Raw genomic sequence first — 72,089 nt, forward strand, 5'->3', positions numbered from 1 at the left:
ACAATAACCACATAATGGTAGCAACCTAAATGCCCACAGACAGACGAATGGATAAAGATGTGGTACATGTATAAAATGGAATATTACTCAGCCATACAAAGGAATGAAACTGGGTCATTTGTTGAGACGTCGATGGATCTAGAGACTGTCATACAGAGTGAAGTAAGTCAGAAAGAGAAAAACAAATATTGTATATTAATGCATATATGTGGAACCTAGAAAAATGGTAGAGATGAACCGGTTTGCAGGGCAAAAATAGAGACACAGAGGTAGAGAACAAACGTATGGACACCAAGGGGGGGAAGCCACGGTGTGGTGGTGGTGGGATGAGTTGGGAGATTGGGATTGACCTGTATACATGTATATGTATAAAATAGATAACTAATAATAACCTGCTGTATAAAAAAATAAATAAAATTAAATTTCAAGATTAAAAAAAATAAAATTTAAAAATAAAGCAGAAAAAGTTCCTCCCTTCACACAGATATATTTATATGAATGAATTATTTCCATGCTTATATCTATAAATACATGAAAGAGAAATGAAGTGTACCTTGAACCAAAAAAGAAAAAAAAGAAACAAGAACCCACCAGTTATACAGAGGAAAACGCTCTTAGGGCACTTGCTCCAGTGGTAAACAATTCTGAAGTTCGTCAGAGGTGAGGAATCATCTCCCATGCAGCCAGCAGGCCCCCTGCAAGGAACGTCCTCATTGCAAAGCTGGGGGACCATGCCGAGGGGTCTGTGAGTAAACCTGAGATGAGCCCCAGATCAGCTGCTGCTGAACTCTTCCCACCCTTCCCAGGTAAAACACCTGAATATATACAAGGACTCGAAAGCCTAGAGGAAGGGCCGTGGAGCCACACCAGCGACAGCACGCAGGTCGACTTGGTGCCTGCAGGCCAGCCAGGATGCTCCTGACCCCGGGCGCTCTTCTGGAAGCTTTCCATTTCCCTGCCTGAGATACCCCTCCTGTCCCGGCCCCCACTGCTTTTTTCCTTCCTCACCTCTGCCCGGGGAGAAATTCCAACGGAAGGAATGGGTGACACATCCTCTTCTTTAGCAGGTGGCAGCCTGGCAACTCCTGCAGAATCTCCAGCAGAGCCCCACTCACACCGGACCACCCACAAAGCCGTGGCCCCTCACACCCTCCCACCAGCACAGCCCCGAGACTGCTGACGGGGCAGAGAATGTGGCGTCAGGCATACCTGCAGTGCCTCTTGCTGCCTGGAGTGGTGTTTATATTGACCTCAACACAGGCACACCTGGGCAGGGCTGGCCGGCAGGGTCAGGCTGCCCAGCTCAGCCAATCCTCAAACCTCAGGGGCTCACATTGCAGAAAATGGACCTCGCTGAACCGGCCAGGTCCAAGGAACAGCTGTGGGCTCCTAAGAGTCAGGATAGACAAGGGGCTGCAGCTCCGGCTTGTTTTCTAATCATTTTATGTGGCCCATGAGTGGGAGACAACTTCAAGAAGACACTCTCTTAATGAGAGGAACCCAGGAGTCAGGGAGAGGAGGGGTGATGGGTGGAGACAGAGGCCTGGTGCCCCATCTGCAGTGGAAGTCTCTGGAAGACCAGGCAGAGGGAGGCCGCACAGAGAGACGCTCAGGGTCACAGACCTGTCAGAGATGCTGTTTGTTAGTTCAAGTCCTGCTCTGAGGTGCTGTGTGTCAGCTCTGAGACAGGCCATCTGGGGTGCTCTAAAATGAGGGCTATGTACACAATTCCTGTGTTCTCAGCCCTGCTGTCCTACCTGCCCATGGGAGCTACGTATCCTGTGAGGGGCCTGATCACGAGAGCCCCATGGGCTGCTGGGTAGTTGCACAGGTGAGCTCCGTAACCTGGGAGTGGCCTGACCATGAGATCCCCGTGGGCTGCTGGGGACCTACCCAGGTGAGCCCCATATCCTGGGAGGGGCCTGACCACGAGAACCCCATGGGCTGCTGGGTAGTTGCACAGGTGAGCTCCATAAACTGGCATTTCCCTGACCACGTCAGCCCCGTGGGCTGCTGGGGACCTGGTAAAGGATGTCAGGACAGTCAGTCAAATCACCGAGGATATACATCCAGTAGTTCCTAATTCCTACACACTGCTGGTCATCCTACCATCCACCAGGACATGGTTTTCTGTATTAGACTTCAATGATGCCTTCTTCTGTATTCCATTGGTCCCAGAAAGGCTCTGCTGCCCTAGTAACCAGATTTGGGAATGGAGAAATACCGCCACCTTGTGGCCATTTCCCACAACAGCAGCTTTAAACCCAGTGCTAATGGTCACTAAATATTCACACTCATTGCAGGCCTGTGAATGACACCTGCCCTCCAAAACAATCCTGGGGTCGAAAATTGACCAGAAAATTCAAAAGAGGGCAACCATCCAAGAAGACTATTTCAAGAGGTTAATTGTACTCTCCGTTTTTTTTTTCAGTTTTTCTGTACAACAAATTTAAAAAGGCATGGAAAAAGGCTGGACATTAGGAATAATTAAAGATATGCAAATCCAAATGACATAAACCTATCAGCTCACACCAGTCAGAATGCCCATCAGCAAAAATTCTGCAAACAATAAATGCTGAAGGGGTTTTGGAGAAATGCCTACCCTTGGTTCAACGTGGGACATTGTAAGAGCCAGTAATGAAAACAAAAATGAGGTGCCTTGTAAAGGTAAATACTGAGCTACCTTTCAATCAAGCATACCCACTGCTGGGCCTATCGCCTGAGGGGATGAGAATCAAAAAGACACAGGCTGGGCTTCACTGGTGGCGCAGTGGTTCAGAGTCAACCTGCCAATACAGGGGACACGGGTTCATACCCCGGTTCCGGAATATCCCACATGCCGTAGAGCGGCCGGTCCCGTGAGCTATGGCTGCTGGGCCTGCATGTCCGGAGCCTGTGCTCTGCAATGGGAGGGTCCACAGCAACGAGAGGTCCACGTACAGCCAAAAAAACAAGACACAGGCTGGCAATCGTGCACTACAGCAATATTTAACATAGCCAATACTTGGAAGCTACAAAAATGTCCATCAACAGAGGAATGCACAAAGAAGAAGTAGTCCATGTTCGCAATGGAATATGACTCCAATAAGAAAAATATAAATTCAATTCATAAAGCAAACATAAGTAAGGAGACATCAGCTTTTGGGGGCACATTCCACTCTAATATATAACCGAGGAACACCACTGCCAGGATGGTCTGTTTCCCTAGTTACCAGATTCGGAAAAGCAGAAATGCTGCCGCCCTCTGGCCGTTACCTGCAAAAGCAGCTTTAAAACCTGTACTTAGGGTCACTTCATATGCACCAATACTGGAGGGCTGTCAATGAAACCTGACCTCAAAATGTCTTGAGGGAGGTAATGGCCAAAATATTTCTAAATATCACACATACTTCAAGAAAACAATTTGAAGAGGTAAGCTGTACTCACAGTTTGAAGAAAAAAAGGACATGCGAGAAGGCTCAATTTCAAGAGATTATGAGATGCATGCAAATCCAACCACAAAGTGGTATCAGCTCACACTAGTCAGAATAAACATCAGCAAAAATACTACAAACAATAAACGCTGAAGGTGTTGTGGAGAAGACCATAACTTCAACTTTAAGTGGGACGTATCCTGGTAAGAGACACTAATGAGAACAGAATGGAGGTGCCTCTACAAGGTAAACATTTTGCTACCATATAATCCAGCAGGCCCACTCCTGGGTCTATACCCTAAGAAGACAGAATTGGAAAGACACAGGCAGGCAAATGTGCATTGCCGAAGCATTACAATAGCCATGACATGGAAGCAACCAAAAAGTCCATCAACAGATGAGTGGACAAAGACGAACTGGTACATGTACAGACAGAATATTAGCCAAGGAAAAAAAGGACACAATGCCATTTGCAGCACCGTAGATGAGTCTAGAGGTAATCACGTGACTTGTGGTATGTCAGAAAGAGAAAGACACCTATCATATGATATCACTTATAGGTGTTACCTAAAACTTGATACCAGTGAAGATATTTCCACAGAGAAGGGAAATCACAGATTCATTAAACAAACTTATGTTTCGCCAATGGAAAGGTGTGAGGATTGGATACATTAGGATATTGGGGTTAACAGACATATACAAATGCAGGTGAAATATAGAATCACCAAACACCTACGGAATACCAAGAGAAGACTACTCAACATTCTGTCATAACGTACATGGGAAAAGGATCCCAGGAAGAACAGACATATGTATATGTGTAAAAGAACCACATCTTGCACACCTAAAACAACCCAAACATTGTAATCAAACTTGCTGTGATAAAAAATAAAAATTAAATTAAAGAAATGAACAAGAAGCCGTGAGACAAACATAAGGGGCATTTTTCTGGCACATTCCATTCTAAATTACAACCTAGAACACGACTTCCACTGAGGCTCTGTTGCCCTAGTAACCAGATTTGGTAAAGGAGAACTGCTGCCACCTTGTGGCCGTTTCACACAACAGCAGCTGTAAACCCAGCGCTAATGGTCAGTTGATATTCAAAATAATTGCAGGCCTGTAAATGACACCTGCCCTCAAAACAAATCCTGGGTTCTTATATCGACCCAAAATTTTAAAAGACGTCGATATTTCAAAACGACTGTTTCAAGAGGCATATTTTATACACATCTCTGTTCTGCTTCTTTTTCTTTCTTTAGTTTTTTTTGCTAAAATACGGGAATGGAAAAAGGCAACCCTCAGAATGGGAGAAAATATTTGCATGCGAATCAATGGACAAAGGTTTAATCTCCAATATATGTAAACAGCTCATGCAGCTTAATATTAAAAAATATTACTATTTAATTTTATATTTCTGTTTCTACCCAATACAAAAATGGCTAGAAGATCTAAATAGACATTTCTTCAAAGAAGATGCAGAGATGGACAAGACGCACATGTAAAGCTGCTCAACATCACTAATTATTAGAGAAATGCAAATCAAAACTACAGTGAGATATCACGTCACCTGTTAGAATGGGCATCATCAGAAAATCTACAAACAACAAATGCTGGGGAGGGTGTGGACAAAAGGAACCCTCTTCCACCATTGGTGGGAATGTAAATTGATACAGTCACTATGGAGAGCAGTATGGAGGTTCCTTTAAAAACTCAAAATAGAATTAGCATATGATCCAGCAATCCCACTTCCGGGCATATACCCAGAGAAAAGCATAAATCCAAAAGACACACTCACCGCAATGTTCATTGCAGCACTATTTACAATAACCACATAATGGTAGCAACCTAAATGCCCACAGACAGACGAATGGATAAAGATGTGGTACATGTATAAAATGGAATATTACTCAGCCATACAAAGGAATGAAACTGGGTCATTTGTTGAGACGTCGATGGATCTAGAGACTGTCATACAGAGTGAAGTAAGTCAGAAAGAGAAAAACAAATATTGTATATTAATGCATATATGTGGAACCTAGAAAAATGGTAGAGATGAACCGGTTTGCAGGGCAAAAATAGAGACACAGAGGTAGAGAACAAACGTATGGACACCAAGGGGGGGAAGCCACGGTGTGGTGGTGGTGGGATGAGTTGGGAGATTGGGATTGACCTGTATACATGTATATGTATAAAATAGATAACTAATAATAACCTGCTGTATAAAAAAATAAATAAAATTAAATTTCAAGATTAAAAAAAATAAAATTTAAAAATAAAGCAGAAAAAGTTCCTCCCTTCACACAGATATATTTATATGAATGAATTATTTCCATGCTTATATCTATAAATACATGAAAGAGAAATGAAGTGTACCTTGAACCAAAAAAGAAAAAAAAGAAACAAGAACCCACCAGTTATACAGAGGAAAACGCTCTTAGGGCACTTGCTCCAGTGGTAAACAATTCTGAAGTTCGTCAGAGGTGAGGAATCATCTCCCATGCAGCCAGCAGGCCCCCTGCAAGGAACGTCCTCATTGCAAAGCTGGGGGACCATGCCGAGGGGTCTGTGAGTAAACCTGAGATGAGCCCCAGATCAGCTGCTGCTGAACTCTTCCCACCCTTCCCAGGTAAAACACCTGAATATATACAAGGACTCGAAAGCCTAGAGGAAGGGCCGTGGAGCCACACCAGCGACAGCACGCAGGTCGACTTGGTGCCTGCAGGCCAGCCAGGATGCTCCTGACCCCGGGCGCTCTTCTGGAAGCTTTCCATTTCCCTGCCTGAGATACCCCTCCTGTCCCGGCCCCCACTGCTTTTTTCCTTCCTCACCTCTGCCCGGGGAGAAATTCCAACGGAAGGAATGGGTGACACATCCTCTTCTTTAGCAGGTGGCAGCCTGGCAACTCCTGCAGAATCTCCAGCAGAGCCCCACTCACACCGGACCACCCACAAAGCCGTGGCCCCTCACACCCTCCCACCAGCACAGCCCCGAGACTGCTGACGGGGCAGAGAATGTGGCGTCAGGCATACCTGCAGTGCCTCTTGCTGCCTGGAGTGGTGTTTATATTGACCTCAACACAGGCACACCTGGGCAGGGCTGGCCGGCAGGGTCAGGCTGCCCAGCTCAGCCAATCCTCAAACCTCAGGGGCTCACATTGCAGAAAATGGACCTCGCTGAACCGGCCAGGTCCAAGGAACAGCTGTGGGCTCCTAAGAGTCAGGATAGACAAGGGGCTGCAGCTCCGGCTTGTTTTCTAATCATTTTATGTGGCCCATGAGTGGGAGACAACTTCAAGAAGACACTCTCTTAATGAGAGGAACCCAGGAGTCAGGGAGAGGAGGGGTGATGGGTGGAGACAGAGGCCTGGTGCCCCATCTGCAGTGGAAGTCTCTGGAAGACCAGGCAGAGGGAGGCCGCACAGAGAGACGCTCAGGGTCACAGACCTGTCAGAGATGCTGTTTGTTAGTTCAAGTCCTGCTCTGAGGTGCTGTGTGTCAGCTCTGAGACAGGCCATCTGGGGTGCTCTAAAATGAGGGCTATGTACACAATTCCTGTGTTCTCAGCCCTGCTGTCCTACCTGCCCATGGGAGCTACGTATCCTGTGAGGGGCCTGATCACGAGAGCCCCATGGGCTGCTGGGTAGTTGCACAGGTGAGCTCCGTAACCTGGGAGTGGCCTGACCATGAGATCCCCGTGGGCTGCTGGGGACCTACCCAGGTGAGCCCCATATCCTGGGAGGGGCCTGACCACGAGAACCCCATGGGCTGCTGGGTAGTTGCACAGGTGAGCTCCATAAACTGGCATTTCCCTGACCACGTCAGCCCCGTGGGCTGCTGGGGACCTGGTAAAGGATGTCAGGACAGTCAGTCAAATCACCGAGGATATACATCCAGTAGTTCCTAATTCCTACACACTGCTGGTCATCCTACCATCCACCAGGACATGGTTTTCTGTATTAGACTTCAATGATGCCTTCTTCTGTATTCCATTGGTCCCAGAAAGGCTCTGCTGCCCTAGTAACCAGATTTGGGAATGGAGAAATACCGCCACCTTGTGGCCATTTCCCACAACAGCAGCTTTAAACCCAGTGCTAATGGTCACTAAATATTCACACTCATTGCAGGCCTGTGAATGACACCTGCCCTCCAAAACAATCCTGGGGTCGAAAATTGACCAGAAAATTCAAAAGAGGGCAACCATCCAAGAAGACTATTTCAAGAGGTTAATTGTACTCTCCGTTTTTTTTTTCAGTTTTTCTGTACAACAAATTTAAAAAGGCATGGAAAAAGGCTGGACATTAGGAATAATTAAAGATATGCAAATCCAAATGACATAAACCTATCAGCTCACACCAGTCAGAATGCCCATCAGCAAAAATTCTGCAAACAATAAATGCTGAAGGGGTTTTGGAGAAATGCCTACCCTTGGTTCAACGTGGGACATTGTAAGAGCCAGTAATGAAAACAAAAATGAGGTGCCTTGTAAAGGTAAATACTGAGCTACCTTTCAATCAAGCATACCCACTGCTGGGCCTATCGCCTGAGGGGATGAGAATCAAAAAGACACAGGCTGGGCTTCACTGGTGGCGCAGTGGTTCAGAGTCAACCTGCCAATACAGGGGACACGGGTTCATACCCCGGTTCCGGAATATCCCACATGCCGTAGAGCGGCCGGTCCCGTGAGCTATGGCTGCTGGGCCTGCATGTCCGGAGCCTGTGCTCTGCAATGGGAGGGTCCACAGCAACGAGAGGTCCACGTACAGCCAAAAAAACAAGACACAGGCTGGCAATCGTGCACTACAGCAATATTTAACATAGCCAATACTTGGAAGCTACAAAAATGTCCATCAACAGAGGAATGCACAAAGAAGAAGTAGTCCATGTTCGCAATGGAATATGACTCCAATAAGAAAAATATAAATTCAATTCATAAAGCAAACATAAGTAAGGAGACATCAGCTTTTGGGGGCACATTCCACTCTAATATATAACCGAGGAACACCACTGCCAGGATGGTCTGTTTCCCTAGTTACCAGATTCGGAAAAGCAGAAATGCTGCCGCCCTCTGGCCGTTACCTGCAAAAGCAGCTTTAAAACCTGTACTTAGGGTCACTTCATATGCACCAATACTGGAGGGCTGTCAATGAAACCTGACCTCAAAATGTCTTGAGGGAGGTAATGGCCAAAATATTTCTAAATATCACACATACTTCAAGAAAACAATTTGAAGAGGTAAGCTGTACTCACAGTTTGAAGAAAAAAAGGACATGCGAGAAGGCTCAATTTCAAGAGATTATGAGATGCATGCAAATCCAACCACAAAGTGGTATCAGCTCACACTAGTCAGAATAAACATCAGCAAAAATACTACAAACAATAAACGCTGAAGGTGTTGTGGAGAAGACCATAACTTCAACTTTAAGTGGGACGTATCCTGGTAAGAGACACTAATGAGAACAGAATGGAGGTGCCTCTACAAGGTAAACATTTTGCTACCATATAATCCAGCAGGCCCACTCCTGGGTCTATACCCTAAGAAGACAGAATTGGAAAGACACAGGCAGGCAAATGTGCATTGCCGAAGCATTACAATAGCCATGACATGGAAGCAACCAAAAAGTCCATCAACAGATGAGTGGACAAAGACGAACTGGTACATGTACAGACAGAATATTAGCCAAGGAAAAAAAGGACACAATGCCATTTGCAGCACCGTAGATGAGTCTAGAGGTAATCACGTGACTTGTGGTATGTCAGAAAGAGAAAGACACCTATCATATGATATCACTTATAGGTGTTACCTAAAACTTGATACCAGTGAAGATATTTCCACAGAGAAGGGAAATCACAGATTCATTAAACAAACTTATGTTTCGCCAATGGAAAGGTGTGAGGATTGGATACATTAGGATATTGGGGTTAACAGACATATACAAATGCAGGTGAAATATAGAATCACCAAACACCTACGGAATACCAAGAGAAGACTACTCAACATTCTGTCATAACGTACATGGGAAAAGGATCCCAGGAAGAACAGACATATGTATATGTGTAAAAGAACCACATCTTGCACACCTAAAACAACCCAAACATTGTAATCAAACTTGCTATGATAAAAAATAAAAATTAAATTAAAGAAATGAACAAGAAGCCGTGAGACAAACATAAGGGGCATTTTTCTGGCACATTCCATTCTAAATTACAACCTAGAACACGACTTCCACTGAGGCTCTGTTGCCCTAGTAACCAGATTTGGTAAAGGAGAACTGCTGCCACCTTGTGGCCGTTTCACACAACAGCAGCTGTAAACCCAGCGCTAATGGTCAGTTGATATTCAAAATAATTGCAGGCCTGTAAATGACACCTGCCCTCAAAACAAATCCTGGGTTCTTATATCGACCCAAAATTTTAAAAGACGTCGATATTTCAAAACGACTGTTTCAAGAGGCATATTTTATACACATCTCTGTTCTGCTTCTTTTTCTTTCTTTAGTTTTTTTTGCTAAAATACGGGAATGGAAAAAGGCAACCCTCAGAATGGGAGAAAATATTTGCATGCGAATCAATGGACAAAGGTTTAATCTCCAATATATGTAAACAGCTCATGCAGCTTAATATTAAAAAATATTACTATTTAATTTTATATTTCTGTTTCTACCCAATACAAAAATGGCTAGAAGATCTAAATAGACATTTCTTCAAAGAAGATGCAGAGATGGACAAGACGCACATGTAAAGCTGCTCAACATCACTAATTATTAGAGAAATGCAAATCAAAACTACAGTGAGATATCACGTCACCTGTTAGAATGGGCATCATCAGAAAATCTACAAACAACAAATGCTGGGGAGGGTGTGGACAAAAGGAACCCTCTTCCACCATTGGTGGGAATGTAAATTGATACAGTCACTATGGAGAGCAGTATGGAGGTTCCTTTAAAAACTCAAAATAGAATTAGCATATGATCCAGCAATCCCACTTCCGGGCATATACCCAGAGAAAAGCATAAATCCAAAAGACACACTCACCGCAATGTTCATTGCAGCACTATTTACAATAACCACATAATGGTAGCAACCTAAATGCCCACAGACAGACGAATGGATAAAGATGTGGTACATGTATAAAATGGAATATTACTCAGCCATACAAAGGAATGAAACTGGGTCATTTGTTGAGACGTCGATGGATCTAGAGACTGTCATACAGAGTGAAGTAAGTCAGAAAGAGAAAAACAAATATTGTATATTAATGCATATATGTGGAACCTAGAAAAATGGTAGAGATGAACCGGTTTGCAGGGCAAAAATAGAGACACAGAGGTAGAGAACAAACGTATGGACACCAAGGGGGGGAAGCCACGGTGTGGTGGTGGTGGGATGAGTTGGGAGATTGGGATTGACCTGTATACATGTATATGTATAAAATAGATAACTAATAATAACCTGCTGTATAAAAAAATAAATAAAATTAAATTTCAAGATTAAAAAAAATAAAATTTAAAAATAAAGCAGAAAAAGTTCCTCCCTTCACACAGATATATTTATATGAATGAATTATTTCCATGCTTATATCTATAAATACATGAAAGAGAAATGAAGTGTACCTTGAACCAAAAAAGAAAAAAAAGAAACAAGAACCCACCAGTTATACAGAGGAAAACGCTCTTAGGGCACTTGCTCCAGTGGTAAACAATTCTGAAGTTCGTCAGAGGTGAGGAATCATCTCCCATGCAGCCAGCAGGCCCCCTGCAAGGAACGTCCTCATTGCAAAGCTGGGGGACCATGCCGAGGGGTCTGTGAGTAAACCTGAGATGAGCCCCAGATCAGCTGCTGCTGAACTCTTCCCACCCTTCCCAGGTAAAACACCTGAATATATACAAGGACTCGAAAGCCTAGAGGAAGGGCCGTGGAGCCACACCAGCGACAGCACGCAGGTCGACTTGGTGCCTGCAGGCCAGCCAGGATGCTCCTGACCCCGGGCGCTCTTCTGGAAGCTTTCCATTTCCCTGCCTGAGATACCCCTCCTGTCCCGGCCCCCACTGCTTTTTTCCTTCCTCACCTCTGCCCGGGGAGAAATTCCAACGGAAGGAATGGGTGACACATCCTCTTCTTTAGCAGGTGGCAGCCTGGAAACTCCTGCAGAATCTCCAGCAGAGCCCCACTCACACCGGACCACCCACAAAGCCGTGGCCCCTCACACCCTCCCACCAGCACAGCCCCGAGACTGCTGACGGGGCAGAGAATGTGGCGTCAGGCATACCTGCAGTGCCTCTTGCTGCCTGGAGTGGTGTTTATATTGACCTCAACACAGGCACACCTGGGCAGGGCTGGCCGGCAGGGTCAGGCTGCCCAGCTCAGCCAATCCTCAAACCTCAGGGGCTCACATTGCAGAAAATGGACCTCGCTGAACCGGCCAGGTCCAAGGAACAGCTGTGGGCTCCTAAGAGTCAGGATAGACAAGGGGCTGCAGCTCCGGCTTGTTTTCTAATCATTTTATGTGGCCCATGAGTGGGAGACAACTTCAAGAAGACACTCTCTTAATGAGAGGAACCCAGGAGTCAGGGAGAGGAGGGGTGATGGGTGGAGACAGAGGCCTGGTGCCCCATCTGCAGTGGAAGTCTCTGGAAGACCAGGCAGAGGGAGGCCGCACAGAGAGACGCTCAGGGTCACAGACCTGTCAGAGATGCTGTTTGTTAGTTCAAGTCCTGCTCTGAGGTGCTGTGTGTCAGCTCTGAGACAGGCCATCTGGGGTGCTCTAAAATGAGGGCTATGTACACAATTCCTGTGTTCTCAGCCCTGCTGTCCTACCTGCCCATGGGAGCTACGTATCCTGTGAGGGGCCTGATCACGAGAGCCCCATGGGCTGCTGGGTAGTTGCACAGGTGAGCTCCGTAACCTGGGAGTGGCCTGACCATGAGATCCCCATGGGCTGCTGGGGACCTACCCAGGTGAGCCCCATATCCTGGGAGGGGCCTGACCACGAGAACCCCATGGGCTGCTGGGTAGTTGCACAGGTGAGCTCCATAAACTGGCATTGCCCTGACCACGTCAGCCCCGTGGGCTGCTGGGGACCTGGTAAAGGATGTCAGGAGAGTCAGTCAAATCACCGAGGATATACATCCAGTAGTTCCTAATTCCTACACACTGCTGGTCATCCTACCATCCACCAGGACATGGTTTTCTGTATTAGACTTCAATGATGCCTTCTTCTGTATTCCATTGGTCCCAGAAAGGCTCTGCTGCCCTAGTAACCAGATTTGGGAATGGAGAAATACCGCCACCTTGTGGCCATTTCCCACAACAGCAGCTTTAAACCCAGTGCTAATGGTCACTAAATATTCACACTCATTGCAGGCCTGTGAATGACACCTGCCCTCCAAAACAATCCTGGGGTCGAAAATTGACCAGAAAATTCAAAAGAGGGCAACCATCCAAGAAGACTATTTCAAGAGGTTAATTGTACTCTCCGTTTTTTCTGTTTTTCTGTACAAGAAATTTAAAAAGGCATGGGAAAAGGCTGAACATTAGGAATAATTAAAGATATGCAAATCCAAATGACATAAACCTATCAGCTCACACCAGTCAGAATGCCCATCAGCAAAAATTCTGCAAACAATAAATGCTGAAGGGGTTTTGGAGAAATGCCTACCCTTGGTTCAACGTGGGACATTGTAAGAGCCAGTAATGAAAACAAAAATGAGGTGCCTTGTAAAGGTAAATACTGAGCTACCTTTCAATCAAGCATACCCACTGCTGGGCCTATCGCCTGAGGGGATGAGAATCAAAAAGACACAGGCTGGGCTTCACTGGTGGCGCAGTGGTTCAGAGTCAACCTGCCAATACAGGGGACACGGGTTCATACCCCGGTTCCGGAATATCCCACATGCCGTAGAGCGGCCGGTCCCGTGAGCTATGGCTGCTGGGCCTGCATGTCCGGAGCCTGTGCTCTGCAATGGGAGGGTCCACAGCAACGAGAGGTCCACGTACAGCCAAAAAAAAAAGACACAGGCTGGCAATCGTGCACTACAGCAATATTTAACATAGCCAATACTTGGAAGCTACAAAAATGTCCATCAACAGAGGAATGCACAAAGAAGAAGTAGTCCATGTTCGCAATGGAATATGACTCCAATAAGAAAAATATAAATTCAATTCATAAAGCAAACATAAGTAAGGAGACATCAGCTTTTGGGGGCACATTCCACTCTAATATATAACCGAGGAACACCACTGCCAGGATGGTCTGTTTCCCTAGTTACCAGATTCGGAAAAGCAGAAATGCTGCCGCCCTCTGGCCGTTACCTGCAAAAGCAGCTTTAAAACCTGTACTTAGGGTCACTTCATATGCACCAATACTGGAGGGCTGTCAATGAAACCTGACCTCAAAATGTCTTGAGGGAGGTAATGGCCAAAATATTTCTAAATGTCACACATACTTCAAGAAAACAATTTGAAGAGGTAAGCTGTACTCACAGTTTGAAGAAAAAAAGGACATGCGAGAAGGCTCAATTTCAAGAGATTATGAGATGCATGCAAATCCAACCACAAAGTGGTATCAGCTCACACTAGTCAGAATAAACATCAGCAAAAATACTACAAACAATAAACGCTGAAGGTGTTGTGGAGAAGACCATAACTTCAACTTTAAGTGGGACGTATCCTGGTAAGAGACACTAATGAGAACAGAATGGAGGTGCCTCTACAAGGTAAACATTTTGCTACCATATAATCCAGCAGGCCCACTCCTGGGTCTATACCCTAAGAAGACAGAATTGGAAAGACACAGGCAGGCAAATGTGCATTGCCGAAGCATTACAATAGCCATGACATGGAAGCAACCAAAAAGTCCATCAACAGATGAGTGGACAAAGACGAACTGGTACATGTACAGACAGAATATTAGCCAAGGAAAAAAAGGACACAATGCCATTTGCAGCACCGTAGATGAGTCTAGAGGTAATCACGTGACTTGTGGTATGTCAGAAAGAGAAAGACACCTATCATATGATATCACTTATAGGTGTTACCTAAAACTTGATACCAGTGAAGATATTTCCACAGAGAAGGGAAATCACAGATTCATTAAACAAACTTATGTTTCGCCAATGGAAAGGTGTGAGGATTGGATACATTAGGATATTGGGGTTAACAGACATATACAAATGCAGGTGAAATATAGAATCACCAAACACCTACGGAATACCAAGAGAAGACTACTCAACATTCTGTCATAACGTACATGGGAAAAGGGTCCCAGAAGAACAGACATATGTATATGTGCAAAAGAACCACATCTTGCACACCTACAACAAGCTAAACATTGTAATCAAACTTGCTGTTATAAAAAATTAAAATTAAATTAAAAAAACGAACAAGAAGTCGTGAGACAAACTTAAGGGGCTTTTTCCTGGCACATTCCATTCGAAATTACAACCTAGAACACGACTTCCATTGAGGCTCTGTTGCCCTAGTAACCAGATTTGGTAAAGGAGAACTGCTGCCACCTTGTGGCCGTTTCACACAACAGCAGCTGTAAACCCAGCGCTAATGGTCAGTTGATATTCAAAATAATTGCAGGCCTGTAAATGACACCTGCCCTCAAAACAAATCCTGGGTTCTTATATCGACCCAAAATTTTAAAAGACGTCGATATTTCAAAACGACTATTTCAAGAGGCATATTTTATACACATCTCTGTTCTGCTTCTTTTTCTTTATTTTTTTATTTTTTTTTCTTTTTGCGGTATGTGGGCCTCTCACTGTTGTGGCCTCTCCCGTTGCGGAGCACAGGCTCCGGATGCGCAGGCCCAGCGGCCATGGCTCACGGGCCCAGCCGCTCCGCGGCATATGGGATCGTCCCAGACAGGGGCACGAACCCGTATCCCCTGCATCGGCAGGCGGACTCTTAACCACTGCGCCACCAGGGAGGCCCTTTTTCTTTATTTTTTTTTTGCTAAAATACGGGAATGGAAAAAGGCAACCCTCAGAATGGGAGAAAATATTTGCATACGAATCATTGGACAAAGGTTTAATCTCCAATATATGTAAACAGCTCATGCAGCTTAATATTAAAAAATATTACTATTTTATTTTATATTTCTATTTCTACCCAATACAAAAATGGCTAGAAGATCTAAATAGACATTTCTTCAGAGAAGGTGCAGAGATGGACAAGACGCACATGAAAAGCTGCTCAACATCACTAATTGTTAGAGAAATGCAAATCAAAACTACAATGAGGTATCACCTCACACCTGTTAGAATGGGCATCATCAGAAAATCTACAAACAACAAATGCTGGGGAGGGTGTGGACAAAAGGAACCCTCTTCCACCATTGGTGGGAATGTAAATTGATACAGTCACTATGGAGAACAGTATGGAGGTTCCTTAAAATCTAAAAATAGAATTACCATATGATCCAGCAATCCCACTTCTGGACAGATACCCAGAGGAACCCATAAATCAAAGACACATTCACCACAATGTTCATTGCAGCACTATTTACAATAGCCAGGTAATGGAAGCAACCTAAATGCCCACAGACAGACGAATGGATAAAGATGTGGTACATATATAAAATGGAATATTACTCAGCCATAAAAAGGAATGAAACTGGGTCTTTTGTAGAGACGTCGATGGATCTAGAGACTGTCATACCGAGTGAAGTAAGTCAGAAAGAGAAAAACAAATATTGTATATTAATGCATATATGTGGAATCTAGAAAAATGTTAGAGATGAACTGGTTTGCAGGGCAGAAACAGAGACACAGAGGTAGAGAACAAACGTATGGGCACCAAGTGGGGGAAGCCATGGGGTGGTGGTGGTGAGGTGAGGTGGGAGATTGGGATTGACCTGTATACATATATATGCATAAAAGAGATAACTAATAATAACCTGCTGTATAAAAAAATAAATTAAATTAAATTTCAAAATTTCCAAAACTAAAATTTAAAAATAAAACAGAAAAAAGTTCTTCACTTCACACAGATGTATTTATAGGAATGAATTATTTCCATGCTTATATCTATAAATATATAAAAGAGAAATAATATCTAACTTGAACCAAAAAAGAAAAAAAAAACACAGAACACAGCAGTTATACTGTGGAAAACGCTATCAGGGCACTTGCTCCAGTGGTAAACAATTCTGAAGTTGGTCAGAGGTGGGGAATCATCTACCATGCAGCCAGGAGGCCCCCCACAAGAAGCGTCCTCATTGCAAACCTGGGGGCCCGTGCCGAGGCGTCTGTGCGTAAACGTGAGGGGAGCCCCAGGTCAGCTGCTGCTGAACTGTTCCCACCCTTCCCAGGTAAAACACCTGAATATGTACAAGGACTTGAAAGCCTAGAGGAAGGGCCGTGGAGCCACACCAGCGACAGCACGCAGGCCGACTTGGTGCCTGCAGGCCAGCCAGGATGCTCCTGGCCCCGGGCGCTCTTCTGGAAGCTTTCCATTTCCCTGCCTGAGATACCACTCCTGTCCCGGCCCCCACTGCTTTTTTCCTTCCTCACCTCTGCCCGGGGAGAAATTCCAGCGGAAGGTATGGGTGACACATCCTCTTCTTTAGCAGGTGGCAGCCTGGCAACTCCTGCAGAATCTCCAGCAGAGCCCCACTCACACCGGACCACCCACAAAGCCGTGGCCCCTCACACCCTCCCACCAGCACAGCCCCGAGACTGCTGACGGGGCAGAGAATGTGGCGTCAGGCATACCTGCAGTGCCTCTTGCTGCCTGGAGTGGTGTTTATATTGACCTCAACACAGGCACACCTGGGCAGGGCCGGCCGGCAGGGTCAGGCTGCCCAGCTCAGCCAATCCTCAAACCTCAGGGGCTCACATTGCAGAAAATGGACCTCGCTGAACCAGCCAGGTCCAAGGAACAGCTGTGGGCTCCTAAGAGTCAGGATAGACAAGGGGCTGCAGCTCCGGCTTCTTTTGTAATCATTTTATGTGGCCCATGAGTGGGAGACAACATCAAGAAGACACTCTCTTAATGAGAGGAACCAGGAGTCAGGGAGAGGAGGGGTGATGGGTGGAGACAGAGGCCTGGTGCCCCATCTGCAGTGGAAGTCTCTGGAAGACCAGGCAGAGGGAGGCCGCACAGAGTGACGCCCAGGGTCACAGACCTGTCGGAGATGCTGTTTGTTAGTTCAAGTCCTGCTCTGAGGTGCTGTGTGTCAGCTCTGAGAGACAGGCGATCTGGAGTGGTCTGAAATGAGTGCTATGTGTACGATTCCTCTGTTCCCAGCCCTGCTGTCCTACCTGCCCACGGGAGCTACGTATCCTGGGAGGGGCCTGATCACGAGAGCCCCATGAGCTGCTGGGTAGTTGCACAGGTGAGCTCCATAACCTGGGAGTGGAATGACCATGAGAGCCCCATGAGCTGCTGGGTAGTTGCACAGGTGAGCTCCATAACCTGGCATTGCCCTGACCACGTCAGCCCCGTGGGCTGCTAAGGACCTACTAAAGGATGTCAGGACAGTCAGTGAAGTCACCGAGGATATACATCCAGTAGTTCCTAATTCCTACACCCTGCTGGTCATTCTACCATCCACCAGGACATGGTTTTCTGTATTAGACTTCAATGATGCCTTCTTCTGTATTCCATTGGTCCCAGAAAGGCTCTGCTGCCCTAGTAACCAGATTTGGGAATGGAGAAATACCGCCACCTTGTGGCCATTTCCCACAACAGCAGCTTTAAACCCAGTGCTAATGGTCACTAAATATTCACACTCATTGCAGGCCTGTGAATTACACCTGCCCTCCAAAACAATCCTGGGGTCGAAATTTGACCAATAAATTCAAAAGAGGGCAACCATCCAAGAAGACTATTTCAAGAGGTTAATTGTACTCTCCGTTTTTTCTGTTTTTCTGTACAAGAAATTTAAAAAGGCATGGAAAAAGGCTGAACATTAGGAATAATTAAAGATATGCAAATCCAAATGACATAAACCTATCAGCTCACACCAGTCAGAATGCCCATCAGCAAAAATTCTGCAAACAATAAATGCTGAAGGGGTTTTGGAGAAATGCCTACCCTTGGTTCAACGTGGGACATTGTAAGAGCCAGTAATGAAAACAAAAATGAGGTGCCTTGTAAAGGTAAATACTGAGCTACATTTCAATCAAGCATGCCCACTGCTGGGCCTATCGCCTGAGGGGATGAGAATCAAAAAGACACAGGCTGGGCTTCACTGGTGGCGCAGTGGTTCAGAGTCAACCTGCCAATACAGGGGACACGGGTTCATACCCCGGTTCCGGAATATCCCACATGCCGTGGGAGCGGCCGGTCACGTGAGCTATGGCTGCTGGGCCTGCATGTCCGGAGCCTGTGCTCTGCAATGGGAGGGTCCACAGCAACGAGAGGCCCACGTACAGCCAAAAAAAAAGACACAGGCTGGCAATCGTGCACTACAGCAATATTTAACATAGCCAATACTTGGAAGCTACGAAAATGTCCATCAATAGAGGAATGCACAAAGAAGAAGTAGTCCATGTTCGCAATGGAATATGACTCCAATAAGAAAAATATAAATTCAATTCATAAAGCAAACATAAGTAAGGAGACATCAGCTTTTGGGGGCACATTCCACTCTAATATATAACCGAGGAACACCACTGCCAGGATGGTCTGTTTCCCTAGTTACCGGATTCGGAAAAGCAGAAATGCTGCCGCCCTCTGGCCGTTACCTGCAAAAGCAGCTTTAAAACCTGTACTTAGGGTCACTTCATATGCACCAATACTGGAGGGCTGTCAATGAAACCTGACCTCAAAATGTCTTGAGGGAGGTAATGGCCAAAATATTTCTAAATGTCACACATACTTCAAGAAAACAATTTGAAGAGGTAAGCTGTACTCACAGTTTGAAGAAAAAAAGGACATGCGAGAAGGCTCAATTTCAAGAGATTATGAGATGCATGCAAATCCAACCACAAAGTGGTATCAGCTCACACTAGTCAGAATAAACATCAGCAAAAATACTACAAACAATAAACGCTGAAGGTGTTGTGGAGAAGACCATAACTTCAACTTTAAGTGGGACGTATCCTGGTAAGAGACACTAATGAGAACAGAATGGAGGTGCCTCTACAAGGTAAACATTTTGCTACCATATAATCCAGCAGGCCCACTCCTGGGCCTATACCCTAAGAAGACAGAATTGGAAAGACACAGGCAGGCAAATATGCATTGCCGAAGCATTACAATAGCCATGACATGGAAGCAACCAAAAAGTCCATCAACAGATGAGTGGACAGAGACGAACTGGTACATGTACAGACAGAATATTAGCCAAGGAAAAAAAGGACACAATGCCATTTGCAGCACCGTAGATGAGTCTAGAGGTAATCACGTGACTTGAGGTAAGTCAGAAAGAGAAAGACACCTATCATATGATATCACTTATAGGTGTTACCTAAAACTTGATACCAGTGAAGATATTTCCACAGAGAAGGGAAATCACAGATTCATTAAACAAACTTATGTTTCGCCAATGGAAAGGTGTGAGGATTGGATACATTAGGATATTGGGGTTAACAGACATATGCAAACACAGGTGAAATATAGAATCACCAAACACCTACGGAATACCAAGAGAAGACTACTCAACATTCTGTCATAACGTACATGGGAAAAGGGTCCCAGAAGAACAGACATATGTATATGTGCAAAAGAACCACATCTTGCACACCTACAACAAGCTAAACATTGTAATCAAACTTGCTGTTATAAAAAATTAAAATTAAATTAAAAAAACGAACAAGAAGTCGTGAGACAAACTTAAGGGGCTTTTTCCTGGCACATTCCATTCGAAATTACAACCTAGAACACGACTTCCATTGAGGCTCTGTTGCCCTAGTAACCAGATTTGGTAAAGGAGAACTGCTGCCACCTTGTGGCCGTTTCACACAACAGCAGCTGTAAACCCAGCGCTAATGGTCAGTTGATATTCAAAATAATTGCAGGCCTGTAAATGACACCTGCCCTCAAAACAAATCCTGAGTTCTTATATCGACCCAAAATTTTAAAAGACGTCGATATTTCAAAACGACTGTTTCAAGAGGCATATTTTATACACATCTCTGTTCTGCTTCTTTTTCTTTATTTTTTTATTTTTTTTTCTTTTTGCGGTATGTGGGCCTCTCACTGTTGTGGCCTCTCCCGTTGCGGAGCACAGGCTCCGGATGCGCAGGCCCAGCGGCCATGGCTCACGGGCCCAGCCGCTCCGCGGCATATGGGATCGTCCCAGACAGGGGCACGAACCCGTATCCCCTGCATCGGCAGGCGGACTCTTAACCACTGCGCCACCAGGGAGGCCCTTTTTCTTTATTTTTTTTTTGCTAAAATACGGGAATGGAAAAAGGCAACCCTCAGAATGGGAGAAAATATTTGCATACGAATCATTGGACAAAGGTTTAATCTCCAATATATGTAAACAGCTCATGCAGCTTAATATTAAAAAATATTACTATTTTATTTTATATTTCTATTTCTACCCAATACAAAAATGGCTAGAAGATCTAAATAGACATTTCTTCAGAGAAGGTGCAGAGATGGACAAGACGCACATGAAAAGCTGCTCAACATCACTAATTGTTAGAGAAATGCAAATCAAAACTACAATGAGGTATCACCTCACACCTGTTAGAATGGGCATCATCAGAAAATCTACAAACAACAAATGCTGGGGAGGGTGTGGACAAAAGGAACCCTCTTCCACCATTGGTGGGAATGTAAATTGATACAGTCACTATGGAGAACAGTATGGAGGTTCCTTAAAATCTAAAAATAGAATTACCATATGATCCAGCAATCCCACTTCTGGACAGATACCCAGAGGAACCCATAAATCAAAGACACATTCACCACAATGTTCATTGCAGCACTATTTACAATAGCCAGGTAATGGAAGCAACCTAAATGCCCACAGACAGACGAATGGATAAAGATGTGGTACATATATAAAATGGAATATTACTCAGCCATAAAAAGGAATGAAACTGGGTCTTTTGTAGAGACGTCGATGGATCTAGAGACTGTCATACCGAGTGAAGTAAGTCAGAAAGAGAAAAACAAATATTGTATATTAATGCATATATGTGGAATCTAGAAAAATGTTAGAGATGAACTGGTTTGCAGGGCAGAAACAGAGACACAGAGGTAGAGAACAAACGTATGGGCACCAAGTGGGGGAAGCCATGGGGTGGTGGTGGTGAGGTGAGGTGGGAGATTGGGATTGACCTGTATACATATATATGCATAAAAGAGATAACTAATAATAACCTGCTGTATAAAAAAATAAATTAAATTAAATTTCAAAATTTCCAAAACTAAAATTTAAAAATAAAACAGAAAAAAGTTCTTCACTTCACACAGATGTATTTATAGGAATGAATTATTTCCATGCTTATATCTATAAATATATAAAAGAGAAATAATATCTAACTTGAACCAAAAAAGAAAAAAAAAACACAGAACACAGCAGTTATACTGTGGAAAACGCTATCAGGGCACTTGCTCCAGTGGTAAACAATTCTGAAGTTGGTCAGAGGTGGGGAATCATCTACCATGCAGCCAGGAGGCCCCCCACAAGAAGCGTCCTCATTGCAAACCTGGGGGCCCGTGCCGAGGCGTCTGTGCGTAAACGTGAGGGGAGCCCCAGGTCAGCTGCTGCTGAACTGTTCCCACCCTTCCCAGGTAAAACACCTGAATATGTACAAGGACTTGAAAGCCTAGAGGAAGGGCCGTGGAGCCACACCAGCGACAGCACGCAGGCCGACTTGGTGCCTGCAGGCCAGCCAGGATGCTCCTGGCCCCGGGCGCTCTTCTGGAAGCTTTCCATTTCCCTGCCTGAGATACCACTCCTGTCCCGGCCCCCACTGCTTTTTTCCTTCCTCACCTCTGCCCGGGGAGAAATTCCAGCGGAAGGTATGGGTGACACATCCTCTTCTTTAGCAGGTGGCAGCCTGGCAACTCCTGCAGAATCTCCAGCAGAGCCCCACTCACACCGGACCACCCACAAAGCCGTGGCCCCTCACACCCTCCCACCAGCACAGCCCCGAGACTGCTGACGGGGCAGAGAATGTGGCGTCAGGCATACCTGCAGTGCCTCTTGCTGCCTGGAGTGGTGTTTATATTGACCTCAACACAGGCACACCTGGGCAGGGCTGGCCGGCAGGGTCAGGCTGCCCAGCTCAGCCAATCCTCAAACCTCAGGGGCTCACATTGCAGAAAACGGACCTCGCTGAACCGGCCAGGTCCAAGGAACAGCTGTGGGCTCCTAAGAGTCAGGATAGACAAGGGGCTGCAGCTCCGGCTTGTTTTCTAATCATTTTATGTGGCCCATGAGTGGGAGACAACTTCAAGAAGACACTCTCTTAATGAGAGGAACCCAGGAGTCAGGGAGAGGAGGGGTGATGGGTGGAGACAGAGGTCTGGTGCCCCGTCTGCAGTGGAAGTCTCTGGAAGACCAGGCAGAGGGAGGCCGCACAGAGAGACGCCCAGGGTCACAGACCTGTCGGAGATGCTGTTTGTTAGTTCAAGTCCTGCTCTGAGGTGCTGTGTGTCAGCTCTGAGACAGGCCATCTGGGGTGCTCTAAAATGAGGGCTATGTACACGATTCCTGTGTTCTCGGCCCTGCTGTCCTACCTGCCCATGGGAGCTACGTATCCTGTCAGGGGCCTGATCATGAGAGCCCCATGGGCTGCTGGGTAGTTGCACAGGTGAGCTCCGTAACCTGGGAGTGGCCTGACCACGTCAGCCCCGTGGGCTGCTGGGGACCTGGTAAAGGATGTCAGGACAGTCAGTCAAATCACCGAGGATATACATCCAGTAGTTCCTAATTCCTACACACTGCTGGTCATCCTACCATCCACCAGGACATGGTTTTCTGTATTAGACTTCAATGATGCCTTCTTCTGTATTCCATTGGTCCCAGAAAGGCTCTGCTGCCCTAGTAACCAGATTTGGGAATGGAGAAATACCGCCACCTTGTGGCCATTTCCCACAACAGCAGCTTTAAACCCAGTGCTAATGGTCACTAAATATTCACACTCATTGCAGGCCTGTGAATTACACCTGCCCTCCAAAACATTCCTGCGGTCGAAAACTGACCAGAAAATTCAAAAGAGGGCAACCATCCAAGAAGACTATTTCAAGAGGTTAATTGTACTCTCCGTTTTTTTTTCTGTTTTTCTGTACAACAAATTTAAAAAGGCATGGAAAAAGGCTGGACATTAGGAATAATTAAAGATATGCAAATCCAAATTACAAAAACCTATCAGCTCACACCAGTCAGAATGCCCATCAGCAAAAATTCTGCAAACAATAAATGCTGAAGGGGTTTTGGAGAAATGCCTACCCTTGGTTCAACGTGGGACATTGTAAGAGCCAGTAATGAAAACAAAAATGAGGTGCCTTGTAAAGGTAAATACTGAGCTACCTTTCAATCAAGCATACCCACTGCTGGGCCTATCGCCTGAGGGGATGAGAATCAAAAAGACACAGGCTGGGCTTCACTGGTGGCGCAGTGGTTCAGAGTCAACCTGCCAATACAGGGGACACGGGTTCATACCCCGGTTCCGGAATATCCCACATGCCGTGGGAGCGGCCGGTCCCGTGAGCTATGGCTGCTGGGCCTGCATGTCCGGAGCCTGTGCTCTGCAATGGGAGGGTCCACAGCAACGAGAGGCCCACGTACAGCCAAAAAAAAAGACACAGGCTGGCAATCGTGCACTACAGCAATATTTAACATAGCCAATACTTGGAAGCTACAAAAATGTCCATCAACAGAGGAATGCACAAAGAAGAAGTAGTCCATGTTCGCAATGGAATATGACTCCAATAAGAAAAATATAAATTCAATTCATAAAGCAAACATAAGTAAGGAGACATCAGCTTTTGGGGGCACATTCCACTCTAATATATAACCGAGGAACACCACTGCCAGGATGGTCTGTTTCCCTAGTTACCAGATTCGGAAAAGCAGAAATGCTGCCGACCTCTGGCCGTTACCTGCAAAAGCAGCTTTAAAACCTGTACTTAGGGTCACTTCATATGCACCAATACTGGAGGGCTGTCAATGAAACCTGACCTCAAAATGTCTTGAGGGAGGTAATGGCCAAAATATTTCTAAATGTCACACATACTTCAAGAAAACAATTTGAAGAGGTAAGCTGTACTCACAGTTTGAAGAAAAAAAGGACATGCGAGAAGGTTCAATTTCAAGAGATTATGAGATGCATGCAAATCCAACCACAAAGTGGTATCAGCTCACACTAGTCAGAATAAACATCAGCAAAAATACTACAAACAATAAACGCTGAAGGTGTTGTGGAGAAGACCATAACTTCAACTTTAAGTGGGACGTATCCTGGTAAGAGACACTAATGAGAACAGAATGGAGGTGCCTCTACAAGGTAAACATTTTGCTACCATATAATCCAGCAGGCCCACTCCTGGGTCTATACCCTAAGAAGACAGAATTGGAAAGACACAGGCAGGCAAATGTGCATTGCCGAAGCATTACAATAGCCATGACATGGAAGCAACCAAAAAGTCCATCAACAGATGAGTGGACAAAGACGAACTGGTACATGTACAGACAGAATATTAGCCAAGGAAAAAAAGGACACAATGCCATTTGCAGCACCGTAGATGAGTCTAGAGGTAATCACGTGACTTGTGGTATGTCAGAAAGAGAAAGACACCTATCATATGATATCACTTATAGGTGTTACCTAAAACTTGATACCAGTGAAGATATTTCCACAGAGAAGGGAAATCACAGATTCATTAAACAAACTTATGTTTCGCCAATGGAAAGGTGTGAGGATTGGATACATTAGGATATTGGGGTTAACAGACATATACAAATGCAGGTGAAATATAGAATCACCAAACACCTACGGAATACCAAGAGAAGACTACTCAACATTCTGTCATAACGTACATGGGAAAAGGATCCCAGGAAGAACAGACATATGTATATGTGTAAAAGAACCACATCTTGCACACCTAAAACAACCCAAACATTGTAATCAAACTTGCTGTGATAAAAAATAAAAATTAAATTAAAGAAATGAACAAGAAGCCGTGAGACAAACATAAGGGGCATTTTCCTGGCACATTCCATTCTAAATTACAACCTAGAACACGACTTCCACTGAGGCTCTGTTGCCCTAGTAACCAGATTTGGTAAAGGAGAACTGCTGCCACCTTGTGGCCGTTTCACACAACAGCAGCTGTAAACCCAGCGCTAATGGTCAGTTGATATTCAAAATAATTGCAGGCCTGTAAATGACACCTGCCCTCAAAACAAATCCTGGGTTCTTATATCGACCCAAAATTTTAAAAGACGTCGATATTTCAAAACGACTGTTTCAAGAGGCATATTTTATACACATCTCTGTTCTGCTTCTTTTTCTTTCTTTAGTTTTTTTTGCTAAAATACGGGAATGGAAAAAGGCAACCCTCAGAATGGGAGAAAATATTTGCATGCGAATCAATGGACAAAGGTTTAATCTCCAATATATGTAAACAGCTCATGCAGCTTAATATTAAAAAATATTACTATTTAATTTTATATTTCTGTTTCTACCCAATACAAAAATGGCTAGAAGATCTAAATAGACATTTCTTCAAAGAAGATGCAGAGATGGACAAGACGCACATGTAAAGCTGCTCAACATCACTAATTATTAGAGAAATGCAAATCAAAACTACAGTGAGATATCACGTCACCTGTTAGAATGGGCATCATCAGAAAATCTACAAACAACAAATGCTGGGGAGGGTGTGGACAAAAGGAACCCTCTTCCACCATTGGTGGGAATGTAAATTGATACAGTCACTATGGAGAGCAGTATGGAGGTTCCTTTAAAAACTCAAAATAGAATTAGCATATGATCCAGCAATCCCACTTCCGGGCATATACCCAGAGAAAAGCATAAATCCAAAAGACACACTCACCGCAATGTTCATTGCAGCACTATTTACAATAACCACATAATGGTAGCAACCTAAATGCCCACAGACAGACGAATGGATAAAGATGTGGTACATGTATAAAATGGAATATTACTCAGCCATACAAAGGAATGAAACTGGGTCATTTGTTGAGACGTCGATGGATCTAGAGACTGTCATACAGAGTGAAGTAAGTCAGAAAGAGAAAAACAAATATTGTATATTAATGCATATATGTGGAACCTAGAAAAATGGTAGAGATGAACCGGTTTGCAGGGCAAAAATAGAGACACAGAGGTAGAGAACAAACGTATGGACACCAAGGGGGGGAAGCCACGGTGTGGTGGTGGTGGGATGAGTTGGGAGATTGGGATTGACCTGTATACATGTATATGTATAAAATAGATAACTAATAATAACCTGCTGTATAAAAAAATAAATAAAATTAAATTTCAAGATTAAAAAAATAAAATTTAAAAATAAAGCAGAAAAAGTTCCTCCCTTCACACAGATATATTTATATGAATGAATTATTTCCATGCTTATATCTATAAATACATGAAAGAGAAATGAAGTGTACCTTGAACCAAAAAAGAAAAAAAAGAAACAAGAACCCACCAGTTATACAGAGGAAAACGCTCTTAGGGCACTTGCTCCAGTGGTAAACAATTCTGAAGTTCGTCAGAGGTGAGGAATCATCTCCCATGCAGCCAGCAGGCCCCCTGCAAGGAACGTCCTCATTGCAAAGCTGGGGGACCATGCCGAGGGGTCTGTGAGTAAACCTGAGATGAGCCCCAGATCAGCTGCTGCTGAACTCTTCCCACCCTTCCCAGGTAAAACACCTGAATATATACAAGGACTCGAAAGCCTAGAGGAAGGGCCGTGGAGCCACACCAGCGACAGCACGCAGGTCGACTTGGTGCCTGCAGGCCAGCCAGGATGCTCCTGACCCCGGGCGCTCTTCTGGAAGCTTTCCATTTCCCTGCCTGAGATACCCCTCCTGTCCCGGCCCCCACTGCTTTTTTCCTTCCTCACCTCTGCCCGGGGAGAAATTCCAACGGAAGGAATGGGTGACACATCCTCTTCTTTAGCAGGTGGCAGCCTGGAAACTCCTGCAGAATCTCCAGCAGAGCCCCACTCACACCGGACCACCCACAAAGCCGTGGCCCCTCACACCCTCCCACCAGCACAGCCCCGAGACTGCTGACGGGGCAGAGAATATGGAGTCAGGCATACCTGCAGTGCCTCTTGCTGCCTGGAGTGGTGTTTATATTGACCTCAACACAGGCACACCTGGGCAGGGCTGGCCGGCAGGGTCAGGCTGCCCAGCTCAGCCAATCCTCAAACCTCAGGGGCTCACATTGCAGAAAATGGACCTCGCTGAACCGGCCAGGTCCAAGGAACAGCTGTGGGCTCCTAAGAGTCAGGATAGACAAGGGGCTGCAGCTCCGGCTTGTTTTCTAATCATTTTATGTGGCCCATGAGTGGGAGACAACTTCAAGAAGACACTCTCTTAATGAGAGGAACCCAGGAGTCAGGGAGAGGAAGGGTGATGGGTGGAGACAGAGGCCTGGTGCCCCATCTGCAGTGGAAGTCTCTGGAAGACCAGGCAGAGGGAGGCCGCACAGAGAGACGCTCAGGGTCACAGACCTGTCAGAGATGCTGTTTGTTAGTTCAAGTCCTGCTCTGAGGTGCTGTGTGTCAGCTCTGAGACAGGCCATCTGGGGTGCTCTAAAATGAGGGCTATGTACACAATTCCTGTGTTCTCAGCCCTGCTGTCCTACCTGCCCATGGGAGCTACGTATCCTGTGAGGGGCCTGATCACGAGAGCCCCATGGGCTGCTGGGTAGTTGCACAGGTGAGCTCCGTAACCTGGGAGTGGCCTGACCATGAGATCCCCGTGGGCTGCTGGGGACCTACCCAGGTGAGCCCCATATCCTGGGAGGGGCCTGACCACGAGAACCCCATGGGCTGCTGGGTAGTTGCACAGGTGAGCTCCATAAACTGGCATTGCCCTGACCACGTCAGCCCCGTGGGCTGCTGGGGACCTGGTAAAGGATGTCAGGACAGTCAGTCAAATCACCGAGGATATACATCCAGTAGTTCCTAATTCCTACACACTGCTGGTCATCCTACCATCCACCAGGACATGGTTTTCTGTATTAGACTTCAATGATGCCTTCTTCTGTATTCCATTGGTCCCAGAAAGGCTCTGCTGCCTTAGTAACCAGATTTGGGAATGGAGAAATACCGCCACCTTGTGGCCATTTCCCACAACAGCAGCTTTAAACCCAGTGCTAATGGTCACTAAATATTCACACTCATTGCAGGCCTGTGAATGACACCTGCCCTCCAAAACAATCCTGGGGTCGAAAATTGACCAGAAAATTCAAAAGAGGGCAACCATCCAAGAAGACTATTTCAAGAGGTTAATTGTACTCTCCGTTTTTTCTGTTTTTCTGTACAAGAAATTTAAAAAGGCATGGGAAAAGGCTGAACATTAGGAATAATTAAAGATATGCAAATCCAAATGACATAAACCTATCAGCTCACACCAGTCAGAATGCCCATCAGCAAAAATTCTGCAAACAATAAATGCTGAAGGGGTTTTGGAGAAATGCCTACCCTTGGTTCAACGTGGGACATTGTAAGAGCCAGTAATGAAAACAAAAATGAGGTGCCTTGTAAAGGTAAATACTGAGCTACCTTTCAATCAAGCATACCCACTGCTGGGCCTATCGCCTGAGGGGATGAGAATCAAAAAGACACAGGCTGGGCTTCACTGGTGGCGCAGTGGTTCAGAGTCAACCTGCCAATACAGGGGACACGGGTTCATACCCCGGTTCCAGAATATCCCACATGCCGTGGGAGTGGCCGGTCCCGTGAGCTATGGCTGCTGGGCCTGCATGTCCGGAGCCTGTGCTCTGCAATGGGAGGGTCCACAGCAACGAGAGGCCCACGTACAGCCAAAAAAAAAGACACAGGCTGGCAATCGTGCACTACAGCAATATTTAACATAGCCAATACTTGGAAGCTACGAAAATGTCCATCAACAGAGGAATGCACAAAGAAGAAGTAGTCCATGTTCGCAATGGAATATGACTCCAATAAGAAAAATATAAATTCAATTCATAAAGCAAACATAAGTAAGGAGACATCAGCTTTTGGGGGCACATTCCACTCTAATATATAACCGAGGAACACCACTGCCAGGATGGTCTGTTTCCCTAGTTACCAGATTCGGAAAAGCAGAAATGCTGCCGCCCTCTGGCCGTTACCTGCAAAAGCAGCTTTAAAACCTATACTTAGGGTCACTTCATATGCACCAATACTGGAGGGCTGTCAATGAAACCTGACCTCAAAATGTCTTGAGGGAGGTAATGGCCAAAATATTTCTAAATGTCACACATACTTCAAGAAAACAATTTGAAGAGGTAAGCTGTACTCACAGTTTGAAGAAAAAAAGGACATGCGAGAAGGCTCAATTTCAAGAGATTATGAGATGCATGCAAATCCAACCACAAAGTGGTATCAGCTCACACTAGTCAGAATAAACATCAGCAAAAATACTACAAACAATAAACGCTGAAGGTGTTGTGGAGAAGACCATAACTTCAACTTTAAGTGGGACGTATCCTGGTAAGAGACACTAATGAGAACAGAATGGAGGTGCCTCTACAAGGTAAACATTTTGCTACCATATAATCCAGCAGGCCCACTCCTGGGCCTATACCCTAAGAAGACAGAATTGGAAAGACACAGGCAGGCAAATGTGCATTGCCGAAGCATTACAATAGCCATGACATGGAAGCAACCAAAAAGTCCATCAACAGATGAGTGGACAGAGACGAACTGGTACATGTACAGACAGAATATTAGCCAAGGAAAAAAAGGACACAATGCCATTTGCAGCACCGTAGATGAGTCTAGAGGTAATCACGTGACTTGTGGTATGTCAGAAAGAGAAAGACACCTATCATATGATATCACTTATAGGTGTTACCTAAAACTTGATACCAGTGAAGATATTTCCACAGAGAAGGGAAATCACAGATTCATTAAACAAACTTATGTTTCGCCAATGGAAAGGTGTGAGGATTGGATACATTAGGATATTGGGGTTAACAGACATATACAAATGCAGATGAAATATACAATCACCAAACACCTACGGAATACCAAGAGAAGACTACTCAACATTCTGCCATAACGTACATGGGAAAAGGATCCCAGGAAGAACAGACATATGTATATGTGTAAAAGAACCACATCTTGCACACCTAAAACAACCCAAACATTGTAATCAAACTTGCTGTGATAAAAAATAAAAATTAAATTAAAGAAATGAACAAGAAGCCGTGAGACAAACATAAGGGGCATTTTCCTGGCACATTCCATTCTAAATTACAACCTAGAACACGACTTCCACTGAGGCTCTGTTGCCCTAGTAACCAGATTTGGTAAAGGAGAAATGCTGCCACCTTGTGGCCGTTTCACACAACAGCAGCTGTAATCCCAGCGCTAATAGTCAGTAGATATTCAAAGTAATTGGCAGGCCTGTAAATGACAATGCCCTGAAAACAAATCCTGGGGTCGTATATCGACCACAAAATTCAAAAGACGTCCATATTTCAAAACAACAGTTTCCAGAGGCATGTTTTACGCACATTACTGTTCTGCTTCTTTTTCTTTATTTTTTTCCCTAAAATACGGGAATGGAAAAAGGCAACCCTCAGAATGGGAGAAAATATTTGCAAAGGAATCAATGGACAAAGGTTTATTCTCCAATATATATAAACAGCTCATGCAGCTTAATATAAATAAAACAAACAACCCAGTACAAAAATGGGTAGAAGATCTAAATAGACATTTCTTCAAAGAAGATGCAGAGATGGACAAGACGCACATGAAAAGCTGCTCAACATCACTAATTATTAGAGAAATGCAAATCAAAACTACAGTTAGATATCACCTCACCTGTTAGAATGGGCATCCTCAGAAAATCTACAAACAACAAATGCTGGGGAGGGTGTGGACAAAAGGAACACTCTTCCACCATTGGTGGGAATGTAAATTGATACAGTCACTATGGAGAGCAGTATGGAGGTTCCTTTAAAAACTCAAAATAGAATTAGCATATGATCCAGCAATCCCACTTCTGGGCATATACCCAGAGAAAACCATAAGTCCAAAAGACACACTCACCACAATGTTCATTGCAGCACTATTTACAATAACCACATAATGGTAGCAACCTAAATGCCCACAGACAGACGAATGGATAAAGATGTGGTACATGTATAAAATGGAATATTACTCAGCCATACAAAGGAATGAAACTGGGTCATTTGTTGAGACGTCGATGGATCTAGAGACTGTCATACAGAGTGAAGTAAGTCAGAAAGAGAAAAACAAATATTGTATATTAATGCATATATGTGGAACCTAGAAAAATGGTAGAGATGAACCGGTTTGCAGGGCAAAAATAGAGACACAGAGGTAGAGAACAAACGTATGGACACCAAGGGGGGGAAGCCACGGTGTGGTGGTGGTGGGATGAGTTGGGAGATTGGGATTGACCTGTATACATGTATATGTATAAAATAGATAACTAATAATAACCTGCTGTATAAAAAAATAAATAAAATTAAATTTCAAAATTAAAAAAAATAAAATTTAAAAATAAAGCAGAAAAAGTTCCTCCCTTCACACAGATATATTTATATGAATGAATTATTTCCATGCTTATATCTATAAATACATGAAAGAGAAATGAAATCTACCTTGAACCAAAAAAGAAAAAAAAACCAGAACCCACCAGTTATACAGAGGAAAACGCTATCAGGGAACTTGCTCCAGTGGTAAACAATTCTGAAGTTCGTCAGAGGTGGGGAATCATCTCCCATGCAGCCAGCAGGCCCCCCGCAAGGAACGTCCTCATTGCAAACCTGGGGGACCGTCCCGAGGCGTCGGAGCTTAAACATGAGGGGAGCCCCAGGCCAGCTGCTGCTGAACTGTTCCCACCCTTCCCAGGTAAAACACCTGAATATGTACAAGGACTTGAAAGCCTAGAGGAAGGGCCGTGGAGCCACACCAGTGACAGCCCGCAGGCCGACTTTGTAGCTGCAGGCCAGCCAGGATGCTCCTGGCCCCGGGCGCTCTTCTGGAAGCTTTCCATTTCCCTGCCTGAGATACCCCTCCTGTCCCGGCCCCCACTGCTTTTTTCCTTCCTCACCTCTGCCCGGGGAGAAATTCCAGCGGAAGGTATGGGTGACACATCCTCTTCTTTAGCAGGTGGCAGCCTGGCAACTCCTGCAGAATCTCCAGCAGAGCCCCACTCACACCGGACCACCCACAAAGCCGTGGCCCCTCACACCCTCCCACCAGCACAGCCCCGAGACTGCTGACGGGGCAGAGAATATGGCGTCAGGCATAGCTGCAGTGCCTCTTGCTGCCTGGAGTGGTGTTTATATTGACCTCAACACAGGCACACCTGGGCAGGGCCGGCCGGCAGGGTCAGGCTGCCCAGCTCAGCCAATCCTCAAACCTCAGGGGCTCACATTGCAGAAAATGGACCTCGCTGAACCAGCCAGGTCCAAGGAACAGCTGTGGGCTCCTAAGAGTCAGGATAGACAAGGGGCTGCAGCTCCGGCTTCTTTTGTAATCATTTTATGTGGCCCATGAGTGGGAGACAACATCAAGAAGACACTCTCTTAATGAGAGGAACCAGGAGTCAGGGAGAGGAGGGGTGATGGGTGGAGACAGAGGCCTGGTGCCCCATCTGCAGTGGAAGTCTCTGGAAGACCAGGCAGAGGGAGGCCGCACAGAGTGACGCCCAGGGTCACAGACCTGTCGGAGATGCTGTTTGTTAGTTCAAGTCCTGCTCTGAGGTGCTGTGTGTCAGCTCTGAGAGACAGGCGATCTGGAGTGGTCTGAAATGAGTGCTATGTGTACGATTCCTCTGTTCCCAGCCCTGCTGTCCTACCTGCCCACGGGAGCTACGTATCCTGGGAGGGGCCTGATCACGAGAGCCCCATGAGCTGCTGGGTAGTTGCACAGGTGAGCTCCATAACCTGGGAGTGGAATGACCATGAGAGCCCCATGAGCTGCTGGGTAGTTGCACAGGTGAGCTCCATAACCTGGCATTGCCCTGACCACGTCAGCCCCGTGGGCTGCTAAGGACCTACTAAAGGATGTCAGGACAGTCAGTGAAGTCACCGAGGATATACATCCAGTAGTTCCTAATTCCTACACCCTGCTGGTCATTCTACCATCCACCAGGACATGGTTTTCTGTATTAGACTTCAATGATGCCTTCTTCTGTATTCCATTGGTCCCAGAAAGGCTCTGCTGCCCTAGTAACCAGATTTGGGAATGGAGAAATACCGCCACCTTGTGGCCATTTCCCACAACAGCAGCTTTAAACCCAGTGCTAATGGTCACTAAATATTCACACTCATTGCAGGCCTGTGAATTACACCTGCCCTCCAAAACAATCCTGGGGTCGAAATTTGACCAATAAATTCAAAAGAGGGCAACCATCCAAGAAGACTATTTCAAGAGGTTAATTGTACTCTCCGTTTTTTCTGTTTTTCTGTACAAGAAATTTAAAAAGGCATGGAAAAAGGCTGAACATTAGGAATAATTAAAGATATGCAAATCCAAATGACATAAACCTATCAGCTCACACCAGTCAGAATGCCCATCAGCAAAAATTCTGCAAACAATAAATGCTGAAGGGGTTTTGGAGAAATGCCTACCCTTGGTTCAACGTGGGACATTGTAAGAGCCAGTAATGAAAACAAAAATGAGGTGCCTTGTAAAGGTAAATACTGAGCTACATTTCAATCAAGCATGCCCACTGCTGGGCCTATCGCCTGAGGGGATGAGAATCAAAAAGACACAGGCTGGGCTTCACTGGTGGCGCAGTGGTTCAGAGTCAACCTGCCAATACAGGGGACACGGGTTCATACCCCGGTTCCAGAATATCCCACATGCCGTGGGAGCGGCCGGTCACGTGAGCTATGGCTGCTGGGCCTGCATGTCCGGAGCCTGTGCTCTGCAATGGGAGGGTCCACAGCAACGAGAGGCCCACGTACAGCCAAAAAAAAAGACACAGGCTGGCAATCGTGCACTACAGCAATATTTAACATAGCCAATACTTGGAAGCTACGAAAATGTCCATCAATAGAGGAATGCACAAAGAAGAAGTAGTCCATGTTCGCAATGGAATATGACTCCAATAAGAAAAATATAAATTCAATTCATAAAGCAAACATAAGTAAGGAGACATCAGCTTTTGGGGGCACATTCCACTCTAATATATAACCGAGGAACACCACTGCCAGGATGGTCTGTTTCCCTAGTTACCAGATTCGGAAAAGCAGAAATGCTGCCGCCCTCTGGCCGTTACCTGCAAAAGCAGCTTTAAAACCTGTACTTAGGGTCACTTCATATGCACCAATACTGGAGGGCTGTCAATGAAACCTGACCTCAAAATGTCTTGAGGGAGGTAATGGCCAAAATATTTCTAAATGTCACACATACTTCAAGAAAACAATTTGAAGAGGTAAGCTGTACTCACAGTTTGAAGAAAAAAAGGACATGCGAGAAGGCTCAATTTCAAGAGATTATGAGATGCATGCAAATCCAACCACAAAGTGGTATCAGCTCACACTAGTCAGAATAAACATCAGCAAAAATACTACAAACAATAAACGCTGAAGGTGTTGTGGAGAAGACCATAACTTCAACTTTAAGTGGGACGTATCCTGGTAAGAGACACTAATGAGAACAGAATGGAGGTGCCTCTACAAGGTAAACATTTTGCTACCATATGATCCAGCAGGCCCACTCCTGGGCCTATACCCTAAGAAGACAGAATTGGAAAGACACAGGCAGGCAAATGTGCATTGCCGAAGCATTACAATAGCCATGACATGGAAGCAACCAAAAAGTCCATCAACAGATGAGTGGACAGAGACGAACTGGTACATGTACAGACAGAATATTAGCCAAGGAAAAAAAGGACACAATGCCATTTGCAGCACCGTAGATGAGTCTAGAGGTAATCACGTGACTTGAGGTAAGTCAGAAAGAGAAAGACACCTATCATATGATATCACTTATAGGTGTTACCTAAAACTTGATACCAGTGAAGATATTTCCACAGAGAAGGGAAATCACAGATTCATTAAACAAACTTATGTTTCGCCAATGGAAAGGTGTGAGGATTGGATACATTAGGATATTGGGGTTAACAGACATATACAAATTCAGGTGAAATATACAATCACCAAACACCTACGGAATACCAAGAGAAGACTACTCAACATTCTGTCATAACGTACATGGGAAAAGGGCCCCAGGAAGAACAGACATATGTATATGTGCAAAAGAACCACATCTTGCACACCTACAACAAGCTAAACATTGTAATCAAACTTGCTGTTATAAAAAATTAAAATTAAATTAAAAAAACGAACAAGAAGTCGTGAGACAAACTTAAGGGGCTTTTTCCTGGCACATTCCATTCGAAATTACAACCTAGAACACGACTTCCATTGAGGCTCTGTTGCCCTAGTAACCAGATTTGGTAAAGGAGAACTGCTGCCACCTTGTGGCCGTTTCACACAACAGCAGCTGTAAACCCAGCGCTAATGGTCAGTTGATATTCAAAATAATTGCAGGCCTGTAAATGACACCTGCCCTCAAAACAAATCCTGGGTTCTTATATCGACCCAAAATTTTAAAAGACGTCGATATTTCAAAACGACTGTTTCAAGAGGCATATTTTATACACATCTCTGTTCTGCTTCTTTTTCTTTCTTTAGTTTTTTTTGCTAAAATACGGGAATGGAAAAAGGCAACCCTCAGAATGGGAGAAAATATTTGCATGCGAATCAATGGACAAAGGTTTAATCTCCAATATATGTAAACAGCTCATGCAGCTTAATATTAAAAAATATTACTATTTTATTTTATATTTCTATTTCTACCCAATACAAAAATGGCTAGAAGATCTAAATAGACATTTCTTCAAAGAAGATGCAGAGATGGACAAGACGCACATGAAAAGCTGCTCAACATCACTAATTATTAGAGAAATGCAAATCAAAACTACAGTGAGATATCACGTCACCTGTTAGAATGGGCATCATCAGAAAATCTACAAACAACAAATGCTGGGGAGGGTGTGGACAAAAGGAACCCTCTTCCACCATTGGTGGGAATGTAAATTGATACAGTCACTATGGAGAGCAGTATGGAGGTTCCTTTAAAAACTCAAAATAGAATTAGCATATGAGCCAGCAATCCCACTTCCGGGCATATACCCAGAGAAAACCATAAATCCAAAAGACACACTCACCGCAATGTTCATTGCAGCACTATTTACAATAACCACATAATGGTAGCAACTTAAATGCCCACAGACAGACGAATGGATAAAGATGTGGTACATGTATAAAATGGAATATTACTCAGCCATACAAAGGAATGAAACTGGGTCATTTGTTGAGACGTCGATGGATCTAGAGACTGTCATACAGAGTGAAGTAAGTCAGAAAGAGAAAAACAAATATTGTATATTAATGCATATATGTGGAACCTAGAAAAATGGTAGAGATGAACCGGTTTGCAGGGCAAAAATAGAGACACAGAGGTAGAGAACAAACGTAGGGACACCAAGGGGTGGGAAGCCACGGTGTGGTGTTGGTGGGATGAGTTGGGAGATTGGGATTGACCTGTATACATGTATATGTATAAAATAGATAACTAATAATAACCTGCTGTATAAAAAAATAAATAAAATTAAATTTCAAGATTAAAAAAAATAAAATTTAAAAATAAAGCAGAAAAAGTTCCTCCCTTCACACAGATATATTTATATGAATGAATTATTTCCATGCTTATATCTATAAATACATGAAAGAGAAATGAAGTGTACCTTGAACCAAAAAAGAAAAAAAAAAAAACAAGAACCCACCAGTTATACAGAGGAAAACGCTCTTAGGGCACTTGCTCCAGTGGTAAACAATTCTGAAGTTCGTCAGAGGTGAGGAATCATCTCCCATGCAGCCAGCAGGCCCCCTGCAAGGAACGTCCTCATTGCAAACCTGGGGGACCATGCCGAGGGGTCTGTGAGTAAACCTGAGATGAGCCCCAGATCAGCTGCTGCTGAACTCTTCCCACCCTTCCCAGGTAAAACACCTGAACATGTACAAGGACTCGAAAGCCTAGAGGAAGGGCCGTGGAGCCACACCAGCGACAGCACGCAGGCCGACTTGGTGCCTGCAGGCCAGCCAGGATGCTCCTGGCCCCGGGCGCTCTTCTGGAAGCTTTCCATTTCCCTGCCTGAGATACCCCTCCTGTCCCGGCCCCCACTGCTTTTTTCCTTCCTCACCTCTGCCCGGGGAGAAATTCCAGCGGAAGGTATGGGTGACACATCCTCTTCTTTAGCAGGTGGCAGCCTGGCAACTCCTGCAGAATCTCCAGCAGAGCCCCACTCACACCGGACCACCCACAAAGCCGTGGCCCCTCCCACCCTCCCACCAGCACAGCCCCGAGACTGCTGACGGGGCAGAGAATATGGCGTCAGGCATACCTGCAGTGCCTCTTGCTGCCTGGAGTGGTGTTTATATTGACCTCAACACAGGCACACCTGGGCAGGGCTGGCCGGCAGGGTCAGGCTGCCCAGCTCAGCCAATCCTCAAACCTCAGGGGCTCACATTGCAGAAAATGGACCTCGCTGAACCGGCCAGTTCCAAGGAACAGCTGTGGGCTCCTAAGAGTCAGGATAGACAAGGGGCTGCAGCTCCGGCTTGTTTTCTAATCATTTTATGTGGCCCATGAGTGGGAGACAACTTCAAGAAGACACTCTCTTAATGAAAGGAACCCAGGAGTCAGGGAGAGGAGGGGTGATGGGTGGAGACAGAGGCCTGGTGCCCCGTCTGCAGTGGAAGTCTCTGGAAGACCAGGCAGAGGGAGGCTGCACAGAGTGACGCCCAGGGTCACAGACCTGTTGGAGATGCTGTTTGTTAGTTCAAGTCCTGCTCTTAGGTGCTCTGTGTCAGCTCTGAGAGACAGGCCATCTGGGATGCTGTGAAATGAGGGCTATGTGCACGATTCCTGTGTTCCCAGCCCTGCTGTCCTACCTGCCCACGGGAGCTACATATCCTGGGAGGGGCCTGATCATGAGAGCCCCATGGGCTGCTGGGTAGTTGCACAGGTGAGCTCCATAACCTAGCATTGTCCTGACCACGTCAGCCCCGTGGGCTGCTGGGGACCTGGTAAAGGATGTCAGGACAGTCAGTGAAGTCACTGAGGATATACATCCAGTAGTTCCTAATTCCTACACCCTGCTGGTCATTCTACCATCCACCACGACATGGTTTTCTGTATTAGACTTCAATGATGCCTTCTTCTGTATTCCATTTGTCCCAGAAAGGCTCTGCTGCCCTAGTAACCAGATTTGGGAATGGAGAAATACCGCCACCTTGTGGCCATTTCCCACAACAGCAGCTTTAAACCCAGTGCTAATGGTCACTAAATTTTCACACTCATTGCAGGCCTGTGAATGACACCTGCCCTCAAAACAATCCTGGGGTCGAAAATTGACCAAAAAATTCAAAAGAGGGCAACCATCCAAGAAGACTATTTCAAGAGGTTAATTGTACTCTCCGTTTTTTTTCTGTTTTTCTGTACAACAAATTTAAAAAGGCATGGAAAAAGGCTGAACGTTAGGAATAATTAAAGATATGCAAATCCAAATTACGAAAACCTATCAGCTCACACCAGTCAGAATGGCCATCAGCAAAAATCCTGCAAACAATAAATGCTGAAGGGGTTTGGGAGAAATGCCTACCCTTGGTTCAACGTGGGACATTGTAAGAGCCAGTAATGAAAACAAAAATGAGGTGCCTTGTAAAGGTAAATACTGAGCTACCATTCAATCAAGCATACCCACTGCTGGGCCTATCGCCTGAGGGAATGAGAATGAAAAAGACACAGGCTGGGCTTCACTGGTGGCGCAGTGGTTCAGAGTCCGCCTGACAATGCAGGGGACACGGGTTCATGCCCCGGTTCCGGAAGATCCCACATGCCGTGGAGCGGCCGGTCCCGTGAGCTATGGCTGCTGGGCCTGCATGTCCGGAGCCTGTGCTCTGCAATGGGACGGTCCACGGCAACGAGAGGCCCACGTACAGCCAGAAAAAAAAAGACACAGGCTGGCAATTCTTCACTACAGAACATTTAACATAGCCAATACTTGGAAGCTACGAAAATGTCCATCAACAGAGGAATGCACAAAGAAGAAGTGGTCCATGTACACAATGGAATATGACTCCAATAAGAAAAATATAAATTCAATTCATAAAGCAAACATAAGTAAGGAGACATCAGCTTTTGGGGGCACATTCCACTCTAATATATAACCGAGGAACACCACTGCCAGGATGGTCTGTTTCCCTAGTTACCAGATTCGGAAAAGCAGAAATGCTGCCACCCTCTGGCCGTTACCTGCAACAGCAGCTTTAAAACCTGTGCTAAGGATCACTTCATATGCACCAGTACTGAAGGTCTGTAAATGAAACCTGCCCTCAAAATGTCTTGAGGGAGGTAATGGTGAAAATATTTCTAAATGTCACACATACTTCACGAAAACAAGTTGAAGAGGTAAGCTGTCCTCACAGTTTGAAGAAAAAAAGGACGTGCCCGAAAGCTCAACTTCAAAGGATTTTGAGACGCATGCAAATCAAACCACCAAGTGGTATCAGCTCACACTACTCAGAATAAACATCAGCAGAAATACTACAAACAATAAATGCTGAAGTTGTTGTGGAGAATAGCATAACTTCAAACTTTAATTTGGACGAAACCTGGTAAGAGCCACTAATGAGAACAGAATGCAGGTGCCTCTATAAGGTAAACATTTTGCTCCTATATGATACAGCAGGCCCACTCCTGGGCCTATACCCTAAGAAGACAGAATTGGAACGACACAGGCAGGCAAATGTGCATTGCCACAGCATTACAATATCCAAGACATGGAAGCAACCAAAAAGTCAATCAACAGATGAGTGGACAAAGAAGAACTGGTATATGTAGAGGCAGAATATTAGCCAAGGGAAATAAGGACACAATGCCATTTGCAGCACCGTAGATGAGTCTAGACGTAATCATGTGACTTGTCATAAGTCAGAAAGAGAAAGACACATGTCGTATGATATCACTTATAGGTATTACCTAAAAATTGATACCAGTGAAGATATTTCCACAGAGAAGGGCAATCACAGATTCAGTAAACAAACTTATGGCTCACCACTGGAAAGGTGTGAGGATTGGATACATTAGGATATTGGAGTTAAGAGACATATACAAACACAGGTGAAATATATAATCACCAAACACCTACGGAATACCAAGAGAAGACTACTCAACATTCTGTCATAACGTACATGGGAAAAGGGTCCCAGGAAGAACAGACATATGTATATGTGCAAAAGAACCACATCTTGTACACCTACAACAAGCCAAACATTGTAATCAAACTGGCTGTGATAAAAAATAAAAATTAAATTAAAAAAACGAACAAGAAGTCGTGAGACAAACTTAAGGGGCTTTTTCCTGGCACATTCCATTCTAAATTACAACCTAGAACACGACTTCCATTGAGGCTCTGTTGCCCTAGTAACCAGATTTGGTAAAGGAGAACTGCTGCCACCTTGTGGCCGTTTCACACAACAGCAGCTGTAAGCCCAGCGCTAATAGTCAGTAGATATTCAAAGTAATTGGCAGGCCTGTAAATGACACCTGCCCTGAAAACAAATCCTGGGGTCGTATATCGACCAAAAATTTTAAAAGACGTCCATATTTCAAAACGACAGTTTCAAGAGGCATATTTTATGTACATTTCTGTTCTGCTACTTTTTATTTCTTTTTTTTTTTGCTAAAAAACAGGAATGGAAAAAGGCAACCCTCAGAATGGGAGGAAAAATTTGCAAATGAATCAATGGACAAAGTTTTAATCTCCAATATATATAAACAGTTCATGCAGCTTAATGTTAAGGAAACAAACAACCCTATACAAAAATGGGTAGAAGATCTAAATAGACATTTCTTGAAAGAAGACACAGAGGTGGCCAAGACGCACATGAAAAGCTGCTCAACTTCACTAATTATTAGAGAAATGCAAATCAAAACTACAATGAGGTATCACTTCACACCATTCAGAATGGCCATCATCAAAAATCTACAAACAATAAATGCTGGGGAGGGTGTGGAGGAAAGGGAACCCTCTTGCCCTGTTGGTAGGAATGTGAATTGATACAGCCACTATGGAGAACAGTATGGAGGTTCCTTAAAAATCTAAACATAGAACTACAATATGACCCAGGAATCCCACTACTGGGCATACACCCTGAGCAAACCATAATTCAAAAAGAGTCATGTACCACATTGTTCATTGCAGCTCTATTTACAATAGCCAGGACATGGGAGCAACCTAAGTGTCCACTGACAGATGAATGGATAAAGAAGGTGTGGCACATATATACAATGGAATATTACTCAGCCATAGAAATAAATGAAATTGAGTTATTTGTAGTGAAGTGGATGGACCTAGAGTCTGTCATACAGAGTGAAGTCAGAAAGAGAAAAACAAATACCAGATGCTAACACATATATATGGAATCTAAAAAAAAGGGTTTTGAAGAACCTAGGGGCAAGACAGGAATTAAGATATAGATGTAGAGAATGGACTTGAGGACACAGGAAGGGGGAAGGGTAAGCTGGGATGAAGTGAGAGAGTAGCACTGACATATATACACGACCAAACGTAAGGTAGATAGCTAGTGGGGAGCAGCCACATAGCACAAGGAGATCATCTCAGTGCTTTGTGACCACCTAGAGGGGTGGTATAAGGAGGGTGGGAGGGAGATACAAGAGGGAGGTGATATGAAGAAATATGTACATGTATAGCTGATTCACTTTGTTTTAAAGCAGAAACTAACATACCATTGTAAAGCATTTATACTCCAATAAAGATGTTTAAAAAAACAAAAACTTCTCCATGTTTTTATTTTTTTATTTTCATTTTATTTATTTGTTTGTTTGTTTGTTTTTGGCCACACTGTGTGGCATGCAGGATCTTAGTTCCCTGACCAGGGATCAAACCCACATGCCTTACAGTGGAAGTGCAGAGTCTTAACCACTGGACCACCAGGGAAGTTCTTGCTTCACTTTGTATAAAAGTTTTAAATGAATATCCTGACTGTCCTGAGATTGCTTTAAAAATCTATTCTTCCCTTACTGTCAACATAGACTCTGAAAGAATGGTTTGTCTACTATGAGTGTTATCAAATCAAAACCTGAAACATTTTAGGTAGACATTATGCCTTGTGAGTAGCAGGTCATCAGCCCTATAAGTTCTGCATTTCTTCTTTTTTCCTATGTTATGTTTGCTATTGTTTATTGGAATGCCTTTTGTTGGTTGAATATAACAATAAAGACTTTGGGCTTATATTTTATATGTATTGTTTCTGTTTTATTTTTCTAGTAACTCACAGTATCAGCCCATAATGTATTGAAAATTAAAATTTTAAAAAAGAAAAACTGGCCCTTCTCCAAACATAATTTGAGAAATACTGATCTAGCCCCAGACTGCTAGAAAACAAGCCAGAGTTATGCAAACATAACTTTCCCAAGGGCTATCTTTTCCAAAATTCAGGATGTGCTGCTTGGTAATAGGCTAGGTATTAAATCACATTGAATCAGGGAGTAAGAACGTGTCTGCAAGCTGACCTTTTTGGAAGAGGTCTGGGTCTTTTAATCGGTCAAGGTAGGTACAAGCTATATATCCCACTCCTCACGATCTTGCTGCTGGGGAGTATGTTAAGTCATAGACTAAATTCAGCCAAAGGTACACTTACTGTTAAGCAGGCATCAAACCTGTTTTGTAACTCATGGACGTCACACTTTCTTCCTCTGGTCCTTCCTCTGGCACTTAGACAAAAGACAGTGTGAGAAAAACACCAGGGTGTCTTGATGGCAGGACAATCCACTGTCCCAGGACCCTGCCCCAGTAGTGACTCCCGGGCTTCCCACAGCTCATTCATACAAATGGCATCCATTTCATGGATGAAAAATTATTCCTAACATCCCTTAAGGTAAGGAAATCCTCTGGTATAGATTTCTATAACAATACTTGAAGTTCTAAATATCCAGCACTGAGGTGTTCACTCCTTATGAGGGTACCTGAAATATTAGCCTCTAAGAAGAAAATTAGGCAGGGATCACGGCATTTATTCTGAGGCACTTTGGACTAAATTGACACACATACAATACAAGGATTTTATTCCAGTAATTCTACTGAAGTAAAGTCTCTGTTTGATGATAGGGTGCTGTGAATAAAGCTTCAACACCTGCTAACCTCCCATTTTAACAGAGCAGAAATTTGGCTTACAGCCTCTGGCAAGTATCAGTATCAGACTAAAAGTTAATTACATTGTTTTGTTTTCACTGTAATGACTAGTACAGTTACCTTCTGTTGATCATGTAATAATGATATATGAGCTACCTTTTTTTTAATTTTTTTTTTTTGGTACGTGGGCCTCTCACTGTTGTGGCCTCTCCCATTGCGGAGCACAGGCTCCGGACGCACAGGCTCAGCGGCCATGGCTCACGGGCCCCGCCACTCCACGGCACGTGGGATCTTCCCAGACCAGGGCACGAACCCGTGTCCCCTGCATCAGCAGACGGACTCTCACCCACTGCGCCACCAGGGAAGCCCTATGAGCTACCTTTTAAAATAAATTTCCTTAAGTTAAAAGTGAGTAAATAGAAAATACCAGGTAATCAATAGTAGAGGCACATAAGGTGAAAATCTGTGAAAACTGTTCCATCCTAAGTTATGGACACACACAAGCACCCCCAATCCCACTTCCCCACACTTTTAGGACACAGCAGCTCGCCACGGACTGGGGAGGGAAACTATTTCTAAAAAGGTCTGGAGCTCATTAATTTCCCATAATTCTACATCAAGCATCACTCAGGCAAATCCCATGGGGTAATCCATCCTTCGTGCAACCCTTTTTCCTTCAACACCCCACCGAGAATGTATGGCTTACAATTCGGCTTCTCTAATGTTTGTGTTAATCCAATTTTAGCAGTATAAAATAGGAAGGGGAGGAAGAGAGTTTTTATACACAACTGGGATAAGATGAAGAAAGACAGAAATGCACTGCACTAACATAGCTATGGAATTGTGGACTGTTTTTTTGTTTGTTGGTTTGTTTGTTTTCTTCTCCTTCTCCTGTCTTTATTTTTCCAAATTTTCTATAATGTTGTTATAGGTCTCTTATAAACCAAAATGTCTTAAGAAAAAGTAAAATATAATGAAAAAAATATGCAGAGGCATCTGAGCCTAATGTGATGGGAAATGGGACACAAAACCAAATTTATAAGACCTACATGGTGATAGTTCACTTTACAAAAGGCTTCTGCACATCATCTCAGAGAACTCCCTTAGAAAGTTCCCATTCAGAGGCTAGGTAGGATCCTTAACTCCTCTGTGCCATGCATTCACAGCAATGACACTTACTGTGCATTCCACTGCACATAAAAATGTTTATTAGCAAGCAGGTACAAAAGAATCATACTCTGAATGCCAGTACTCTGGCAGGCCAGTAATGCCAATAATGTCAAACCCAGCCTTAGCTTGGTGCCTGCTGCCTTCTTGACCACCTGGTTGTCCTCTCTGTATCTCTGCCTCTCCCAGGAAGCCCTCTCTGGCTCCTTACCAGTCTTCCCACCATGCCTGTCCCACAGTGTCCCATGGTGTTGGCATATGTCTCCACTACTCCATGCAGCGCCTTGAGAACCAGGACATGTCATTTCTCTGTGTCCATAGCGCCATGCCCAGATCTTAGACACACAGAGGGAGCCCAACAGATGTCTGCCTTGGTACTGGAACTGATTCAATTTACAACCAAGAAAAAGAAACACAAAACATATTTAATATTAATAATAGCTACCACTTACATAGGTGTTTACATACATCATCTCAGTTAACGTAGCCTTCAGCCCTCTGAGGTACTTATCATTATCCTTGTACTACAGGTGAGGAAACAAGGTGGGGAGAGGCTACGGAGCACATCCCTGTCCAATCTCAAACCCTCAGAAGGTGGTGGAGTCAGGATTGAAACTCCCGCCTCATGTGAAACTGACTTTCCTCTGCCACCCAGTTTCACTTTCACAGGTTCACCAGTACAGCAGAACCACTGTCAACAATCTCTCCTGCAGCAACACATCAGTAACTCAACAACTGTACCCCCCAAAAAGATCAAAATAAACAGAAAATAAACAGAAAAGAGCACCAGCAGCTTGCCTCAGCTGTGACATCCACACCTTTATCAGTATGTGTTCTGAGGAATATTTGCACACTTTCTTATTTCTTGAAAACTCATAAGTGTAAAGTCCCATAATAAACTTTGCTTCAACAAAAGTAATAATTTATGCTAAGAAGCATTTTGTCTCATTGCTTCTCAGTTTTTGAGATCAGTCCAGTCCATTCCTGATAGCAAAGGGGCAAAAGCTTCCCTGAAACACTTAGAGAAAGGTGGATGCAGATTCAGACTGCATGTATTTCTGACATTTTCCTTGTTTCTAGGGGTCACAGGGGTAATTAGATTTAAGGGAAAATTTAAAGTTTAAGCCAAGAAAATCAGAATGATGAGAACTATGTGTATTAGGCATATCTACTTTTTTATGCCTATCTATGTTTTCTATATGTCTTACAAGTGAACAAAAGTACTAGTTTTTACAATTAGGGTGGAAAATGTTATAATTTTTAAAAAGAACTAAAGATTTCCTCTCACCAATAATCTATAGCACATATTAACCTAAACTGAACTTGAACATAAGCTAAGTGTTATATTACCTGGAGTTTACCTTAAAATACTATGGCAGAGCAATATGAAATGTATGCATGTATTAGTTTTAATCTCCATCCTAGTTGGGACTGTACACTCCAGAGGCAGTCAACTGACACTGACTCAAAAGAACCACTCTACCTTTCTCTCCAATCAACACTGGTGGTTTTGATCATAGGTCTTGTAGATGTTGGAGACAAGTTTTCACTGGTCAAATTTCAGTGGCGTTGAAGACGTGGGAACTGATCTCTTTCATGAACCTGGTACTAAAATCTAATGATTAAATGCAATGTGGTGTTCTGGATTGGATTTTAGAATTGAAAAAGAATATCAGTGGGGAAAAGTCTGGGGTTTAGTTAACATTAATGTGCCAGTGTTTTTTTCTCAGTTTTGATAGATAGAACATGGTAATGTGGAAGGTTAACAAAAGGGGAAATTGGATAAGAGGAATATGGAAACTCTGTATTATCGCTGCAATTTTCCTGTAAATGTCAAATTATTACCAAAAGATAAAAATCTATAAGCGTGCAGACCATGACAAGAGCAACTTAGGTCTGATTCTTCAAAGCCCTCTGGATAGTCTCTGTTCCAATGGATTCTTGTCCACCCAACACTAGGTAGCTAACAAAGTATTCCTGCTATAACATTGTTGAAATTGCCCCAGGAAAACCTATCATGCAATGTACAACTAAAAAGCACCAAAAAGGACACATTGCTGGGAATTCATAGAGCTTACAGAACAGGTTGTATGAGTCTTTTGTACCTTCTTGCTAATAAACATTTTTATGTGCAATGACATGAAGTCCGAAACTTGCTTTCATTATTACCCAGTAAGAAAGCTACTCCTAAGTGCTGGAGGTTAGTGATGTTTACCAAAACAAATAAGCCTAATAGTTGTGCATAACCAGAATGGCTTAGATTGGTTTGTAATACAATACTCAAAACAGTTTTTCAACTGTAGCTTTTAATGGTGGATGTGCATGAATGTCCCATGAGTAAGCAAAATAGAGACAAGGAGACAAGGCAGGTCTGAGGGAATCCAATCAGCTCTCACGGGAGGAAAGACATAAGTAATTCACCAGAAATAATGAAAAATTATTTATAAGGTCAGAAAAAAATACACTGTGAACAGCAGAAAGCTAGCTGAAACACAGAACAGTGTGGTTTTAGGATCTACAGAAGCGAGTATGCAAACAAAGCAAGTTTCCCATCCATTCCTTAACATCGCTCGTATCCCTGCCAAAACCCAATGGCTGTGGAGCATATGAACACACCGGAAAGGGTAAGGACAAGGAGGAAAGCATGATTTCATTTCACATTCCCAACTATCTAATGTAAGTAGATACTATCATTCCATTTTACATGTGAAGACTCGACCTCCTCTTGTAGGTAAAGTATTAACTGGACCAAGTCGTGGGCCCAGAGACCCAAGCCTGTCACTTCTAAGCAGTTTATCCAATCCTGCAGTCTCCCTTTTACGTCACCACTACTGTGAAGTGAGCAACAAAAAAGAAAAACCTACCATTAGTGGCCAACTCACAACTGCTTTTATATAGAAAACGTGTAACAGAGATAATTATAAAATATTCTCTTCACAATAATGTTTCAGAAACTTATATATGAATATTAGTAAATCATTTTAACCCAGGCACCATCCACAAGAAGCTGTACCTGCCAAACCTGGAAGCTCACAGTTAGGGTTTCAGGCAATGCTAAAAGCACTGCAAATGCCAGGAAAACCTTCTCAGAGGATCAAATTTTACCTAATGTGGAATAATTTAAAACAGTATTTTTATGTTAAAACAAGAGGTATGTATAAAATAGAATGCTACATCTGCACGAATATTAAAAACAATGCATTTCAGAGAAACTTCAAACTTGCAGCACAACACTTTGAACTGTATGTCAAGCCCCTGGAGGTTTACAGTTCTCCTAGAAGTATTTAAGTGAAAATGTTTAAGAACCATTAAATGATTTTTATGTCCTGGTTAAAATTTCACAAGCACTCATGTAAATTAATGCCTAAAGAAAGCTCATAGACATGAAGACTCTCAGGCTTCCATTTTTTAATATTTCAACATTTAAAATATATAATGATAAAGATTCCTTAAATTTTTCTTTACAGAGATCATAAAGGTTGAGTGAGTTACTTTCCTCAAAGCTTCATTTTCCTCTTCTAGAAAATGAGTCCCACAAGCAAGGACTCAGTAGATGTTGATGATGAAAGTGATAGTGATTGTGTTGATGATGGTATCTTTGATTAATGTTCACCTACATCTCCAGGGGACCATTTAAACCATTACTTGATATGCCAAATTCTTCCCTCAATAAATATGACATAGACTTTTTCTTTTTTTTTTGTGGTACACGGGCCTGTCACTGTTGTGGCCTCTCCCGTTGTGGAGCACAAGCTCCGGACACGCAGGCTGGGTGGCCATGGCTCATGGGCCCAGCCCCTCCACGGCATGTGGGTTCTTCCCATACCTGGGCACAAACCCGTGTCCCCTGCATCGGCAGGCGGACTCTCAACCACTGCGCCTCCAGGGAAGCCCTATGACATAGACTTTTAAATAAATATCTTTAAATTATCCAATGCATTACCAAGCAATTAATTAAATATTAAGGTGACATTGGTGCCTACAAGACTGGAAATTGACTAATAAATAGAAAACAAAGTCAAACGTAATTTTTTAAATTACATAAAAGCAACATTACCACCATCCTGTCCTCTATATGGGAGGTAGAACACATTCAGCCTCCCCCATTGAAAAACAATTTGTTGCCTGAAGCAACCAAAAGCTAACAGACTTCCAAAGTCAGTGCTGAGAGTCAGTGGCAGAAGCACCAGGACTAGAACCCTGGTATCCTGGCATTATAATCCCGGGCTCCACCAACCAGAACATGATGCTCCTCAAAAAAGCAAAACAAAACAAAACAAAAAAGAAGTCTCTTCTATTGTGCACATCCAAGGCATTGTCAACACATCACTGCTTCATTGTTCTGCTCATTCTTCATCAGAGCAGTCACAATCATGTGGTCAGGCCTGGTTCTTTTCCTAACTCTAATAAAAGCCAGACGAGAGAGAATTCCACATCCCTACAACTTTTCATTCTCTAGAACTCCAAATTCACTATTGAAATGTTTCATTCAATGACTTGAGTAAAAATGAAAGAGGGCAGTCAAGTATCTGGAAACTCTGTTGTTTTCTCTGATCTGTATTAGTGAAGTGCCCCAAAAACTGTGAAATGAGATTTCACTTATCTGTGCAGGGAGTTATGGTTACCCAGAACTAGAAGACTGGTTTGACTAATGAGAGCAATTCTAGCCAAGACACTAAGGGTTTTCTCAGAAATAGAATTTTTTTAACATCTTTATTGGAGTATAATTGCTTTACAATGGTGTACTAGTTTCTGCTGTATAACGAAGTGAATCAGCTATACATATACATATATCCCCATATCTCTTCCCTCTTGTGTCTCCCTTCCTCCCACCCCTCTAGGTGGACACAAAGCACCGAGCTGATCTCCCTGTGCTATGCAGCTGCTTCCCACTAGCTATCTATTTTACATTTGGTAGTGTGTATATGTCCATGCCACTCTCTCACTTTGCATGACTCTTTTTGAATTATGATTTTCTCAGGGTATATGCCCAGTAGTGGGATTCCTGGGTCGTATGGTAGTACTATTTTTAGTTTTTTAAGGAACCTCCATACTGTCCTCCATAGTGGCTGTATCAATTTACATTCCTACCAATAGTGCAAGAGTGTTCCCTTTTCTCCACACCCTCTCCAGCATTTATTGTTTGTAGATTTTTTAATGACAGCCATCAGAAATAGATATTGAATGAGGGTGAAGACAGACAGAAAGCACACCACAAGGAATCAATGCTCCTGCACGTAATTAAACTCTAACATTTAAGATAAAAGAATTTTCTGATACTGCCAAAGCAAAACCATCCTACTAAGCACTCAAAGGGCTGTTGGCTTTTGTGGATTCCCCTCATCTGATGCCAGGAGTGATCAAGAACGATAATTTTCAAAGGAAAATAGGATAACACATCCAGGAGGAAAAAATACATGTTGCCATCTCTCATCACACTTTGATAAGCGACTGAATTTTGTTTGGTAACAGGAACTCAAATAAGTTGAGTTTTATTTTAAATATTTATTATAAATACATTTAAAGGGGCCTCCCTGGTGGCGCAGTGGTTGAGAGTCCGCCTGCCGATGCAGGGGATACGGGTTCGTGCCCCGGTCTGGGAGGATCCCATGTGCCGTGGAGCGGCTGGGCCCGTGAGCCATGGCCGCTGGGCCTGCGCATCCGGAGCCTGTGCTCCGCAACGGGAGAGGCCACAACAGTGAGAGGCCCACATACCGCAAAAAGAAAAAAAAATACATTTAAAGGCATTTTATTATTATTAAAACTGAGCAAAGATACACTCTAGTCCTGCCAATAATTCTCTTTATGATATTGGGCAAGTCATACCTACCTGAACCTCATTTTTATATCTGTCAAATAAAAATAATAACCCATCATGCCAGGCTCAAAAGGCTAAAAGGATTAAAAGAATTAATAGGGAAGTATGCTGGGAAAAAACATGTAAATACTAAGAGTTGTTATGATTACATAGCCAGAGCCTTAAGACAATGAGGATGCCTCAGCTATGCTCCCTTTCTCTCTTTATGAGGACTGGAATCCAGATGTGATGACCTAACTTTAACCATGCAGATGGATAACACTACACTTGGGGATGGTGGAACAACAATTTGGGAAGAACCTGAATGACCATGAAAAGCAATGATGTCCGGCCACCTGTCCTTTCACACTGGAACTGTCAAATGGGACACAAACATCTCTGCTCTTTTGGCCACTATACTATTGGATTTCTTTGTTACAGTAGCCTACCCGAACTAATACAGTTATTAAGACCTAAGCACAAAAATGAATCTGTGCAAACCAAATCCCGCTTACAGAGCTGTTCCACTTGGCCCTTACAATGTTCATCTATACAGTACTTTGTTTGTATGTTTGTTTGATTTTTACTTAGATATCAACATTTCAAAATCAGACGATTTCATATAACCATCCAAAAGTCTTTAGAAAAAAGGAAAAAAATCACAAGATCTGGCAACAATGAATTTTTATTTACAAATGGCAACACTTGGAACTGAATAGACTTGTCCCCTTCAGAGGGGCATGTGCTATCCAATTCCCCACAGCCTCCCACCATTATAACAGGGCTGCTTCATTTAGTTAGTTTTCCTATTCTGAAGCCCTAATAAATATTTGACATTGCAACCCTTCATTAAATAAACTTGCGGACATTTAAAATTCTTGGGATTCATATAACACTATGAATTTCAGGCCTGGATAGCAACAGATAAAACAGTTAATTTATGCCACACTCTGCTCCATGATGTCCTGCCTATTAACTATATTATGTCTAATAGATATCCATCCCTGCAGAGTCCATATCACCATATCCTTTCTCACTTGGATTAGAGCAACAGCCTACTGGCCTCCCAGCCTTCCATCTTGCCCATGCATTCATTCAGAGCATTAAAACCAGAACCACCTTTTTTTTTTTTTTTTTTTTTTTTTTGCTGTACACGGGCCTCTCACTGCTGTGGCCTCTCCCGTAGCGGAGCACAGGCTCCGGACACACAGGCTCCGCGGCCATGGCTCGCGGGCCCAGCCGCTCCGCGGCATGTGGGATCTTCCGGGATCGGGGCACGAACCCGTGTCCCCTGCATCAGCAGGCGAACTCTCAACCACTGCGCCACCAGGGAAGCCCCAACCACCTTTTTAAATTGCAAACTTAATTCCTTTCTTTACAGTGGTTTCACAATTACTTTTGGTTAAATCCTAAACTGCTTAACATAGTTTGTGGAGCTGTCCTGTAATTTACTTTAAATTATAGTGAGAGGGCTTCCCTGGTGGTGTAGTGGTTGAGAGTCCGCCTGCTGATGCAGAGGACACAGGTTCGTGCCCTGATCCGGGAAGATCCCACATGCCGCGGAGCGGCTGGGCCTGTGAGCCATGGCCGCTGAGCCTGCGTGTCTGGAGCCTGTGCTCCGCAACGGGAGAGGCCACAACAGTGAGAGGCCCGCGTATCGCAAAACTAAACTAAACTAAACTAAAATATAGTGAGATGGTGAAATATATAGTCAATGGCTCAAGTTCTCTAAATCAAGAATTCACTCCTCTTAGCATTGCCAACACCCTATTCAGGTGTCCACTCTCCTCTGGAAGCTGCTGTACCAAATCCTGATTGTTCTATGGGAGGGATATAAACTTCAACCTTGCTTGAGTTATTATAATTTGTGGCCTCTTTATTGCAGCACCTGAAATTACAATGCTAACACTATAACCAGTGTTTTTCAGTTCCTTAAGTATACCACATTCCCTCTTCCCATGAGTTCTTTCCACATGTTCTTCCCTCTGCCTGGATCTTTCCCAACTCTAACCTTCATCTGGCCAACTTCTACCTCAGTTCTCACTTCCTTTCAGAATATCCCTAACCTTTAGACCAGCTTCCATACCCCTTGACGTGTATTCCAAAAGCAGACTTCTTTCTCACTTTCAGAAACTTTTTGCACAGTGGCTCACTAATTAGTAGAAGGGACACTAGAAACAGTTTTTCATTGATGAAGTGAGTGATCAAGAAAAAAGAACCTGAGTTCCAGAATGACCTTTCAGAGCAGAGCTGCTTATTCACCCTGGCTTGTTGACCAATTCCAGACAATTTCATGGGAGAAATTAAGTTTCTGCCTTGTTTGAGATGCCATAATTCGGGGTGGCTTTGTAACAGCAGCTTAGCTTGTATCTTTAAAATGCACTTACCATATTTAATGTTTTTCAGGTCTATGAAAGGAACATGTTCTCTCTCACTTCTGAGTCTTTACACATGCTACTCCTTATACCTGGAATACTCTACCAACTCCTAATGTTAACCAAGCTAACTATTAGTCTCCAGATAGCAGCTTAAAGATCATCTTTTCTGGAGAAATACTCCCTAACCTATGGGTCCGTTAGATCCAAAAGAAGACCCTACAGCCTTCTTATCATTACTTCTTATATACTGCCCTTCGTTTTGTAATAGTCTCTTTCCTTAGATGCACTATATGCTCCTTGTGGAGGGGCCACTTCTGATGTGTTTACCGCTGCCCTGGCAGCACCTAGTACTGTGTCTGGCACCTAACATCATGATCCAGAGCACATCACTCCATCTTGGCCACAATGCCATCTGGAAAGATCTTGTCAATTATCTTGCTATAATCTAGACCTATCTCTAGATTTTATTTTACTTACAGTAATACTAAAAAAGAGAAGAAAGGGGAGGAGGAAGAAAAAAGGAGGAGAGGGAGGAGGAAGGAGAGAATAGTTTGGCAAATTTGGCATGGCTTTGTGAACCCTCCTGACTAGGCTACTCCCCAAAACAACTTGTTTAAAAAATACATTCAAAATATGTGGAGGTTGAAAAAAGTTAGATAACTTGTATTTTCTTTAGCTATAATTTTTTCAGGCCCATAGCATTTAATTTATCCAGTGTGGAAACCAACTGGGTGCCCTCTTACTATCTTTTTACCTTGGATAGAACCTCAGTTGCATCTTACCCATGTTCGTTTGAAGACTAAGACATGATGCTTTGCTAGTATGTTTTAATTCTTCCTGGAAACCAGGAATCCGGAGGCTTATCAGTCTTTTGGTAAACAAATAACTATAACGTTATGGAAATGTCCAAACTGAGGTCACCTTATCCCACGCAGAGAAACTGAGAAAGATCCCTATTCTGGTTGGGAATTAGCAATCAATGACCTCTATTTACTTCCAAAATGCTATGTTTCTAGCACACTAATGTCTATCATTGACACAGCCCTTCCATAATATGAAGCAGCCTCAATCACCACAGATGAACCTTAGCTTTTAAATTACTTCAAATCACAGCAACCAAGAGACAATATGCCTCTTTTTTTGGCTTACCTTGTATCTCACTTCCCTTTCCACCCTCCTGGCCTCTCCTTCCATGTGCAGGTTATGAGACAGAAAGGCTCCTATTCCCTACTCTCAGCAAAATCATATGTATCCTTGTCCATGGCACCGGAAAAGGAATATACAGATGTAATTCATTCCTGATTTCCCATTAGTGATGTGTTTAATGAGGCACATAGCTCTGTTACTGTCACCTTAAACTAGGCTGCCTTGTTTCTAGCTCAACTTACCTTACTATAAAACAGTATGAGACCAATACTAGATTCCATAATTTAATGAAATGCCTAAGATGAAAGCTTTACAATCTCTTCTATTCTTGTTTTGTGTCAAGAACAAGAAATCAAATTTTGCTTTGAGGCTAAAATATAATACTAGCCTTGTGGAAAATGATTATTGTACATAAGTGACATCCTCATTCCCGTGAACTATCTAACCCAGTGCATCTGTTATTTAGATATTGGTCAGAAGCTATCCGCTGGGCTGGGGATTTCTTTTTTTACTGTTGATTTACTGCTGCACACTATTCCCAGAACTCTGATTTCATTTGTTTTCACTGATAACATGCATCTGCTAAAAAAGTCCCAACTCTGTGTCCTACACAAAATAGGATCAATTGCAAAGTAATATGTATAAATTTTAATATCCAGCTATTTATTGTCCTACTTCCCAGATGTATTTCCAGACCACAGGAAAGGTTCAGTCTGGCTATAAGTGCGTCTTCAGTATGTGTCAGGGCCCCCTGTCCTTGTGCTGTAAGAAATCTTTACTCTGCTTTGTTCTTAAATTATTCAGTTCTTCCCTGCCACACACACTAAACCGCTCATATGTCAGCATTAATAAACAGGACTAAATTATTAGTGGCAACAAGTTCTGAGATCTCAGTTCAGTGAGTGTGAAACATCAAGAGGGAATTTGTTACTTTTCTCCTCTTTAAAGAATACACTCAAGGACCATGGAAGAATCTTTTCAGCCTTAGAAGTAAGAAGCAGTGTTGAAATGATGGCTAAATTCTCTTCTATTCTCTTATTCCTCCACTCCACCTCCCATACGTATCAGAAGAGAGGCTGCATATTCTGGGGAATGTACGCCAGCTGCTGTGACACAGCAGGGAGATTAGGGGCTCAGAGACATAAATTTTTCAAAGAGCTAAAAGTAGCTCCCAAGAGCCTGCTAACACAAACCCCTGCCTCAGCCTCAGACAGCATTTCTATTGTCAGTCTCTACTTTGAAACAAGATGGTGCTCATTTAGCTTCCTCCAGTGGCTCCACCTGGCTGGGTAGGTTTAACTAGGATGAACAGATCACTTCTTGTGCATTTCTTGCCTCAAATCATATTAGGGGAAAACCATCTTGCTACAAACCTGAGATACCAAAATCAAATTCTATTTCAACTGCCACAAACTCCTCACATTTAAACAGGGAAACTTCTGAAATGACAAACCCTGAATTAACAAAGCCGCTAACTCCCCGAGGAATGTAGTCTCCTTCAGTCTGTAGCGACTTGTACAACGAAATGACTAACAGAAAATGAATTGTCAATATAACTAAAAAACACTCTTCTTCAACTGCTAAACGAGGTAGCCTCTTAAAAAGCCACATTTTAGGCTTCATTTTTTGCAGCACTCCCGTAACAGGGAAAATAGACATCCCAGTTTGTGAAAATCAGGGCAGCTTTCAGAATGCTGGTAAGGACGCCAATTGAAGAAACACGAAATCAGGATCAGTACTAAAATAAATGCGGGTTGATCCTTACCACCACTGTGAGAAACAGACTGTTTACCATGCTGGTTTTGTTATTTTCTAAGTGCTGCTTCCAACATAATGCATAGGAAAGGAAGATTTCAAACATATCAATGTTTAGAAATTTTATACTGTTTGACATCAAACTTACCTGCCTCTCAGAGAGGTTAGCGAGTTTGGTGTAATGCCATGTGTGACACGGTGTAATGCCAGATAAAGAGACAGGCTAAAGGCCAATTATAGGGCAATTTCATTAAAGTCTCAAGCACACAGCACTCACAGCTTATATGTGAGAACACTGCACATCCCCTTACCACATACCTTTCTAGGTCTAATGTCTGTGGCAAAGTCAACCCTAAGTGTGGCTATTCTTCCCCTCCCCAACCTCACCTATCCTTAATTAGTAGTCACTTTGAAAATGCAGAGATGGCATAAGTTCTAAAGTAGCAGAAGAAAAATTCAAGAAAGCAGAAACAGCTTGGAAGAATAGATATTGAGGACAAACTGCCATCAATTATTTTATGTTGTCATTTCACTTTTGTCCAGAGTGTCTGAAATTGCTCATTTTATTAGGATACACTGCCTCAGATGTCATCAGTGAGAGATTTGAGTTAACAAGCACTGCTTGTTAAAAACAAAAATCCAACTACCTTCAGGGGAATCACTAGACTATGAAGAATTTAATCAGATTGCTTTCCACTCTAACACCTATCAGAGAACAGTTTCAGAGGGGAAAAAATGGATGAATGAGTCTTCATAATTTGGAAGCACTTTAGGACAATCTGGAAAGGTAAAGTGAGCCCTTAGGAATTATATGACATCCTAAAAGCTCAAGCTCTCTTTTTCTAAATGGCCAAGGTTGGATACAGAGGACACATTAAATAAGTCAGTGATTAACAGATCTTGTGGAGGAGTAACCTGATCTGAGACCATTTTGATGCTCCTATAAAATGTATGTGAAACCTCAGGCTTTGTCCAGTTCTGAACTCATTAGCTTTCTTGGTTCACCCAGCTGCACGGTTTGTCACTCTGAACTGAGACAGCCGTGGCAGCTTTCTCAATAAGGGGCCACTGTTGGGGTCACAGGACCACATGAGAGACCGAGACTAGAAAGATCAGAAACGTCACTGGGCACTTGCTTTCCGGAGAATGTGTCTAAACTCATACATTTTAAAAGCTGCTGTGTGCAGCCTCGCAAAACCCCTACTACCTGTGTATCTATGCCCCGATCGATTTCCAGAGTTCTTCTGTTGATAAGCAAGAAGAGGAGCAATGAGAAAAAATAATTTTTCTTTTTTTTTTTTTTTGCGGTACGTGGGCCTCTCACTGTTGTGGCCTCTCCCGTTGCGGAGAACAGGCTCCGGACGCGCAGGCTCAGCGGCCATGGCTCACGGGCTCAGCCGCTCTGTGGCATGTGGGATCTTCCCAGACCGGGGCACGAACCCACATCCCCTGCACCGGCAGGCGGACTCTCAACCACTGCGCCACCAGGGCAGCCCAGAAAAAATGTCTTGATAACCATTAGAGTTTGCCATTTGATGCATACACTCCCACCCAGGACTCATCTCCAGCTTGAAGGGGAAAAGGAGATTATACACCTTGAAAAGTTAAATGGCAAATGATTTTCAGGAGGCACAAGAGCCAATTTCTGGACTACGAGCTGGGAGCGACAAACCAGTTACCTCCAGTCTGCCGAGTGGCCACTGTGCTACATGAATAAACTGAGGATTGATCCAATCAAGTCAGAAGCCACAGCAACTCACTGGGTCTTTGATGGCTGCATCAGTGGTGGTGTGGGCAGAAGGCAGCAGCAGCTGTAAATGAACAGGCCCAGAGCTCCCCACACATCACCCAGTTCATGCGTGTGGGACGGCCATCACCCACCTCATAGCTCCATCACCCAACTCCAAACACAGAAGCCAAGAAAGGTGGAACTCGTGAAAAGAAAGGAGAGGACAAAAACCAGCTCCTATTTAATTTTGCCTAAAGTCATTCCAATCAAGGAAGAAGCAAGAAAACTATTCCTCCCTCAATAGCATAGGCCTCCTGCTCCTAGGAAATGACAATTCAGTTACCATATAACATGAATCCGCTTCAGCGGAACAACCTGAACACCTTACCACTATAATAGAATTTCCAGGAAAATGTGCTCCTAGACATAAACAAAAACAAAAAAACAAAGACGGGTACTGGGAAAAGCTGTTGGGAATGTAAGAATGTGCTGTGTATTTATGGGGACAGGTTTAGAGGTGAGAATATTGAAAGGCTGTGGGTGAAAGGCAATAGACTCAAGAGAAATTCAAACATCCAACCTAGAGACAGCTAGCTCAATCCAAAGATTTAAAATTCGATTGAAGCTGAGATCAGGAGGTGGCAGCATTCTTGGCCCACCAAGCAGACCAGACAAGACACAGATGATTGTAATTATGAAAAAGCTTCTCATAAAACCAGGGACAGCCTGAACCAGGGTGGAGAACCAGGCTGAGATGTGGCTGAACAGCACTCAGTAGAAAGACTGACAGAGATGGTCAAGGGCTCCAGTTTTTCCTCTGCCTGATCAAGATCCTTTTCTGGCATCCTTCCCACCCCCTTCCACAAAGTGACCTGTCTGAGTGCATCTCAACTGCTCATGAGAATGACAAACAAGGGAGATGAGAAAGGAGAGAGTGGCCGTCAAATTTTAGAATATCTATGAATACTGGGGGAGCTTGTTCAAGATTAAGAATCCCAGGCCCCGCCCCCAAGAGATTCTGATACAGGCACTTCTAAGCAGTTCTAGTTACAGGCAATAAAAAAGCAGCACAGCAGCCTCACATTCATTCCGGCAATGTAAAAGGTACCCACACACTCAACAATCCTTGGAAAGATTATGGCAAAGCTCTACAAAACAGCCCACCTTACCTTTAGGGGAGAGCTATGGCTCCAACTTGGATCACTCCTCTACTAGGCAATCACCTCGTAGCTCAGTTAACCACAGAATTAGTCAGTGCCCCTCCACCCTCAACCTTGAGCAATAAAAAAAAAACGTTTCCGAAACCTTTGAGTTTGTTAAACTACACAAAGGTATCATGAGCTAACATGTTCTGACACTTTTGTTTTAACTTGTGTGAGATTTACCCCCAGGTCCCTTCGTTTTTATATGAAGAACAGCCCTGGTAATATGAGAGAGAACAGAGGCCAGCTTGCCAGCCTCTCATCAAAGCTTACCAGAAGGAAAAGCTTAGTAACTTGCCTGGGTACCAGCTGCTGCCTCTATACCAAGTCAGCCCACTGCCATGGCAGTTTCCTTGGAGCTGAAATACTCTTTGAAAGTGAGAAAAATATCTCTGAACAAATAGACCAAGTCCTTCCCGCAGTGAGAAGTAGTAGTCTGAAAAGGAAGACCCTATTCAATTTTATTAGTCCTAAAAGCAAGGAACTATTGCCCAATGACAATGAATGGCATGAATATTGGCAGAAGTCCAAGAAGTCCCCTAGAGTCTCAAGCTGAGACTAAATGGATGGTTGGAGAAACTCTGAACATTCCTAAGTTCTTGTCTGAGGAGCTCAACCACTGTAGGACCTCGGGTGAATCACTTTACCTCTGAGGCTCATTCTACAAACATATAAAGTGAGGGTAACATTCCCTGCCATCCCTCCACATAGGAAGTGGTGTGGCTTGAATGACAGAAAACACGCAAGAACTGTCTGTAAAACGTTAGTCAACAAACAAATATTTTTAACATATTTTTATCACCATGGTTGTTACTCAAGACTTTTAAAAATCTAAAAAGCAACTATTTGCTCTATCCATTAACTATTTGCTCTACTCATTAATCTTTAAGTTACAATGGTAATCTGTAAGCGTCAATGAAATTGCTCAGTACATATTAATCAAGTATAGGAGAGGAGGAATATTTGTGCCTAAGGTACCTAAATCTCAAATACCATCTTCTTTTATCATACATTTTCCTGAAACAAAGAATAAAAATAAATATGAGGAAGTGCAATATTTTTAATCCTTACACTTTCTCCATGGAATGATCACACAAGGAAACAACTAGTCACCCTAGTTACATGACAGATGGTATCAGGAACCAGAAAGAAAAAAGAAAACTTGGAAATTTAGCATTGTAGCAAGAAACTACATAAAATTATCTTCAGCTCATCTGTGCCCTTCCATCCCTCAGTATCTTTATATTAAAAACTCTCTTGGGCTTCCCTGGTGGCGCAGTGGTTGAGAGTCCGCCTGCCGATGCAGGGGACACAGGTTCATGCCCCGGTCCAGGAAGATCCCACATGCCACAGAGCGGCTGAGCCCGTGAGCCATGGCCGCTGAGCCTGCACTTCTGGAGCCTGTGCTCCGCAACGGGAGAGACCACAACAGTGAGAGGCCCACGTACCGCAAAAAAAAAAAAAAAAAAAAAAAAAAAACTCTCTTAGCAGCCTCCTCTAACCCAGCCTTCACTTAATCAAGCACCTCAAACAGCCAATGCTCCTCATTTCCTCCGTAAAACATACTGAGTGATGGATGCCCTTGGACCTCCTGGGGGGCTGCCCTCTGGGGGCCTGTGCACCTCTGTTCTGACCAGCTGAGTTGTGCACCCCCAAAAGCCAAGTGTGTTTGTTCCCTACCCGTTTATGCCAGTTCTACTTGTCATTATAACTATATAATTTAATTAAATATTATGTAAACCACAGAAATTCAAGACCAAAAAGAAAGACTGATTGTATCTATGGAAACCAAGTTAAATGATTTAGGAAGATTTGGTAAAGGCAAGTATACTAAAAATATTTCTGTCAAATTAAGAATGAGCAAAGGATTGGGGGAAGTCTTAAAATTCTACAATTCCTCACCCAGACTGCTTCACAAGAGTCTCTAAGTATTTTCTCCAGTGAAGAAACTGGAACAGGAAAGCATGGAGGAATCGCTGTGGGCACAGCTTATGCACGAAAGCCTGTGAGGAGCTGCAGTAAACTGGAAGGTGGCATCTCAGTGATTTTTATTTTTCCTTTGTACCTTTCCATATTGTCCAAATTCTTCTAGTCATCAAATATTGCTATAGTCAGAAACTATTTTAGACATTAATAGTTAAATACAAATTTACAAGTGAAGAGTGTTACAAATTAAGATGCACATAACTTCCCAGAATTTAAATTTAAGGTACATTTTAATAATCAACCCAAAAAGATAAGTCTAGAAATGTTGTAATACATTTTTAATGTATGTATAAATGTGCATAAAAAGAAGTTATATACCCGACATAAAAGGCTCTACACAAAAGTGAACTCTTTGTATTATTGTTGACAGCACAGGTGATGACAGAAATTGAACGTTCATGTTGCACTCCTCCTCAGTATTTCATTCACCTTTGTGCGCTGCCCTTCATATTCTAAGACACTGTTAGTAATGTTTCTTCAGAAAGACAGGTAGATTGGTAACTAAATATCTGGAAAGCCTTAGGCAGACCTTACCATGGCATTCAACCCATCTACCACTCAGGCAGCCCCGTGCCCCCAGATTTCAGGACTCTGCTAGGCAAAGGAGAGCCAAAGATGAAGGGGGCAAAAACAGCTCTCAAAGCAGGCACCAGAGACACTGCAGCCAGCCTGAAAGGAAAGAGACTGGTTTTCCTCAAAAGAACTGGCACAGCACCATCAAAGCAAGACCAGAAGAACAGCCTTGCTCCTTGTCCAAGCCCTAACAAAGGCGAGGCCTCCAGCCCCATCCCCAGAAGGATGAATTACCCAACTAGAGTTGGCCACCCTCTGGAGCCTCATGGGACCTTGGAAAACCAGATGAAAATGTTTACCATCTGGGACAGGCAACAGTGGTTAGTGAAGAAGTTCCATTTGTCCCTGAGCTGAGGAACAGGAGTTCTTCACTGTTATAGGGACAGGACGGGGAGAAAGAGGGAGATGCTAGGCCTGAACAGCCACTGCCCCCTTCTCTCCTGGCTTACACACCAACTCCCCCTCAGCCCGCCCCTCCTCTCCCCTCTGACAACTCCACCTAACAAACCCCCAGAAAGTCTCAGCCCACCGCTGCAACATTACCTCATGATTCCACAGGTACCGTTTCTGGAAATGATTTCCGTCCAGAGTCATATTTGCACAGCATGAAGTAGGACCAGGAAAAATAATAGGGCTACTTCTCAAACAGCAAGTCAAAGCAGAGGTCTCTGGAGAGTGTTGATGTTACATACAAAGCTGGCTGGATGACAGGTCTGATCTGGTGTGGCAATTCCAGTCTTCCTGTTGCTGTGCCCTTTTTTAAAATTGGCATGCCACCCACACAGTGTGGTAAATGGTGTGGGAATTCAAGAGAAAAAAGCAAGGGAAAACAGCAAGGGAAAGGAGACCTCCACGGGGTCTCACACTGGTCTCACAGTCTTTGCCCAAGTCCAGACTTTGCCTCTCAGTCTGGAAGCCTTTGGAGCCTGATTTCTTGGTTGCCACATTCAGAGCAGACCCTTCTCTCAGGGGCAAATTCACCTTATTGTAACTCATAAGGCCCACATGTGTGTGTGCGTGGGTGTACGTGTGTAAACACATACCCACAGAGAATGCTAGTGTATTAATTTACAGGGAAAACTCTGCCAAGGTGCCTGGAAACAATTAACATGGAGGCAAATACATTTTCTTCCTTACAGACACATCACATGGAAATCAAATAATAGAACAACAGAGGAAAACTGCCATCTCTACCTATCCAAATCCATTACTCTTTACTCTGAAAATTTTACTTCTGAGAATGACTCACCCTCCATTACATCTATGGTTTAGATGGTTGGGTGGGCACATGTCCCAGGTCTGGCCAGTCATGGGGCTGAAACTGCCCCAGCAATTATTAGGTCTGCTAAACCATGAGGATATGAGCTAAGAGATGCAGAGAGCCACCCCAAGGAGAGAGGACTGGCTGAAGATGAACCCAACAGGTGAGCCAAATGAAGAGGTGGAAAGAGACATTGCCTGACAATATCGTTAAACATCAGAGTCAACCAGGATCCTCCTTGAACTTTTCATTTATTGGAAACAGTGAATTCCCTCCTTTGCTTGAGCCACTTTGAGGTGGATTTCTATCTCTCACAAACAACAAGAAGTCCTGATTAATACATAAGAGTTTTGACAGAGAAAATGGAATTGGACTAAGAAGAGTTTATAATAGGACTTGAATATTCAATCAGCATTCATTTCAAGTAGTTTAATGCATCTGTGTCTACACCAGGGCAGGCCAGGGCTCATCCTGGTCATCTGTCTGTCCTTTGACACCCGACTAACCTCACTTGCAATGACACATTCTCTTTTAGACCACGCTCATATGGCTAATCCACCTGGCAGGTCTGCAGTCATTCTGTCTCTGCTCCATTTAACCCTCAGAGGGCAATCATATATCCCTAGTTCCCCAGTCCTTAAGGTGATGCATCACCGGATCCCAAGAACTGAGAGTAATAGAAAACCACTTAATAGATTTTTAACTTCTATGGCACCCAAGAGAACTCATAAATCCTCCAGGTTAAGTGGTATGGATTCCTTCCAGTGAATTCTAGCATCAAAAAATCATTGACTGTAGCAAACTTACATAGTCAATGGTTTTCCAACTATCAGGATACATCAATGATATTTTCAATTAAAGTGAACACATAGCTCTTATACTTTGATTAAGGTGGGTTCTTTAAATCCACATGGTTTTAGTTACAAGGAGTTGTTTATGCTTAATTCTATAAGAAGTTCACAGGACAAGACAGAAGTCTGTATCTTTGTAAGTTTAGCTCCTATTATAGCTATTTTATGCAAATAAAGGCTGCAGTGTATTACTTCTTCCACTCAGACACAAATCCTGTCTGTGGTTAGATTCTCTGAGGCCCCGCCCCACCAGTGCCACTTCCCAGTTCCTTGTCCTAATTAACCAGTGCCTTAGAGAGAAGCAAACAGTTGTTTTCTCCTCAAGCTGTTGTCCTCATTTGTTTACATGTCTCCCCCACTAAACTCAGCTCTTTGGATGACTTCATGACTAGTCTAGCACTGTGTCTAGCAGATGCTCTATAAACATTAGTTGAGTGGATTTTACACTTGTCAGATTTTTACCAGAATATCTGGTTTGTGACCTTTATGTCACTACTCAGTTTCAAGCATCAAGGAAAGTACTGGAGGGGAGTCTTAGAAGCTTGGTGTCTGCCCTCCCTTCAAGAACAGGGTCCAGATACAGTTTCTTGTGCGCAAGCATTCAACCTTTGTAAAATTTATCCTGCAACCCTGGCTACAACTATCTGGACCAGGGTTTGGTGCCTGACCCGAAGATGTCAGCTCCAGACCAGACATGAGAAAGGCCACTGGCCTACAAGTGGCCAGCCATGAAAGCTCAACCTCAGAAGGGATAACATGTCCTGAACAGTGATCGAGCAACTCAATAAGATCCTTTCTCAGGGTATTTGAATGCAACTTGTACAGAGAAAGTTGTCATATAATAGTAAGGCACACACACACACACACACACCAAAAAAAAAATCTAGAGAAAATAAAAACAAACTCTAAAACAGGAAACGCCAGGAATAATCAAAAGCTCTGAAGACTCTAGGCAGAAGGAGGTATCTAGGACTGAAGAGAAAGAAGAGGACAACACAGCAAGAAGCTAAGTATCAGGAAAGTACTCCAGCTACTATTGTGTGGTCTGAAATTTCCTTTACAATATAGTTGGAAGACCCAATTAATCAAAAGGCCACATTAAAAGACAGCTACTGTAAGTTTTCCAACCATCTTTACCTCCACTCAAGAGCCGAGGTTGTCTGCTATCAAAACAGACATTAGAAATCCGTTTTTGTTGTTGAAATTTAAGATGTTCAAGACTTGTGAACTGGCTAGAAATACTTCAGGGGCACCCCACAATTCCATGAAGGGGAATAACCTAGCACACTCACAAGGCTGGACTCAGAAACTTGGCCCCGGATGGATTCTGCACTGAGGCACAGTTTATTTGGAAGACTGTGGTTGACCAATGCTAACTCTAAGTTTAACTGAATCCTGCCTCTACAATATTATCATGTTTTCCTCAAGTGAACCTCTTGAGCAAAGGGAGGGACACCAAAAAAAGCAGAGACATAGACTTTATTAAAGCTACAAAATAGGCTTTAGATATATTTTTATACCCTCTCACAAATTAACATTTGCTTTCATATCTGGGAGCGGGGCCACCAGTGGGAGACCTATAGCCCTCACCTACCTCTAACTACTGGAGTATATTAGTTGGGGGTATAGAGTCAGGTGCTATTACACTGAAACTGAAAAGAAAAGTGGCTTGAACAAGAGACATATTCATGTCTTCACATTTAACAGTCCAGAGGTAACCAGGCCAGGCAGGAGTAGTGTCCACTTCTAATTCCAGATGGCTATTTCAAGTCTCAGCATATCCCAGTCAGCAAGAAGGAGAAAAAGAAATGGAGGGCACATCCTTACCCCATCGGCCAGAATTTGTCACAGGATCATGCCTAGCTTCAAGGGCAGCAAAGAAACTAATGTCTACACCAGCAACTGAGGGGCAACTGGGTGGAATTATACTGCTGTACATCACGTTGTACATCATTTGGGGATCTCCTTCCCTGTGCATCTCTCATCACCTGACGGAACTTGAGTGAGGTCTGTTCTTCATGGTACGGTTGACTTCAATACAGGAATTCAACTCATTGCTTAAATAACACCAATAACAAATCCACTGTGAAGTCATTACAGAAAACAGACAGATGTTTACAAAAAGAGAAAAGGCGAAAAATAGTCAATGCTCTGACAGATAATTAGATAACTTTTATATTAAACAAAAGCTGGATGACCTGAGACTAAAACACATCTGTCTTTAATTAGAGATTCTGAGTCACTTGGGAAAAGTAACTGTCCCTGCTCTACTTTGAAAGGCCCCAAAACAGGTCACTGTGATAAGTAAAGCCACCGATTAAAACATTAGTTATTAGTTTTCCTTATTAGTTTTCCAAACTGTATTTGTATTTGTTAGGACTGCTATAATAAATACCACAAACTGGGTGTCTTAAGCCACAAAAATATAATGTCTCACAGTGCCAGAGGCCAAAAACCCACAGTCAAGGTAAGGGGTTGGCCGGATCAGTGCCTTCTGAGGGCCGTGAGGGAGAATCTGTTCCCGGCCTCTCTCCTTGGCTTGTATTGTAGTTGGCCATCTTCCTCTTATGTCTCTTCATAACATCTTCCCTCCAAGTGTGTCTCTGTGTTGAAATTTCCTATTCTTACAAGGACACCATCCTAACTGGATTACAGTCCACCTTAATCACCTCATTTTAACTTGATTACCTCTGAGAAGACACTATTTGCAAATAAGGTCACATTCCAAGGTACTGTGGGATTAGGACTTCAATATATGCATTTAAGGGGGGGACATGATTCAACCCATAACACAAACTTAGAAGCCCTTTAATCTGAAACCATACTTTACTACAGTAGTCATGATATCCTTTTTAAAAGCTTTTTACTGGGAAATCTAACAGATAAAGAAAATGCATAAGACATAAATATGCACTGTAACAAATAATTATAAAGCAAGCACCTGTGTAATTGCCATTTGGGTCAAAAGAGAACACTGTCAGTAGCCAGGAGCCCCTTCCTGATCACAAATCCTTCCTTCCTCTAGCAAGTATCACTATCGTTACTTTTAAGAAAATGACTTCCTCTTTCCTTCATAGTTTTACACTTCTGAATACATACCAAAAGAGTATACTTTTGTTTTACCCGTTTTTGAACTGCATCTGAGTGGAATTATGTTGTAAGATATTATTTGGAATCTTCTATCCCCTAACATGTTTGTAAGATTTATCCATATATTTACATTTTAATGGTTCCAAAGAACACTTCATTAACCTAAATCCAATTTTGCCAGTCAAAACTATATTTTCTCCGATTTTTACCATTCTCACTCACTTTTAACATCTGTATATCCTTCAATGTCTACAGTAAAATCGTATCTATAGGGGACTTCCCTGATGACAGAGTGGTTAAGAATCCGCCTGCCAATGCAGGGGACTCTGGTTCGATCCCTAATCCGGGAAGATCCCACATGCTGCGGAGCAACTACCGAAGCCCGTGTGCCACAACGACTGAGCCTGCGCTCTAGAGCTGATGAGTCACAACTACTGAAGTCCGTGCGCCTAGAGCTCGTGCTCCACAGCAAGAGAGGCCACCGCAGGAGAAGCCCACACACCGCAAAGAAAAGTAGCCCCTGCTCGCCGCAACTACAGAAAGCCCATGTGCAGCAACAAAGACCCAACGCAGCCAAAAATAAATTAATTAAATTGTGTCTATTTCTTCCACTTTAAAAAGCATTGTGGTAAAATATACATAAATCTTAAACATTTTAACCATTTTTATGTGTTCAATCAGTGGCAATAAGTAAATCCGTGCAACCATCACCACTATCCATGACCAGAATGTTTTCATCACACCAGAAAGAAATTTTCTATCCTCTAAACAATAACTTCCCATCACCCTAACCCAAGGGGCCACTCTGAAAAGGCTTGCTCTGGAGGGAAGCCCCTCCTCAGAGCCCTGCCTTTCCCCAGGACCCAGCACCCCACTCGGCTGCCACCCATCAGACACAACACCAAAATGCAGCCCCCAGCAGCAGCCCCTTCCCTTTTACTCACTTAAAGCCAAGGACAAGTCAAGAAATTATGTGCTTCTTTAACCTCCTCTCTCAATACGGCACCTTCAGAATGAAAAAAAGTGAAGTAGACAATTACATGTGATGTAGTATCCTTTATGGGATACTGACACAGAAGAAACACACTGGGGAAAAACTAAGAAAACCTGAACACTATGGACTCTAGTTAACAATAATGTATCAATACCATATTATCAATTATTGCAAATGTACCACTAATGTCAGATGTTATAATAAAGGAAGTAGCTTCAAGATGGCGGAAGAGTAAGCCACGGAGATCACCTTCCTCCCCACAAATACATTAGAAATACATCTACATGTGGAACAACTCCTACAGAACACCTACTGAACGCTGGCAGAAGACCTCAGACGTCCCAAAAGGCAAGAAACACCCCACGTACCTGGGTAGGGCAAAAGAACAAAGAAAAAACAGAGACAAAAGGGTAGGGATGGGACCTGCACCAGTGGGAGGGAGCCATGAAGGAAGAAAGGTTTCCACACATTAGAAGCCCCTTTGCGGGCGGAGACTGCGGGTGGCAGAGGGGGAAAGCTTCAGAGCCATGGAGGAGAGCACAGCAACAGGGGTGCGGAGGGCAAAGCGGAGAGATTCCCACAATCGGAACTCACCAGCCCGAGAGACTTGTCTGCTCGGCCGCCGGGGCAGGCAGGGCTGGGAGCTGAGTCTCGGGTTTCGGTCGGAGCACAGGGAGAGGACTGGGGTTGGTGGCGAGAACACAGCCTGCAGGGGGTTAGTGTGCCATGGCTGGCTGGGAGGGAGTCCAGGGAAAGGTCTGGACCTGCCTAAGAGGCAAGAGACTTGTTCTTCCCTCTTTGTTTCCTGGTGTGCGAGGAGAGGGGATTCAGAGCGCCACTTAAAGGAGCTCCAGAGACAGGCGCAAGCCGCGGCTGAAAGCGCGAAACCCAGAGACGGGGCATGAGACGCTAAGGCTGCTGCTGCTGCCACCAAGAAGCCTGTGTGCAAACACAGGTCACTATCCACGCCCCCTTTCCGGGAGCCTGTGCAGCCCACCACTGCCGGGGTCCCGGGATCCAGGGACAACTTCCCTGGGAGAACGCATGGCGCGCCTCAGGCTGGTGCAACGTCACGCCAGCCTCTGCCACCACAGGCTCGCCCCACACTCCGTGCCCCTCCCTCCCCCATGGCCTGAGTGAGCCAGAGTCCCCGAATCAGCTGCTCCTTTAACCGTGTCCTGTCTCAGCAAAGAACAGACGCCCTCCAGCAACCTACACACAGAGGCAGGGCCAAATCCAAAGCTGAGACCCGGGAGCTGTGAGAACAAAGAAGAGAAAGGAATATCTCTCCCAGCAGCCTCAGGAGCAGTGGATTAAATCTCCACAATCAACTTGATGTACCCTGCATCTGTGAAATACCTGAATAAACAACGAATCATCACAAATTGAGGAGGTGGACTTTGGGAGCAAAGATATTTTTTCCCTTTTTCTTTTTGTGACTGTGTATGTGTATGCTTCTGTGTGTGATTTTGTCTGTATAGCTTTGCTTTCACCATTTGTCCTAGGGTTCTGTCTGTCCGTTATTTGGGTTTTATTTATTACTTTAAAAAAATTTTTTGTTAATAATTATTTATTTTTATTTTAATAACTTTATTTTAGTTTAGTTTAGTTTTTTTAATATTATCTTCTTTCTTTCTTTTTGTCTTTTTCTCCCTTTTATTCTGAGCCATGTGGATGAAACGATCTTGGTGCTCCAGCCAGGCATCAGGGCTGTGCCTCTCATGAGGGAAAGCCAAGTTCAGGACACTGGTCCACAAGACACCTCCCAGCTCCACGTAATATCAAATGGCAAAAATCTCCCAGAGGTCTCCATCTCAAAGCCACGACCCAGATTCACTCAATGACCAGCAAGCTACAGTGCTGGACACCCTTACCCAAACAACTAGCAAGACAGGAATACAACCCCATCCATTAGCACAGAGGCTGCCTAAAATCATAATAAGGCCACAGACACCACAAAACACACCACCAGACGTGGACCTGCCCACCAGAAAGACAAGATCCAGACTTACCCACTAGAACACAGGCACTAGTCCCCTCCACCAGGAAGCCTACACAACCCACTGAACTAATCTTAGCCACTGGGGACAGACACCAAAAAACAATGGGAACTACGAACCTGCAGCCTGCGAAAAGGAGAACCCAAACACAGTAAGTTAAGCAAAATGAGAACACAGAGAAACACACAGCAGATAAAGGAGCAAGGCAAAACCCCACCAGACCTAACAAATGAAGAGGAAATAGGCAGTCTACCTGAAAAATAATTCAGAATAATGATAGTAAAGATGATCCAAAATCTTGGAAATAGAATACAGAAAATACAAGAAACGTTTAACAAGGACCTAGAAGAACTAAAGGGGAAAGAAACAATGATGAACAACACAATAAATGAAATTAAAAATTCTCTAGAAGGCATCAATAGCAGAATAACAGAGGCAGAAGAACGGATAAGTACCTGGAAGATAAAATAGTGGAAATAACTACTGCAGAGCAGAATAAAGAAAAAAGAATGAAAAGAATTGAGGACAGTCTCAGAGACCTCTGAGACAACATTAAACACACCAACATTCGAATTACAGGGGTCCCAGAAGAAGAGAAAAAGAAAGGGACTGAGAAAATATTTGAAGAGATTATAGTTGAAAACTTCCCTATTATGGGAAAGGAAATAGTTAATCAAGTCCAGGAAGCACAGAGAGTCCCATACAGCATAAAACCAAGGAGAAACACGCCAAGACGCATATTAATCAAACTATCAAAATTTAAATACAAAGAAAAAATATTAAAAGCAGCAAGGGAAAAACAACAAATAACATACAAGGGAATGCCCTTAAGGTTAACAGCTGATCTTTCAGCAGAAACTCTGCAAACCAGAAGGGAGTGGCAGGACATATTTAAAGTGATGAAGGAGAAAAACCTACAACCAGACTACTCTACCCAGCAAGGATCTCATTCAGATTTGATGGAGAAATTAAAATCTCTACAGACAAGCAAAAGCTAAGAGAATTCAGCACCACCAAACCAGCTTTACAACAAATGCTAAAGGAACTGCTCTAGGCAGGAAACACAAGAGAAAGAAAAGACCTACAGTAACAAACTCAAAACAATTAAGAAAATGGTAATAGGAACATACATATTCATAATTACCTTAAATGTCTATGTATTAAATATTCCCACCAAAAGACATAGACTGGCTGATTGAATACAAAAACAAGACCCATATATATGCTGTCTACAAGTGACCCATTTCAGACCTAGGGACACATACAGACTGAAAGTGAGGGGATGGAAAAAGATATTCCATGCAAATGGAAATCAAAAGAAAGCTGGAGTAGCAATTCTCATATCAGACAAAATAGACTTTAAAATAAAGACTATTACAAGAGACAAGGAAGGACACGACATAATGATCAAGGGATTGATCCAAGAAGGAGATATAACAATTGTAAATATTTATGCACGCAACATAGGAGCACCTCAATACATAGGGGAAATACTAACAGCCATAAAAGGGGAAATCGACAGTAACACAATCATAGTAGGGGACTTTAACACCCTATTTTCACCAATGGACAGATCATCCAAAATGAAAATAAATAAGGAAACACAAGCTTTAAATGATACATTTAACAAGATGGACTTAATTGATATATATAGGACATTCCATCCAAAAAAACAGAATACATATTCTTCTCAAGTGCTCATGGAACATTCTCCAGGAGAGATCATATCTTGGGTCACAAATCAAGCCTTGGTAAATTTAAGAAAATTGAAATCGTATCAAGTATCTCTTCCGACCACAATGCTATGAGATTAGATATCAATTACAGGAAAAAGACTTTAAAAAGTACAAACATATGGACGCTAAACAACACACTACTTAATAACCAAGAGATCACTGAAGAAATCAAAGAGGAAATTTAAAAATACCTAGAAACAAATGACAATGAAAACACGACGACCCAAAACCTATCGGATGCAGCAAAAGCAGTTCTAAGAGGGAAGTTTATAGCAATACAATCCTACCTTAAGAAACAGGAGGGCCTCCCTGGTGGCGCAGTGGTTGAGAGTCCGCCTGCTGATGCAGGGGATACGGGTTCGTGCCCCGGTCTGGGAGGATCCCACATGCCGCGGAGCGGCTGGGCCCGTGAGCCATGGCCACTGGGCCTGCGCATCCGGAGCCTGTGCTCCGCAACGGGAGAGGCCACAACAGTGAGAGGCCCGCATACCGCAAAAAAAGAAAAAAAAAAAAAAAAGAAACAGGAAACATCTCGAATAAACAACCTAACCTTGCACCTAAAGCAAATAGAGAAAGAAGAACAAAAAACCTCAAAGGTTAGCAGAAGGAAAGAAATCAT

This window comes from Mesoplodon densirostris, chromosome 8, assembly GCF_025265405.1.
Source record: "Mesoplodon densirostris isolate mMesDen1 chromosome 8, mMesDen1 primary haplotype, whole genome shotgun sequence".
Taxonomy (NCBI): Eukaryota; Metazoa; Chordata; class Mammalia; order Artiodactyla; family Ziphiidae; genus Mesoplodon; species Mesoplodon densirostris.